The sequence below is a fragment of the Rhynchophorus ferrugineus genome, unplaced genomic scaffold (assembly GCF_030347505.1).
Source record: "Rhynchophorus ferrugineus isolate W39M unplaced genomic scaffold, kcgeb_rfMv2 rfM2, whole genome shotgun sequence".
Classification (NCBI taxonomy): domain Eukaryota; kingdom Metazoa; phylum Arthropoda; class Insecta; order Coleoptera; family Curculionidae; genus Rhynchophorus; species Rhynchophorus ferrugineus.
Window position 1 is genome coordinate 74,789,747 of NW_027472581.1, and position 72,089 is coordinate 74,861,835.

Here is a 72,089-nt window from a genome sequence, read left to right on the forward strand (position 1 = left end):
AAATCTTAAAAAACACTTATCAACATTATTAAACGGCTTCTATTATCACTGATAAGTGTATTTAATAACTCTAACATGCAAAAATGTATTTGAAGAATATTTCGTATACAATTCTAGTAATGTAAGAAAAAAAATGTAGCTTCCTAACGTCAGAATAACCGCTTTATTAATCTGATCTGCCTCTTCGCTGTTTGTCATAACGTAATTCGCGTTAAATATGAGGGCATTTTAATGAGTCACAATTTCTTTCAATTTCTGCAAAAAGAGTTTTATTTCTCAAGATAATCTCTTTTTGACTCAATACATAGAGTCTCGAGGCCTTCCAATTAAGTATTTGTTTCAGTGATAGCCTCAACATATCATATAAATATCTTACCACCGATTTTGGAAACACAAAATGGTCACAACGGGCTATATCTGGAAAATATGCAGGATGTTATAATAATAATAAAAATACAATAGATTTTGATACGAATTCGATCATACAATGGAATTTTGCTTGTTCCTGCTTTATCAGGTAGTGTAGCTACGATGTTAGAAGACGGTTCGAACTGTTCATTCAGCAGTGAAACTGCCGTTGAGATGTGAACAAATGAATCTCCAACTTGTAACTTATCGAATATTTCTGCGGCTGGCCAAATTGTTGCAAAAACATAATTAATAAATTTTAAAATTTACAAAGGAATGATAAACGGTTTGGTGGTGTCAATGATTCAACATCGTTAATGATTCCACAATCAACGCCAACTGACAAACTTTCGACGTTTCGATTCCATGCATTCCTATGATTCTAAACGATTACAATTTTCAGTGCGGCTTACATTTGTAATGTAGATAAATAAATCACTAGGGTAATCGTTAAGAATATGTTACACCAATCTTGGAAATCAATGTTTTTTTACATATCCCGTTGATATCCAGAAAAACAGCGAACCCACGTCATTTAAATGTATGACGTCAATACTTGGAAATATTGCCGCATCAACTTAGAATTCTAGTTCATTTTAGCTTTGACCTATAACCAAATTGTAAAAATAAAATGACGAAACAAAAATAATATTTTCAAATATAATTTATAGTAACATAGTATATCAAATTCATATTTTATAAAACGACTTAAACCTCCGTTAATTATGCCGCCACAATAGTTTTAGGTTAGACTAGCTTTGTTGTATTTACATTAAACTATTTTCCACACCACCTATGTAGTAAAGTTCTAGGCACGTTTTATATAGTGGTATATCTTAATCCATCTAATTAACAATTATATATATTTAAATATACCATATACTAAAAATATCTAACCCTTTTGAACTTTATTTCTTGTTTCCTTCCTTACTCTGTTTTCCTGTCAAATTTGATTTAATAGTTTTTCTTCTTAGCTTCTTGTGTACTACCTGTGTAATTTTTCTTGATAAAATTATATTTAATCATTACGCTCTCCCTAATGCATTTGTCATATCTGCAAAACATTAATCATTAACAACAACGTAAACAGTTATGTTATATCAGTTGTTCATTATGTTATATTATTATTACTCATTATGTTATATCAGTTGTTAATCACTCTATCTTGATAATTTTTATAGAATATAGCATTGGGTTATAAGCCAACATCCCAGGAGTTTCATTCAGTTACTGACACTTTCAACATCTGTCTAGCCTTTGAAGTCAATCGGTAAATTGTTAGGAAGACATAACCCTCTATGGACATATTGTTCAACCATGTAAGATATAGTGTCTCTTTTGCCAGGCCTAATTCTAAAAATGCATATTACATAAAATGCAATTAAACATTTCATTTATGCTATACCGACTCAAAATACAATATAGTTCACTCTTTCATATTGTATTTTCAAAACTTAATTTATGTTTTGCAAGCCATTCATTACTTACAGCCTTCGTAGATGCACTTTTTGGGATCTTTTTCACTTGTGTGCTATGGCATGGTGCATTGTCCACAATAACAAGTAATAGTTCCTGGAAGATTATTAAGATTTGATTTTCAGACCAAAGCATAAATGTTATAGCTCGTTTTCTCCATGAGAATTACCCTTGCATATTGAGGAAAACAGTAAATCTACTACAACAAAAAAACCATTCTTGTTTTCAGAATTAAAACCAATAATCTTATGACTAACAGAACCTCTAATGAAATGTACAATAAATAATAACTTGTAACCAACTTTTACATTTTTCTATCAAATTTTGTTGTATTCGCACTCTTTTTATTAGTCCCTTGCCAAGATTAGCTAAAGGTTCCATTTTTGAAATAATCATCTCTCATCTGGGTACACAAATTGAAATTACAAATCTGACTTAACTTTATTATATGCATTAAGGAATTATATTTTTTCAAAGGCATTATCTGGAAATTTTATTAGACTTCTCATGATTTATTTGCCAAATTTAAATCATATAACTATTAACAGAGTATGAAGGGATGTTTTAAATCCTCAAAGGGTTTCATATCTCTACTTTTCTACACATGCTTCCCAGATTAAGAGTTTCGTCTGTATTTGTATAAATCTGTAAAGTTAAGTTTATATCGAAAAAACTACTCACTGGTTTTTTGCATGACAAAAATCTAAAACAGAGCTAACATCTGATTTGATTCGGCGATTCGCCACCCGCTTTGTAAGTGGACACTCTCTTTTCGGTAAATGCAACATTATATTGGTTTCCATTTTCCATAGACTTTTGTTACCGTGAGCATACTAATATTCATTGCGGCCGTAACAAGCTAAAACTTATTTCCTATAAAATTACAACAGTTTTTAATAGTAACTATATTTACTTCTCTAGCGCATTTTAGCGGTAAGAGGGGGTCCGCATTATATCTTTCTAGCTCGAAGTAGCTGATTAGAGCCGTAATCTGTTTCGAACTGACAATTTATTCGCTTAGGCAGCTTCAATCAGAGTAATAACAAATACTGGTATTAAACAGCGATTTGAAATGTATCAAAACAAGCAAGTATTTGTCGGTTTACAACCTCTAATTATTATCACTAATATTTTGAAGAATGCTGCAGCCATGTAACAACCAGTCGAATTGTATAGGCTTATTAGGTTATACGTATGAACGCATCAGATATTCGCTATCTATCCCTTTTTAATGATAATAAAATGAGAAGGAAGAATACTGTCAGACTTTTAAACGAATTTGCAAACTGCAATAGGCAGTAAATTATATATCGTGATGACGTGAGTTCACTGTTATTTTAGATATACTTTATTATTTAATCCAGTTCGAATTGAATATTCATAGCTCACACAAGACAATGATGGGTCAGCTAGTTTTAAATGAAATATTGGCATTACTAATATGAGTATAACTAAAACGTATATGAATAAGTTGATCGTTTACAGTTGATACGATTGTCGAGTATTAGGGTTACGGAGCCCAAGTCTAGCCTAGAAAACAATATTAAAAGGAAACAAAAATATGACCTAATGTACCATGGTTTTATTACTAACATTATTAATATTTTTATAATATATTGTAAGCTGTATCTAATATTTTCCAAAGCATATTAACAATGTTTTTCTTATTTTCCGCAAATTACGAAATACTGTGAAATATCCGCCAGATGTTCTTAATTTTTTTAGCGCGTGACTTGAACAAAAGCTCAAACAGGCCAATATTATTTTTAATTAAAAACTAAACCATAGAAAAGTAACATTCAGACAAGTTGGGAAAGTTGGGATGTTAATAACGCTAACGAAAATAAATTACTTTCAGTGATTTAGACACAGAACTTTATCCTCTCGGGGCAAATTTAGTGCTAACGTTTGCGCGAGGGTTTGTCTTGACTTGAAGCAAATTTAATTTTTGTTTGTGCTAATTTCTAGGTCTCTCAGAAGTTCGAGTTTTTAAAACGAAAACCTAGACGTTTATCAAAAATACATTAGTCAGTGTTTTGCTATGTTTCATTGTTCAAACTTGTACCCTTAATTTACTTTAATAACAACGCTGCCGAAATTTAAAAAAAATTGATTTGTAAATGTCTTTGACCATCTATAAGTATCTATGATATATATAGTCCATCCAAATTTATTTTGTACGTACGTCATCTGAATTTGTGACATCAAAATGTCGCAATGTTGCCTTATCAACTTTGATTTCTTAGTTCATACAACAAAATTCTAATCTAAATAAAATAATTTAAACAAAAATACTGTTATGAAATATAAAATTCAAAATACTAAAAATAAATTTATTTTAACATTATAGTAAGTTTCATGCATATATTATCAAAGGACTTAAAACTATAATTAAGTACACAGTTATAATAGTTTGTAGGTTAGGGTTGACTGTTTGATTATATTTACATTGAACTATTTTCCATACAACCTATGAGTTAGAGTTCTAGGTGCGTTTTTAGATGTGTTCCTTGGAGGCCTAATCCACCTAATTAATTATTGTATATCGAAGTAATATATTTTAGTTTCATTAAAGAGCATAATTACTTTTTAGCTTAGAGCTTTTTAGAGCTTAGTTATTGTGTCCTTTGGTAAAGTATTTACTTGTAAAGTCATTTTGATATCACTGTATTTCTCATTAGTTGCTGTTAATATCTGTATAAATATTTCTTCTTTTCTCGTTGCAATCATTCAATCATTCTCGCAAATGCATTCTCCTTAATGCATTTGCCATATATGCAAAATAATTACTAATCTTAGGGCATATAAATCTTTTACACTTTACAATAAAATTTCCAACAGTTATCTTATATTAATTATATACTCACCTTTGCTCATTTACATTCTCATCAACCTGTTTTAGAAATTGGTAGCACTGAATCATATCATATTCAGAAAGTTTCATTCAAGTGAATATGTAAGCTCTTAATTGCCAATCTATCTAAAATTTGTTCACAATTCCATCATTTGACAATTTCTTCTATAATGAATCTTACTGAGTTCATTCAAACCCACGGTGTTATTCACCTTTCGTGTTTCTCGCATGAGATAGAATATCTCTGAAATGAACTATTAATAAATGTTATGACTAATAATACCTAATCAATTGTTATTCCAGCATTTATCTTTTTTATCAACTTTTGTTATCATAACACTATTTTCCGATTCTGAAATATCCATGTCTCATCTAATAAGTCTTCCTTCTTTTTATTAAATGCTTTTAATTTTTTTTTCTTTTAAAATAATATCCGGAAGTTCCATTTGACCTCTTCGATACTCTTCAGACTAACAGTTTCCCTTGAAATAATTTTACTAAACTATCTTTGTATTGAAAAACTACTCTCTGTTTTTATACATTTCATATATTTGATCTCTGATAGAGCTAAAAATAAGCTGATCTTGATTTGCCACCCGCTTCCTATATGGACAGTTTTTTTCGGTGAATTCAAGATCATATTTTTTAGTTTTTCAGATATTTCAGTGACCGTGTAATAATATTCAGTGTAGCTGCAACACACTAAAAATATTTTCAATCAAAATCGCAGCAAATTAATATTTAACGTAGTAATATAACGGAGTAATATAATATAGTAGTACAAAAAATATTTCCCCTTTCTTTTCTCTTATGTTTTTCCTTAAGTTTAATACATTCATTCTAACAACCCTCTTCAAATTTATGAATCCCATCACTGCTTTTTACCAAAAAAACGTGTAAAACACCCATCTACGGCAATTAAATTATATCTTTGTGTATGACGAATATGACGTTTTCTACAAGAGCCTGATATCAAACAGGACCAAATCTGTCAACTAAAGTAAATATTGAAATTGTTCATACCCTAATTTTGGTGATGATTTTTAGTTCTGGTGGGTGGTACATTATCATGGTGAAAATTATTCTTTTCTTCTATAAACTGGGTGTTATTTTCTGAAATATTTGAAATTAATTTGTTCAAATGATTTCAGTGGTAAGCTGAGGAACTTTTGTTTGATTCAATGTTTGACTGTTGTTATGATATAATTCTTCTAATTTGTTTTATATAAAATAAATAATGGAAAGTTATTGATATTATGAATTATTAGTTGAATTATCTTAAGGAGGTATAAATATTGAAATAGAGTCGAATTTTTAGTTCTACTGCTGACGAATAGATACGGTTCTTGGATCTTGTTGAACAACTTTGTTATAACTAAACTGAAAACTACAATCAGCTTATCATAAAGTAAATATTATTTAGTTTTAAATAGGCAAATATTTATTCCATCGAATAAAAGACTAATTCAATCAATCAGATGTCTACCTAAGAGTGATAGACGACTACAACAACAACAACAATATAACATATGATTACATCGAAAAACTTATGTGTTATATGTTTACTTCGCTTAATAATACAACCTACAACTACTGTAATACAACTACTGATCTAATTTAAATTGAATTGCACAAATCAATAAAAAAATTAAAGGTTTCCTTCATAATTTATAAGTCAAGTCCTGCCAATTTTAGATCCAGAAAAATCCAATGTGACAAGTAAAAGAAATTATTACCTATACTTCATGAAACATATAAAAGATTTTTTTTCATTTTAGAGAAAATGTTTTTTCTGGTGCAACTACTAGCCAATGAATCATACATCATATCTCTACATTTGAATGAGCAGTATTTTGCAAATATTGTACTTCGTTTATTATGCAACTGTTTCATTACACATGATATCTTGATGGGACCATTAGTGATTTTCACTGATAACAAAATGGAAAAAATTAAGCTGATAATGAAGACAATCGATTTGTAGCGATATGTTGCATCCAAGTTTGATTCGACCATTAAGAACTTTTACATTGGCAATCTTCATTCAATCTTCTTCAAGGCTAAGGATTGGTGAAGTTGATAGTATATTTACGTATTTGTGGTCCAGTCATGGACGTAAATTTTATGATGATTTTTATATTCAGTAGATTATAATCCGTAGTTCTGATCTTAGCAAGTACATTGTTATCAATCTGTTTCGTTTTTTTTATAAGTGTTTAAGGCATTCAGGATAACCAATTTTTATCGACTTGTGGTTAAAAACAATTATTTTGCAACAACAAACATTGCATTTGATAAATAGTGATTTTTTATTTATTTTTCAATAAAACTGGCCTATTAGACCAACCTTTAATTTACTGCTAACAATTATTATTATAATTTATAGTTCCGTTCTCACACAAGTTTCCAGGGTTTAGTCCTCTTTAGTCGGTGAACGGCGTATCGTCCATGCAGTAGCTGAAACGTCTCTGGGTTTTGATGGAGTTTTTTATTTTATTTATGTAATGTTTTCCTTGTCTATAGGAATTTCCAGGTCATAATACATACATATATATATATATATATATATATATATATATATATATATATATATATATATATATAAAATAATATTGTGCTAGGTGCAACAGTCACGATATCTTTACCGCACTATTTGAGAAATTTCTAGAAGACATTCGCTGAAACACGCTTATATTTTCTAAATTGACATAACTTTATGTCTGTATGAAAAACATATGTGCAAATATATAATCTAAAATACATTTAGGCACGAAATGCATCTCTATGTCAGGGATCAAAAATAATACAAATATTAAAAAAACGGATTTGTTATACAAATATCGTAGATACAAACTGTTATCAAGGATTTTGTAACACTTGAGAGTTATTTTAATCGAATAAATATTCGTTTTTTCGTAGTGCCATCTACCGAGGATATGTCTAATATCTACTGTGTAGAATTTTCTAATTCTTCCCTGTCGTGTTTGTTCTAGCTTTTCATAAAAGCTAATATAAAAATAACACATAAATCCTAATATAAAAAGGTACAATAAGTATAACGGTAACAAAAGTACATCCTCACAGCTCCATATCGTATAGCCATATTGGTTTGACCATGTGTTTATAGGTTAGTATCCTATTTTGAATTGGCATTTTGGATTTTCTATGAATGAGCCAATATAGGTGTTTATATTCAATTATGAGTTCGGCTAATTTATATTTTGACATGCTTCTTCCATTTTATTTTAACATATAGTGTCATGCCTAAATATTTGTCACTGTTTACATACGATGCTATAGCACCATTCTTTTAACTGACAAGGTTGTTTAGTTTCTTGTTGCTAAAATTAAAAGGAACAGATTTTTTGCTCATTTAATTTTATTATATATTGTCTGAACCAGTCTATTAGTATAGCCTGTAGTATCTCTATGAAAATCTTCTCAGTATTTACCCACTACTAACAGTGCTGTCGTTGCAATCCGCAGATACAGCTATCGTAATTCCCCTGAATTTTGGTATGTCACCGAGAGGCGGATAGAGGGTAGGTCCTAGGAAGCTGCCTTGAGGCACTTCATTTTATCCATCTTCATGTTTTTTTGGAGGACCTTTTACGATTTTGTTTAATTTATATATCAAGCCTTGGTGATAAAACTGATAGTTCAGAATTAGGTTGATTTGTTTTATTTTTGTACTACCTAGAAAACTTTCGGCACAATTACTAGTAGGAAATGGGTCTATACGATTGAGCATCATTAGGTTGTTAACCAGGATTTGGTCTCATAATTACGTGTGATATCACTACTAGTTATGATGTGGTTCGAATATTCCCTATTAAGAGTATATTAGAGTATAGATGTTTGGCAAAATCTTTGCTTTTTATTATCCCTGGCTCCTGATCTGTTGTTGCTTTTTATAGATGATATAGTTGTTATATGATTCTAATTCTTTTTGATTGCAAAGTAAGCATCCTGCCTCTTTGCTATGCTGATATAAGCTGATAGTTCTTGAATACAGGTTTTTATTGAATCTTCCGATAATATTTGGATTTCGAGCCTTTGAGTTTTCTTTAATAAATATTGTTTTATTTGTAAGATTCCTAGTTTACGTCTTTCGTTATGTGTGTAATTACTTTAATATTTATATGGTATACTGCTCTTAGAATAGTTCTCGTAAACAACTCGTTCAACTTCTTTATTATAATCAAATCAAAGTTTTAATTAATTTAATTATGATTAATGTATATTATGTAAAAATAATACATTTTACTACGATATGTAAATATATAGGCAAATGATAGAGAAAACAAATTACAAATATTTCAAAAAGACGTCCGTATTAAAATAAAGAAAACATTGGATTTTAAAAATGTATGCTAGTCTCCTAAACTTTGAAAACATTACTGAAAGTTATATATATTTCAGCGTGTATTTGTAAAATTATAACTTTCAACTCAGAGTAGGTTTTTCTAGGAGAGGCTGAAAGTTAAGAGCATAAAACTTTGAATTGCTAACTAAAGCCTTTCAGATATTCCAAAGATAGTTTCCAACATAATTTAATTAGGTAACCTGTCCTAAAGCCATGCGAAGTAACTCCAGATACACGAACTAAAATTGAAATATAATTATATCGAAATACAGAAACTCAACATAGTCTCGTAAACATAACTACATGACTAATCAAATTTACTTAAAATTATTATGTTTGGATAAAAGTTTTTTATTATTTTTCAGTCAATATATTAATATTAATATTACTAATGGATTATTTTGAAATATGTAAAACTTCTTAAAATCAATAAAAGTTTCGTTAAATAAATAAATCTTGCAATTTGGCTTCAAAATCGAACTTTTTTTGGCGCAAGTATATATTTAATATTCAGCTAACTCCTAAGTAAATAAATAATAAAATAATAATAAAACCATATTAAAACTTAACAGCAATATCATATATTTTCTTCTGATTAAAATCTTTTTCTTCTTTCTGATTTTTAGTCTAGTCTAGTAAGTCTATAATAGTGTTTACATTTTAGATATATATTTAAAACTTGGCACTGCAGAATCTGACTATGACTGTATTTTATATTATCAGCGATATCCTTTGGTAACGACATGTAAAAATAACAGTATCAATGTCAATAACTGTTACATAATATAACCCAATGGTTAAATTCGATTGTTTTGACAGTTCTCCATAGAAAATAATAGCTTTTTATTTAGTATTATTTGTGTTATTCTGTGTATAGAGACACTAATCATGGAACACACAATTTAAAAAAATCTACTATCGAAGCACATCAAATCATTTTTAAAACCTATGGCGATGATGAGCATAGTGATGTTGGTCCATATTATCCAATTGTCGCTATTGGATTCAACCGTTGAAAAATGGCGAATTTGATGTTAATGACAAAGATTGGCCTGAAATTGAATTGAAGATAGAAACCCTGATGAATCTCTCAAATTACTTTCGAGCCACTTAACAATTGACCAATAATAACCAAACCAAGAAACTGTTTCCAGCTACGCGAATAGGCGATAAAACAAATAAGAATCAAAAGGAGTGAATCAAAGCAATATTGATATAATGAGACGATACAAATCTCAGTTTAATGATAAATTTCGACATCGAGTGAGAGTGTCATAGAAGGAATGTTTTACATACGATTTGATATTTCTCGCGTCTTATTGAAATCACATATCCTTAAATTTAAGCCATAAACCCATGATACATAACACACGATGTCTTTTCTTATGATGTTTTTGGTTTCGTATCGATTATCGCCACAAATGAGATCGTTTTTCCAAATGATGTCGAATAAAGTTGATAGTCTGATTGAATCATACACTGATTGATTGGAGCGCATACCATCAAGTTAAGTGTTATCTAATTGGCAAAATTTTGATACATATAATTCTTACAGATTTAAGTATAAGGCCTTGAAGCCTGTCTAAAACATATTCTAGAAGGCAGTAGGTATTTATCGACAGCCGCAAAACAGTCGAAACAATTGATACAAAACTAACGACTGACAATAGTAATTACTATGCACGGTTCGACTGTTTTATTCAATTTGTGATGTCAGAACTCTTTTCGGTATAAATTGTGAGAGAGGAAAGGACGAAGATAATTGCTTGAAGCAGTTAATTTTATATGTGCTTATATTTTCCAACGATAGTAGAAGCCAAACGGAGACGTACATATTCCTTCACGCAATAACTTTAAAATAGAAAAAGAGGAAAGAAATTATTGAATACTATTAACATGCAATTAATAATTTCATTTTAAACGAAGTAGAATTACTTTTATATTTGAATGTTCTGTGGATCTGTAAAACGGAATGCAATTTTTCTATGGAATGGAATAATACCCAACAAAAGTTTTATCGTATTTTAATATGTTAATTTCTATGTTCAAATAATATACTATAATAAATATGGACAACACAATAGAATTTAAATAAAACCTAAAAACTAAAGATGTACAATAACCATAAATACTAAATAAAAATTAAACATATTTAACATAATATAAAACTAATTCATGACATAATTAAAAATGATCACACATTAACCACTAGAGCTTTTTTAGATAATGAAAATGCTTTATTATTGAACGGAAATATTTTTTAACAAAAATCGAGAGAGTTATCGAAATATTAGCTATTATTTCCATAAAAACAGTCAAAAGTATTTTACCATTTATCATTCACAAATTTAATCTTTTTACCCTATTACATTATCAATCTTGAAAAATATCGTTTCAAAATAGTGCTATATATATATATATATATATATATATATATATATATAAACCCATGATAAACCCATGACTATATCACGGCGACAGAGCCCGAACGTTAAAGATCAGTCGAATAAAACTAGTAGAACCAAAAATAGTAACTAAAAGTACACGACCGAAACAGTCGATAGTAAATAGTAACAAAATCAATCGGACCGAATATAGCGACTGAAAACAGTAGACTGAAACAGTGACTGGTAAAAACTAATAACGTCAGTCGAACCAAAAATAGCGACTGAAACAGTCGATTATAAAAAGTAGTCAATTAGTAAACAGTCGATAGTCGATTTCCGTCGATAGTTCCTAATACTAGTGTCTACATTAATATTGTATCTATTCATATATGTGAACCCAATTGCTCTTTTGAACACGTATGTCATGTGCATTAACACGCTCGTTGCCAATAACGCGCTGGTGCGTAATATGGAGCTTTCCTCGGGAGCCAATTACGCTTAAGCCCGTTACATATGCGGTGGTCTTTTTAAGCCCTATATTTAGTTTGGCATTAGCAGTATTCACCTACAATTGTATCGGCATTATCTAAAGACAATAGTGAGTCATTTTCCTTTTTGATTCGTATGTAATACAGAATTGCATATGGCAACAAAAATGATCGATACGTCGATATGTAAGTCGATAAATATTCAGGCAATAGTATTCCAATTTACAACTTTCGTTTGTCTGTCATAGCCTTTTACTAAAGGCTCCGTCCAAACCTATTTCCAGAGCGGTTATCAGCGAACATGTGTTGAAAATACGAGAGGAGAAGAAAGCAGGAAAGGTAATGATAAAGCAATGTAAAAATGTTACATACAAAAAAAAAAGAAATAGCACTATTTATGTATGCAGTGCATGTCCTGGATATACTGGTTACTCTTTAGATTACCCAAAAATTAGTCATGAGTGACCTCTTATGATTCATCTGAATAGGGTTTTTATTTATTTTGTGAGTTTTAGTGAAAATTTGTATTAGCTTATGGTCATACATTTATTTCTATTGACTTCTGTATTTACTCGTATAGATATTTCGTATGTTTGTTCTTGGTTTTCTTCTGAATATTTTTATCTTATTTTAGTACTTGATTCATTCCCATTATATATATATATATATATATATATATATATATATATAATTTTGTTATGGTATATGGAATTATATCTTCTATATCACCAATCTATTTTCCTATTCTGTCCATTTTCATTCGCCACGCTCCCGCGTGTTATACGGCCATTGGCAAAATAATTTGACCTCAGTGCCGATCACGCTTTAGCGCGTGACAAAAAAATAATTTTTGTCAAAAAATATTAAAATCTGGACGTTAACAAACATTATTAGGAATATTTTATTGTTGTAATCAGAAGAAAATAAGTAGTCGGCTCCTAGGGTAGGTATTTGATCCCAGATCGGCAGCAAACGTGTTAAGCATAATTGATGCCACAAACATAATATGAACATATAATATATACAAAATATGTATTTATTAATAACGTATTGAGCCAATAATTGCTTTTAAAGCTGTTGAAATTCTATTCGGAATACATTCGTAGAAAGTTTCCAAGGAATTTTCTTAGAAATGGACAATCTACCCCTAACTTTTTTATGTAAAACTCACCATAATGGTTAAATTGTGTCAAGATTCACAAAAGATGATTCTGATGCTCATAATTTTCCTTGATCCTCTAATCTTGAAGTATAACAGTTTTTGGCAGAAATATGCATAATAATAACATCATCATTGAGGATGTTGAGATATTCATTTGCAGTAATCTGGCCAGTGGTGCGTATGAGAAGACCAGCTGCATACCACAATATTTCCGTTCAAATCATAACGGAATTTTTTGGATGTTATACATATATAAAGCTGGTCGTTTATAAAAAACAATGTAAATAATGATTCATTAGACCATGCTATATTCATCTAATCATCCAAGGCAATTTTTGAGCCATTAAGTATTACAAAAGAATATTAATAATATATCAGAAACGTCATAAATCAAATATGTGAAAGATATGTTTATGGACTAAAACTGAAAGGTTTTATTCATCATGTGATTAAAAAACGATAAAAGAGATTTAATCAAAACCCCATCTGCTCTTTTCAGCTTCATAAAGACTTTCCTGACAGCTGATAAGAGACTTATACCTTCATAATGTTCACAAAGTTTGTTCACCGCCCTTAATCATTTCTAGTAGTCTTTGACATTTTTTAACACACTTTAATTATTTTATTACCGTTCGCAATACGTCCATTTTTAACTCGTCGTCAAGAAATAAATCCATATAACTCAAAAGGTACTTTGTACTTTTTCACTGACTTGAATATCATGAATCTAATATTATTATGCTAAATAAATCCTTAAATAGTCTGTAATAATTATTTTCTTGGTTCTTTCTTTTGAAATTCATTATTACCGAATAAAACAACCGACTGTATTTAATAAGAAAAATTACAGGTAAATTGAAAATAAAAATTATATTGCCATATCCAATATATTTTCCCAACAGTATCTTAATAACTGCTTCGTATTAATCAGGCATCCATTATAATAAAGTTTTAATTAAATATCAGAGCAAGAATTGATGTAACGCGACTAATGAAGGCGTTAATTAAGAATTAGAAAATAGTTTATCCCGAAACCCTAATTTTTTCTACAGTTAACGAGTCGTTTAAGAAAAACCAGCTGCTTTCTGGAATAATAACGGTAGATCACGTAGAACATAGGTAACTTAATTTTCAAGACGTCCGCCCTAACATCTATTGGACATTAAAACCACTTGCAGAAGCAGCTTATTCGCTTCCAGAACGGAAACTCAAGCGATGTGGAAAACCGGAACCGGATTTTGCAAAATTGCCAGCTTTCCACGAGTTAGCGTTATTAGTTTCATTCTAGATACTTTCTCAAGACTTTTTTTAAACGATAATAGTGTATTACATAATACGTTAAGAGGTGTTTCAGTAAATTGTGAATTTATTACCTGTTTATTATAAAAATATGTTGATCTTGTCGTCACATAGTTATAAATACAAAATTTGTAATTCTGAAATATCCTATATACATTTGAATAACTAATATTTATCTCAACATCGTTAACTAATCAACTAGTACTTATACTTGTTATCGTTTATGGACTGTAATACTCGATAGTAACGATTAGTCAATTGGTCCAATACCGATGATTGCAGATAAAATCCCATGTTAAGTTGTACGTTCAGCAAAGATAACTTAACTAATAAGACTAACTTGATAATAAGACTAATACATAACACAAGTATACACGTATTTGGGCTTAAGCAACCCAAAGCTGTTTGTAAGGTTTTTTTTAAATGTTCTAGTCTTTAATAAATTCATTATTTTGCTATTTTTGACCATTAACAGCTACTTATTGCATTAAAAATATATGTATAAATCAGAAATGAATAGAGGTTGACCTGAGTTTAATTAATAATGAGCCATACTGCTTGGGATCTATTTTACGCACTGGGGTTCAACAGCTCTCGCTCATCATGCTTTCGTCCCGAACGTCCCATATCTTATCATGGAAATCATATTAGAAATAACTAAGATGTGAATACAGAAAATGTATTTTTAGAGACATTCAAGCTCCAATTCTGTGGTAATTTTACAACAAATTGTCGATTACATGCTTATAATCAGGTGATTTTTGGTTACGCAGAAAGTTGTGAACAATATTTTAAAAGAATACCGATGCTGCTGCTTTATCAGGCTTTAAACATTTTTCAAACTTTTGGTCAGCCACTAGTTTTCAAACATCACGTCCAGCATATATTCCTTCCATGATTTTTATTCTCCAAAGAAAGTAATCGTCGCCGGTTGTGAAGACTAAGTTCTTAAGGCATTTTTTGCACTTGTACCTAGACAAATTAGCAATAGATCACTGTACATGGAACTGTATGGACACTGATAATATATCAGGATATTTACACTGTACCATTTTCTGAATTTGTACCAACAATATTCATCGAACAGAAGTAACAATCATCTACATTATTCTGCTGTCCTCTCCGTAACATTGGCACAGAAAATGAAAAGTATACATTTTCGTAACTACTTGTATTACTTTGTTATGCACGCTTTTCAAACCCATTTCTGGTCAGTGTTTGCTATACTCAAATACGTATCTTCTAGTGTATTAATCATGTTTTTTTTACGTTTACCGAGCATATAACAACCACAAACGTAACAAAATACTTTAAGTCGACTTTTCAACCTTGTTTCTGTACTTTCACACCACCCGAGGCACAATCAGTGCATCAAAACAAGTTCCAAACGATTTTTAACCTGACAGTCGTTATAAGAGCACAGTGCTGCACTATGCGTGATCTCGGACTTCAGGACACCAAATATCGCTAAGAATCATTTTCATCTGCTCTGGTCCAATTATCCAAATCCCGACTACTAGCCATACTATATCATCATCATAAACATCGTTCGGGGAAAGTCTACTTCTCAACTAATACGATGCTGCTGGTGCCGTATGAATTCGAATATTCGCCAAATCATTATATTTTAACTCGATCTCTGATAGAAACATGTAGAATTTGCCATAAGCATCGAAAGTAACAATGTCCAAATCTCACAGCCATACAGAAGGATGGGTAAGATAAGCGTTTTAAAGAAACCGATTTTAGACTAGTATCATCTATCGACATCGCTAACATCAGATCGATCAAGAAGCTTGCGGAATCATATATGAATGTTATGTCTCTTTTTAGAAACTAAATAATTGCATCCACTATGACTTTAACTAACGATCACCAGCTTGGGTGTCAGATGAATTTGATAAATCACCTTTGATCAATCACCAAAGAGCAACATGTTTCATAAAGACTTTCCCGAAAACTGATAGGGGACTTATACCTTCATAATGGTTACAAAGTTTATCTCTAACTCTTTTTTTCATTATAGTTAGAATTATCAATATTTCACCACCGCCCTTAATTATTTCTGTCGACATTGGGCGGTATTGCATATACCCTAGTGGTATTTAACTAATTAACACACTTTAATGACTTCATTACCGTTCAAAATACGTGCATTTGTGACTAGTCCTCAAGAAATTAATCCATATGGCTCAAAAGGTGCTTTATTCTATTTCACTGACTTGAATATCATCAATCTAATATTATTATGCTAAATAAATACTTAAATAGTCTGTAATTAATATTTTCTGGGTTCTTTCTTTTTATCTAAGTTAATAGTCTAATTCTTTTGTTGATTATTACCTAATTCATTAACAAAATTTGCGATATCTGATTGAACACAATCTAGATATTAATATAATAAAAGTACAATTTTTTAAAATTCTTTAAGTTCATAAATGCATTTTTATATTATATGTTGCTAATTTAATATAATAAACCAAAAAAACTCAATCTAAACTTAGTTTGAAAACAATATCACGTGCCATATCATAACATCTTCAATCTCATTTAAATATTTTCCAGACTTTTTATTCTCAGATTCAACATTATCCTATCATATTTACCTAACCTATCTACTAAAAGTATATTATATTTTATATACGTATATTATATTATAGTGTGCATATAGACACAATATCTTAATACCTACCTAAACCTATTTGTCTATTTACAATACTTCTTTAACTACTACCAAGTGATCACTTTGAAGTCAGTGCTGAGCAATAAATTAGATTTGTTCTGTTCGTAATTTCTGTATTTGTCACAAAATTATATTATTATTTTTGTATTGTTTCGGCTCGGCACCGACTTCAAAATGATCAGTTGGCAGCTGTATGCAGCATTAAGTATTAGAATAGATAACCCAAGTAAAAGTACAGCCCGTATGAGGAAAAATAGGAATAAAGAAACACTGATTGAAAATAAGAAACTTTTCAGGCTCTGTCCTCAGGCTAATTAAGCTCTGTCTTTCAGGCGGGGTCCGCTACCTAGTCTAAGTGATTTGACACCATGTTCCAATAAACTAGAACAAAAAAACTTGCTGCCTTTTTGGAAATCGTACCCGCGCTTGGGAGCTTAACATTATCTTCATTAAAGCAAAGGAACAGTTGCCTAGAACGTTTCAACGACTTCTCCTATGACATGGTTAGTGCTTAAAGAGCAAACTGAACGGCTTTTACTCTGAACTACTTCCGATTTCAGCAATAATATTCTACCCAAATATCTGATCCCCCCCCCTTATCCCTCAGTCAATTCCTGATATATATATATATATAAACATTATTTATATTAAAAACAAATATTATCCATTGTCACTAAAGATGCCGGTTTATATTATATTTAAAGTTTTGCGTGTAATAGAATTTTAAATTTGGTATAGGAATAGCCGAAATCAATATGAAAACCTCTATTGCTATCAGATAAATAATTCCAGTATTTTTACCCAGCGGTATCGAATGTATCGATTACGTCATGCAGGTCCAATAATTCTATTCCTCGAGGGATCCGTCTACTATTCCCAATATTTGAATTTGGAAGAAAATTCCATTCCAGCCATGCAGATAATGGCAGTTTTCAAAAATGAAATCGACATCAATCTTATTTTATGTTGGTCTGAGTCTTTTTTTATTTCTTCTTAACTATAGCTCGTTTTCATATATTCCTATTATTGTATAATATTAAAAGTAATTCGTAATGTTTTCTAATAAAAAATAAAAAAGTTATAATGAAAATGAAAATGAAATTAAAAAAGTTATTAAAAATTAAATGTGTGAATTAAGGCATGTTGATATTAAGCTAATTTTTAACTAGAATGTAGACTTAGCACCTCCCAACCCCCAATGTGAATGTCGCCTGTCTTGAGCATCGTGTAGTATCGTTCTCCTATTCCATTCAGCTCTAAAATCAGCTCATTTGTATATTGGGCAAGCCCCCTCTGACTTTTTATACTCTGCTCACTTATTTCCTGCACTGTTCTCATATTGAGATTTATATACATGTACCTGTTGCTTATACTTTGGTGAATATTGAGCATACTGCCAAATATCTTGCTCTATAGCATTTGCAATATTTTAATATTGCTGTTGCTTGTTGTACCCCACAGTTGAAGGCCGCATGTCCAGATTGGCTTGATGATGGCTTTGTATATCATGTTGCTCTCATTACTTAAATGAGAGTTTCGATCTGTTAAGCAATTCACATTACAGAGCTGCTCTCTGATGTTTGCTGTCGAGTTGTCTATCCTTAGCTTCTGCCAAATTAATCTACGATCCAAGTAAAGGCCCAAGTATTTTTCATATAATTCTTGTGGGATGTTTTTGTTATATATTTTTACAGAGAGACAAGCTTCTCAATATGTAAGTAACAGCAGTAGACTTGGTATGGTTTGTCTTTATTTCCCAGTGGTTAATCCATTATTTAATTTTAATTAGATCGAGTTAAGGTTTTGATGAAGCAATTTGTGAATCAGAATGCACTGACAAAACGATAGTAATCATCAAAAAAACCTCCTTAGGCTACCATCGTTGGTTTCTATCTTGTGTTGGTTGCTAGTCAGCTAGTCTGTTAATGAAGTAATTGTTTGGCAATACTTCAAGGATGGGTATTATAGCCATAAATTAACGCGAGCATTGAGATGGTAGTTCGAATGATGACATATTTTACCACAAAATTAATCGATTGAAATTAATAGAGATGGAACCTGAGTCCAGGGTAGATTGGCTGAGTCCCAATTTCACGGCTGAGTAGCAAGCCAATTATGGATCTGTATATAACCGAAATATGTCTTAGTCAATTAAGGATCTCTTTATGCGCCTTAAGTTGAATTGATTTTACGACAAACCTGCTATTTTTAGCTTAGTTCGAGATCCTTTTGAAGCCTTTTAGTCGTAACATTATCTAGAACAGACAGATTTCTCAGTTTGGTTCATCTTTATTCTCCGCTGATTCACATTTCTTTAATTTATTTGGTTTGAATTAATGTTTGAATGAAGCAATTTTTGACTCAAAATATACTGACAAGACGGTCATCCAAAAGTACCCCTCCTAGAGATAACAACGAATCAACTGGTTTAATAGTTTCCAGAAGTTACTATATTACTATTCTGTTGATTTATTATATAAAAGAGTAAAAGTAGTGAGTTGTTTTAGAAGCAATGGAAAATCAGTAGCCAGAAATTATAGTAGTAGTCACTTAGCCAACCCAGAGTAAGTATTATCATTAACCTTTCGCATAATTAGGATAATGACAGTAATATTGAACAGTTTAAAAAATATGAAAAATTTATGAAAAAAAAGAAAATATTTATTTTCATATTTATGTTAAAATTGACAATTTGTTGGATAAAATATGGCCAAAATCCGTCATAGCAAATTGAACACTAATCAGAGTGAATGAGTTTAGTGACAGAAGCAGTAAAAATTATCCATATAACGTTATTCTAAAAAATAGTTAGTTTAAATTCTCTATCCAACGACCAAAAAAGATCTAGAACATATATCGTATGAATATATGATGATATATATTGAATATATATCGTAGAACGTATATCGGTTTGTTGAAAAAATATATTATTTGATATCTATATTCGGAAATTTTTTTAATATATTTTTAGCGATTTTATAACTATATCGATATTTTTTCACCAAGCCTTGTTGTGTTGCTACAGATATCTACAAACGTCCGTTGATCAAATTTGACAACATACTACTGCAAATATTACATCAATAGCGAGTAACAGACGCACTCATGTAAGCGTTTGAACAAAAGTTACAAAAGTTGTGGCTTGAATTGGAACTTATACCGCACCCAACTTACTCACCGAACAAAATCCTTTCTGATTATATTTTTGTTTGATCAGAGTGATGACTTAACGGTATCGAAATACTGAATAGGTGCAAAAGTAGATTAATGATTGTATCGCTGCGAAACTAACATTGTTCTTGCGACACGATATCTCCATGTTGCTAGAAACATGGGGAAAAGACGTAGAAAATTAAGGAAAATACTTTTCTTAATATATATGATACCTATTTCTCTCAATAAATGCCTTTTTAAAGTGAAAATGTTATCAGAATACATGCAACTACCTAACATATGATTATTCAACTAAACTAGTTAAAATTATATAAAGATGTGTAGTCAAAGTTTATAAAAAATAAAAAATATATTTTTAACAAATAAATAAGTTTACATTTTTTTTTCGAATATTTACTTAAATATATAATTCGGAGAATGCCGTCTAATTAAATTGAATATCCTCTTCCAAATGTCTAAGTTTTTATCACATTTAATAATCCGTATTCGGAATTGCTGCGCTCTGACAGTTTCAGGCAAATTAAAATGGTTTTAGCTGATGTGTCATGGGGACTTAATAAAGTTTATAATCCAACGCTTCGGCCTTTGTATACACGACTGAGTATTCCTTGACACCCACAACAATTTTCCTGTTACAATTTAATTCATGTGAGGATTAGAAGATTTATTATGCTTTGGGGGCATTATTTTACTGTGAAACAGTTTACAATTCTACGTCGTCAAAAATTTATTTTACAACCATTATATATATATATATATATATATATATATATATATATGGTCATGTCCTTTAAGGACTATTTCCTGAAATATTACATCTCCAATGAAATAGTTATATACTAAGTATATTTTCAGAATGTACTTATTAATTCGCGTAAAAAAATTAAAGAGATTTTTAGCAAGACCTATACAGACAGTTTCAGTTTCAGTTCAGACAAATTTTCTTAAAGTTAAAATATATAATGAAAACATGAGTACTATGAAACGCGAAGGCTTTAAAACATTAATTTTTAAAGCTATTTAATTTTAACAGGATGGGCCAATGATATAAACAATTCTTCCGCTTCAATACTATTTTAATATAATACTACACTATAAACACTGAACCTCTCACATCTTAGAGCCAGATTAAACACCCCTTTATGAATAACCTGTTGCGCTATTTAACAGCTTTCTCCTGATGAAACTACTAAATGGATGTATATCTAAAACCCGTCTAATAAAACAGTCAATACAGGTCATCAAAGTATATGACGTTAGCACCTCGCAATATTGCCGCATATAATTTTTACTTACAAAATTTTCCAGTTTACAATCCTTAATTATTGTCACTAACGTTTTAAAATAATTTTGCAGGTTTTCGGCAACATGATCCACTAATACCAACGAATCGAATTTTATAGGCTGTTTCGATTACGTATTCCAAAGCATCAGATAGCATTCCATTAGAAAAAATCCGCTTCAATAGATTCTTCATAGATATAAATCCTGCTCATCAGCCCGATGTAGCTGTAAATCTCATTTATCAAATAGAACTTGCCACAAAAATTGACAACAACCTCAATCCTAAAAGGGCTTTTGAAATTGATGATACTTCACCTGGGTTATTAAAAGAGCTGCCACGAAAAGCAATCATGTTGACATATATATTTAGACTAGACTAGCAATTTTCACTGAAATAATTGTGTTAAACAATATTTTTATGGAAAAAACTACTCATTGTTTTTATACATTTCATAAATATAGTCCATTCAAAACAGTAGTGACACTGGAGACTTGTCAAAACGTCGCAATGTTGCCGCAACAACTCTGAGTTTCAGTACATTTTGACTCTAACATATAACAAAATTTTAATATAAATAAAATAATGAAACAAAAATGTTATGTATTATAATTGATTTTAACATTATGGTACATCTAACGCATATCATCTACAGCCACAATAATTTATAGGTTAGAGTTGTTTTATATATACATTGAACTTTTTTCCACTCTAGTATAGGTAGTGCTCTAGGCGCTTTTTTTATGTAGTGGTATCCCCCGAAGGCCTATTCCACTTAATTAACAATGGTATATCTATAATATATTTTACTTTCATTAAAGAGAAATCCTTTCATAGGTCCAATCTAGCTCACACAAACCGAAGGTGTTATTTTTGACATTCCTCTTAAATCCAGACAGTTTTGGTTTGAATATCCTTCTCGACCTGAATATCTATTGCAATACCCCATGTCAACTCAATTGGATTAAATATGCAGTGTTAGGGAGGAAGACATAATACTATGTGGCCATAACGTTCAGGAATCTGATCTACCATGTATCTTTTCTCAGGCTTATTTCTAAAAAAGTAAATTACATAAAATACAATTATATATTTCATGTATATTTACGGAGTAACAATTTGAAATAGATCAAACAAAACCTAATAGATAGTTATTCCAACGTTTACCCTTTTCCATCAACTTTTGTTGTCTTTACACTATATTTATTATCATCTTGCCACAAGCTACCCAATGTCCCATTCTCAAATATTCATCTCTCATTTAAATATATAAAGTGATATAATAATTTTTCCTTAATTTTGTTATATGTTTTTAAAAATTGTATTCTTTTAACAGCAATCTCTTCTATTATTAAGTTCTATTAAACCCCATTGTGGATTATTTTTACACCACTTATATCCTATATTACCCAACAGTGTATCAAGGGATGTTCTACATCCTTCATATAGCTGTATATGTTTTGGCTTTTTAAGGATACTGTCCATTAAATTATGTTTTGAGTGAAAAAACTACTTACTGTTTTATACATTTCGTATATTTGATTTCTGATACAGCTAACAACAAACTGATCTTGACTCGTCATCTGTCTCGCACAAACACGGTTTCTTTTTGGTGAATTTAAGGTTATATTGTTTTTTATTTTTTGAGATATTTTAGTGACTGTGCCCGACTAATATTCAGTGCAGCTGCAACGCGCAAAAAATATTTTCAGTAAAAACCCGGTCGATTTGCAGTTTATTAAAATAAAGCGTTAAAACAACGTTTACCGGTTTATAATTCGTAATTATAATATTTTGAATAATTTTGCAGACATTTAACAAACGGACAACTTTTGTAGGTTCTTTCGGTTACATGTTCGAAATTCTCTAAGAGCTCTTTTTAAAGATCTTTTTTTAAATAAAATAAAATGGGAAGGATAATATTGTCTGACTGTAAAACGAATTTACATCTTTAGTCAGGACACATATTAACACAGGTGTCACGGCGGTTTTGAATTGACTATATAACCTCGAATAGAGCTAACATTAAGATAACCTTGATTCGTCACTTGTTTTGTTTTGTGCCGCTCTTTATATTAACTCGCCCGCAATACCTATATTATTATTAAATTACACGCTAAACATATTTGCAATAAAACTGTAACTTAATATTTGATAGTATATTGTCTCTCTAATGCAATTTACTGGAAAGATGGCGCACTATTATCTTGTTGTTGTCCGAAGTAACTGATTAAAGACGCCATCAGTTCCTAACTCTGACTATTTAATGTTTTTGCCGGTTTGTGATTATTATCATTAATGCTTCAAGTAATTCTGCAGACATATTACAACTGTGTGGCCTAGGACCCTCACAACTCGAATTTTATAGACCGATGTGGGTGCATCAGTCTTCGTTTTGTCTATTTTTAATTGGAATAACGCTAATTAATGAAATGAGAATGAAAAGTCCGCACCGAATTTAAAACGAATTTTACGTTTTTTGAAATTGAATTTAGCTACTACTTTAGAGACTACTTCTTTTCTTTTTTAAGTTATCTTTCCTATTAATATTATTATATAAATATATTATAATAGTATATTGGTAAGTTATGATAATCGGTCGTTCTAAAGCGAACAAAACAAAGTTTGAAATGTCTAGAGAATGACTAGCTCAGGTCTGAACAAATTAATTATACGAAACCAAGCACAATAGTCGTCAGTGTTAGGTATTGGCATCTGTGACAAACCGCACGTAGCTCTCTATTGGAGTATTGTGGTATTAGAACTAAGTTATCTGAATAACATTCAAAGTAACCAGCGCTTGCTACTTCGTAAATAACTCAAAGTATACTTCATTAAAAAGCCATTGATTTAATTCGTTTTAAAAATACTATCAGTTAAAGTGGTATATAACATATTTCAGGGTATATTTAATATCAAAGATCAAAGGATATTAATTTAATAGTTAAAAAAATTATATTAAAGAAATTTAAGATTATATAATCCATAAAATCAATTGAATAATATGTTTCTAGATTATATGTAAGAGGTCAACTGAAGGGTCCTCGGCCTACCCATTTTAAAATAAACACTTTTTTTGGCAAAATTAGTTTTTTTTATTCAACAGTATTCCCTTCAAGGGTGACACACTCATTATAGCAACCTTCCAAGTTTTCGATACCATTTTTTAGTCCGATTTGTCCTTTGCTTCAAAATAGGCCTCAATTTCGGCGATCAGATATTCATTAGACGAAAATTTCTTCCCAGCTAACATTCTTTTGAGATCTGAGAACAGGAAATAGTCACTGGGGGCCAGCTATGAAGAATACGGTGGATGAGGAAGCAATTCGAAGCCCAATTCATGGATTTTTGCCATCATTTTCACTGGCTTGTGGTATATTACACTTGATCATCTTCAAACGCTGTTCCGAACCATTAACTATGAGATATGCTCAAACCATTGCAATCAATATCCTTGAGTTTGTTCCTCCTTGTTGCATCTTAAACGAATGACTTCTCAGAAAGGAACATATAACAGGTCAATTAAGTCCCCGGCTTGACACATAGATGGCGCTACTAGAATTACCTCCATATGTTTCTTAGTTAGCCTTTTGACTAACTAAGCCTAACTATTGCGTTATTGGACGTTTGATGGTCGAAATCGCCTAAAAACGGCCGCATTTGAAGAAAAAGAAAGTGCTGCTTCACCAAGACAATGCACCTTGTCACGAGTCAGTGAAAACGATGGCAAAAATCCGTACTTCATCATGGGGAATTTTATATATAACAAATAAACCTAAAATAAATTTAAATCTCTGGGGGAGGATACCTACCTGGGGTTGTAGCAGTAAGTAGATCAATTTATCGTCTTGACCAGTAGCCTTACCATGGCTAATGTTGAGTTGTTAAGGAGAGAAGACAATGTTGCAAATGATATACCATTTATTTTCTCCCTTCTTTGGGTAAATGAATGCACAAAGACGATGTTTGTTTATTTAAATGAATAATATAAAAATATATACAATATAAAATCGATATTTAGTTGGGAAGGAATTATGAATTGGATGGAAATTACTTACTAAATCGTCTGTCTGTTTTAGGATAATACTAATTCCGTCATCAGCTCATCTGATGATTATATGCCGGGCATATAGGAATTCTACTGTTCCTGATTTTTGAATTATATTCTCAATAGTTTTTCTTTCTTCTTAATTCTGATTAAATCTTAACTCTCTTGACTGTTTCCTAATTCATGTTCTTTGACTAATTCGGTAATTATTTTACTGTTTCTGGTCTCTGTTCTGTAACTCTTTCAATTTAATTTTGCCAATTCTGTTGTTCTTCTTAGTTCTGATACTGATAATTCTTTCTCATCATTTTGAAAATTCTTTTCAATTATTTTGTCAATTCTTTTGTTCTTAGTTACAAAATCTTTAGTCAATTCTGATTATCGTTATCGATGCAACGTATCTTATCGCTGAAGCTCCTCTCTCGGATTCTTAGTAGTGGTTGAGAAGGCTGGTTCAAGAAACCGTTTTCTGTATCTTGATTCACTCAGAATTTTGGGGTGGGAAAGACACTTCTAGCTAGGAACTTCTCACATAGATAGAACACGTGTGTTACGGATTCTTCAGGAATGATGAATGAAAATTCGCGCCTTCTTGATATTTTATTGTTATAGCCACCACAAGAGGTTCTCTACCAGGTTTAACTTCTGACACGGTTCGACTAGCCACGATATCTGAACCCCCATTATCCGGAAAACTCGGCAACGAGCCAATGAGACATCCGTTTTGCTAGACACGTGTGTTCTGTTTGCTCGGTGCTTTTCTTATCTTGACCTAGCTTCACTAGATATTCGATACAATGTAATATTTTATATTGTCTCAAATCAGAACTCTTTTCCCATGTCACCAATATTACAAAACCATTTCCATTACAATTACATTTGCTCTACAAAATAGTTCAATTGTCGTAAACCTAAAATTAATTGCGTCTCAACACCTGATAAATAATTATATCTATAAGAAGAATCACATCTAACAGTATAAATGTTATAAAAAAGATCTTACAGCTTATAAAGTAGATTTTGGACTATAATAAATTGAGCTTAAAAACTTTCGTATATTTATAATTTGTTAATTAATTTTCATCCCGTTTATACGATTTAAAAATACGATTACGTTTATGAGTAATAAAGCGAAACAATATAAAAGCGATATTTTTCGCATTTCCTCTCGCTCCATTTTTTCTTCATTTCCTCATCGTTTTCAAGTCAGATAATAAATTAAATTTATCTTCGGGCATGTATAATTTATCATTTTGTAATAAATTCGGCGTCGCGGAGGCGTTACAATGTAAATTATTTCAAATTTCTGATGCTGAATAATTGATCAATGACTGCCATTAACTTTATTTACCTCTATATTTTGATATTTGCTGATATGAAGGAAATGGCCTAATTATACTGAAAACTATTTTTTTTAATACAAAATTTGCAAATGCAAACGAACATTTAAAGACCGATCAGTCTTAAAGAAAGTTTATATTTAGTGCAATGGGTGAAAAAATATATATTGATTATTAAAATTATTGGGACTTTCATAAATAATATATTAATAATATATTATATATTCATTATTAAATATATCGTTTTGTCATAATAAATGTACACTTCATCCTTAAAAAAAGTAAGTACTTATGTAATGGAGCAAATAACAATAAATGTTAATTATTATTATTCAGTCATCCTAAAATCTCCAGCTAACTAGTCCTAGCTGTACATTAAAATCTCCAGCCGGAATAGATAGATCAGTTCCTGGAAAAAAAACTTTGAGCGTTGTACCAACGACCTTGAGCAATTAGATCAGACTGAGCGGCGGAAGAAAATAAACCAGCGTCAATATTCAAATAGCGGATGGATCCTTCGTAAAGTTACACGTAACACAAATGTGGCGATTAAAGAGAGTACCGTCAGCATGTAAGAAAGCGGTAATTGTAATATAATGCAAGAACTACGTCATAAGTGTGACCTATAATTCTGCTATCAATTTTCAGTAAAATCACACAACTAAGGCTTTAAGGTGCTCGCGAGGAGATAGGCCAAGAAGAGCAGTCAGAATATAGATCTGACAGTAGTTTTATAAATAAGACTTCGCACTGCACTAACTGATGTAGGAACTGCTTTTGACTATTACATTAGCCCTCACTTTGGATAGTTTTGGAAGCTGAATATGCTCCACTAAAACTTATTCAACTGCTTCAGGAGTCTTATAATCGTTCTATTAGGCCTGTGCGAGTGCAAAAGGTCTTATCATGTCCGTTTGAGGTCCCATCAGGTGTTAGTAAGTAGCGTATGTAATAATAACAAGCCTGATGGTCTCTCAGGATACCGTTATCTGTCACGAATCACTTATGATTCGGGATGGGACGGAATTAATAACACCACCTACGGCTTTGGAACAAAAGAGAATCTTTATTTACATCGCTGGTCTTTTATACAATTTTAAACGGCCTCGATACATTACAGCGCCCTCTACTACTTGTTCTTCTTCTTTTCTATATTGGCTCTTGTATCGATATGAATCATATATTTAACACCCCATCTCAATTTAAATTTATCTAACAAGTAACCTAATTAACATTTAAATTGCCAGAACAAAACTATTACATTCGATATTCAAATTTGTTTGAATGAAACTTACTATTTCTAAATGGGGAGAATTTAACTTTACTTAATATAATTCTGTACAATTATGTAATAAACAAACGTAATAATTAAATTTTATATTTAAACATAATTCTCGCTTTGGATACTCTTAAGAACTTTTTCACTCAGACACTCTTTCACTTTTAATGCCAATTATTTAATTTGTTCTTGGCCTACTAAATCTACATCTATGTATTATTTGTCTTTGAATACAATTATTCCATGCCGCTGAGTTGCCTCTATAAAATGATATGAATCTCTTAAAAGTTTTTTCTAGTTGATTTGGTAATCAATTTTGGGATGAGTCTTCATAATTTGGTCCTTCAAGTCTAATATCGCCTTACCTTATAGATTAATCCATGGTCCTTCTTACCACTAAGATATCGTAGTACTCTTTTTGCAACTTTCCATACACGTTTTGTTGATCTCCTTAAATATCTTCTAAACGGTACATCTTTAATTATTGCTTCACTGTCATCTGTATTAAAGCTGACTTCCATTGGTGTATCAAATTGATCTGTTTAGATATGATCTAAAGTCAATGACTGCATTTTAATATTATATATAGTACACTTTAAATTAATTCTCTAATAATTATATCCAATAATTCTTAGCTGATGAAAATATTATATTATTAAAATTAAAAATTATTAAATATTAAATCATATATTTAACACTATATTCGATAAAACGAAGGTTGACGTTTCTAATTTTATGTACGATATAGTTTGCACTGTAGAGCCATGCAGATTGATAATTAAATAAAAATTAATTATTAATAATTAATAACACTATTAGTCTATTATAAATCTCAGTCGAATCCAGTTAGATCAAGTACAAGAGTTCAAGTATTTGGAAGCAGTAATACTGGATAAGAATCCTCCAAGCTACGGAAGTTTTCTTTTCTAGGACGGGGCATGTGGAAGAAAGAAAACATTACAATCAAGACTAAAATCCGTCTTTTTTGAAGGCGTAATTTACCAATCCTTCTGTATAGCTCCAAAACTTGGACACTGTTACAATTTGACATCTATAGGCTTGAGATTTTTCAAATACGATGTTTAGGACAAATTCTATAAATTTCTCTTCAAAGTCGTATTAGAAGCGAGGCCATTCGCGTAAAAGGTGACAATCAGGGTAATTGAGGAAAAAATACAGAGACATACATTACAACAGCTTGAACATGAACGCAAGATACAGAAAATGATTCTGAGAGAGATATGAACCAAAATCATAGAAAGTGATCTGAAAATAGGAGATTATCATTATCCGAGACCAGAACAGCTGCGGCCGACCGCCAACTGTGATAAGATTTAGTAAAGAATGTTCGGAATCCTACGACACCACTAGCAGTGCATTGGCTGAGTAGTGAGTCCACAAAATCGTCGGCTATAGATTGATGATAGTGATGGTCACTTTGGAGCAGTTTGTTTTTTTAGGATTTAGTTCCAATCCAGCAGCTTCAATAACATGGATTTACATGACCATCAATATAAAAATTAATTCAAAACCTATAACATCGAAAACCGCCCAAGTGTCTGGTTTAGATAACCAAGCCTCGTATTGGCTTAATTTTACAAGCTTGCAGTTTTAGATTTTTGTGCAAACTGCAGTCTAATAATAAAGATGTACGCATATTAAAAGTACGAGTTTTAAAATAGGACCCAACAAATATATTACAACTAGTAATTAACTATGTAGTATTTTTTCCTTAATATTATTTAAACATTCATATCTAATATTTCATAGTCAAACTTAAATAGCGTTTATTACTAGCTGTACTCCTACTAGTGGACGCCACATAAGTATACGACACGACATAGTTTTAACACATAGGTTAACTGAACAAATTCTAACGGCTTTTATCTCTTCAACAAGTGGGTAAGTCTACTGAGTCCTATGTCTATTTAGAGATTATATGTATACAAAATTCAACTTGGTGTTTTCTTGTAAAACGTTTAATTTCTTCGCCGACCGTTCATACCCATAGATCTTCGTGAACGTCCTCATATCATGAGGCTTTAACAATGCTGCGAAAAACTTTGTTTTGACAAGTTGTACTGAGAATTGTTAACATGGATTTAAAATACCAGAGGGCTTCTCTAAATTACAAAGTTAAAATCATCAGGAAGACTCTACGTTTTGTAACACTCTACCGATATTCTTGATGACTTAGGTTTTTCCATTGGTACACAATAGCGACCGGTTGGTTTATACCCCTCTCGCCTCTGAAATTCTATAAGGTCACGCATTGAGATTAGTATTATCAATTATTATATTCAAATCAATAAATAGACAGGAACTGTACACATTAACTGCAACGGCTAGTGCGGGATTGTGAAGAGAGGAACCGAGAAGTGAGAGAAGAACTCAAAAAGTCTTCAAAGGAGTCTTCAAAATTGATCTCATTTGATTGATCATAAGAACATAAGATCATGTAACAGAATAAGGTAAAAAAAATTAAATATAAAATAAATGTAAAATAATTTACAGAATACTGTCAAGGTATTCAAGTAAAGACAATGTCAATGTTTATATTTCTTGAGAGAAGACCGAAATAAATAAATATTTTTCTTTGTCATATCCATTTTTAATAAAATAAAATTAGAATTGATTCCTGCAGGCCAGAAAACAATTTTATTGTTGAACAACGTTTAATGTAAGAAAGATATTGACTCTATCTCTTACTTTCGATGAACCGAACAAGCTTGTTAATATTAGAAATACTATTAAGTTATTTCAAATACTCTGAAGCTTAAAAACTAATTGGGCTATGCACAGTGTGTAATTCATTAGAATAAATCTGCAGCTTCCAGATTTAGACCACTTAACAATATATCGTCAACTTAACAGATAATACCATCTTTTGTTCAATTTCCAACATTCTAACAAGTGTTATATTATATTTTACTTATCTGAATGAAAAAACTAGTGGAAACCTGCAATAAGTCAAAACTTCTAGATATTACTCTTGGATATAATTATAAACATGTGGATATACATTTTAGTTTAAACTTTCGGTCTAACCCTTTTAGAACTCATTGCTTAAACATCAGAACGAACATAAGTAGCCATTTTTCTAATATGTGCATTCATTTTTTAAAATATTAGTTGATTTACAGTTCTTCTAAAAACTTGTCTTACTTGTCTGAGACCAATATTTATGCACATCCTTTATATACAATAGTATTTTTAAATATCACAGTCGATCAACAAGGAGGTTGATACAATGAAAACGAATATATAATTTGCAGAATGAGAAAATAGAATCTTCTTTACAGGCTAAGCCAACACAAAATTTAACTAAATTTACCAGTATAAGCAGATTTCCATGGAGAATTTAAATACATTTCCTAGGTTGGTGTGAAGGAATATATTCCTAGACAAGTGGGTACGTTAAAGCATCTTTCATTGCAAAATACTCAAGAGGAGATCATATGAAAAACTCATGTGGTATTTCCACAATAATGGTAGGGTTCGATGATATATCGGTTAAATAATTAAGGAAGGAATGTGTGGACATCCACTGAATAGTCCGTATCTTTTTATTTTAGTAGGTTTTTTTATTTTAGCCTTTTTAATTCCATCATTCATTTACTTTCATTTATGCCATATATTCAAATATGAGTTTGCATTAAAACATCAAACTAACTAGTATCCAACGGTGATAAAAGTTATTCTATCAATTACCTTAAAACATGAAACAAGATTATTAAATAAGAGCAACGTGGAAGCAATACAGCTACTGGACAACACGCAGGAACTCAAAAAGTTTCAACCGAACGAAACTACATGAACTTGCATGGTGTATAAGCGTATGGTTTTAGCTTTAGCTTAATTAGTCAAATTTAATTTTAATTTGGAATATACATACTGATGTATTTACCCCCGTCGTCTTGCTTGTGTATTGATGATGTACGTACAACAGCATATCCAAGATAAGATGTATTAAAAAAAAACAATGTCATAATTAAATTTTAACTTTCGGAATTTTTCCTAAAATTTATATATATTAATATTTGAAAAGCGCATTTACATATTTTCATGTTGTATAAGGGATCGTTACATATAACATGTCAATTAAAATGTCAGTGGCCTGACACATAGATGGCGCTACTAGAATTAAATCCATACGTTTTTCAGTTAGCGCTAACCCTCAAAAAATACGTGTATCAATTTGACAGCTGTCGGTTCATTAATTTGTGAATTATAGCATTTTAAGTGAAGCAACTTTTGTTATTTTGAAAAAAATGGATAAAAAGGAATTTCGCGTGTTGATAAATTATTGCTTACGTATTTCCGGAGACTGCCCCAGGAAAATCAACCATCAAGGATTGGTATGCTAAGTTTAGACGTGGTGAAATGACCACCGAAGAGAGTGAATGCAGTGGACGCCCAAAGGGGTTGTTACAGACGAAAACATATTCAAAAATCCACAAAATGATTTCGAATGACCGTAAATTGAAATTGAATGAAATAGCAGACACTCTAAACATATCAACTGGACCTGTACATCATATAATTCAAGAATATTTGGGTATAAGAAAGCTCTGTGCAATGTGAGTGCCGCGCGAGCTCACATTTGACCAAAAATAACAACGAGTTGATGATTCGGAGCAGTGTTTGAAGATGATCAAGCGTAATAAACCCGTGTTTTTGCGTCGATATCTGACAATGGATTAAACCTGGCTCCATCATTTCACTCCGAAGTTCAATCGACAGTAATCCGAGTGGTCTGCACTCGATGAACCCGCTCAAAAGCCTGGGAAAACGCAACAGTCGGCTAGCAAGATTATGGGGTCTGTATTTTGGGATGTGCACGGAATAATTTTCATTGAGTACCTCGAAAAAGGAAAGACCATCAATAGCTACTATTACATAGTGTTATTGGACCGCTTGAAGGACGAAATCGCTGAAAAACGCAGCATTTGAAAAAAAAGAAAATGCTGCTTCACCAAAACAATGCACCGTGTCACAATTCAATAAAAACGATGTCAAAAATCCATGAATTGGTCTTCGAATTGCTTCCTCAGCCACCGTGTTCTCCAGATCTGGCCCACAGCGACTATTTCCTGTCCTCAGATCTCAAAAGAATGCTCGCTGTGAAGAAATTTTCTTCGAATGAAGAGGCGATCGCCGAAACTGATGCCTATTTTGAAGCAAATGACAAAACGTACTACAAAAATGGTATCGAAAAGTTGTAAAGTCACTATAATCAGTGTATCTCCCTTGAAGGGAATTATGTCGAATAAAAAAGACTAATTTTGTCAAAAAAATGTGTTTTCCTATGGTAGGCCGGGTTTTTTTCAATTAACCTGTTAAATATCGTAATGTGTTTGGATACATTATAATTTCACTTTGTATGCCATTATAAAATTTATACCGATTGGGTATTACATTTTTAAATTACTTATACCATCTAGCAATGAAACTTAAGTTTATAATTCTACTTATAAACAACAACTAGAGACAAACAATGAACTTCTACTTAGTCCATTATTAAACGATTAAATACAAGAAAATTAACTGGCGTCAAAGTGAGCGTATTTGCAGAATATTTAATTAAATTTTACTTGCCTTTCCTTAAAAAAAATACGCGATCCGTAATATTCCCTGAAAATGTCCTATCTATCCTTTTTATACTATCAAAAAGGAAAAGCAAGTTTAAAATTTTACTACGAAGACAAGAAAAGCGACTTTGTGCCTGAGCATTTCTTTTTATCTCGACAGATTACCTTAAATATTTAGGATATTTTTAATTTAAAATACAACGGAATTATGGAATGAAAAACTATTTATATATGTATATAGAAAATCTTAGCAGATCATATATATTTTAATAATGTAATGAAAATATTGAAGAAAATTTATGTACTCGGACGGTTTCGAAAATATAATATTCTTATACGCCGGCTTGGTGGCGCAGTGGTAAAAAACGACAGGACGGTCCACCTACTTTTGCGATAGTCGCGGGTTGGAATCCTGCTGGGGCATGGTCCTAAATTTATGTTTGTGACTGTTTAATATTTGTGATTGTCCTAATGCAAAATCCGACAAGGAAAATGAACCCACTCACGCCCCTAACCAGTCTGGGTAAGACTGGATGTCTTCTGGGATCATTTCTAAGTTGGTCACTCAGCAGTCGGTAGGCTTATTTCCCAGGACCGTGATTCAGAGCCCACGTTAAACTGCAGGTCCAGTCCAGATAAGCACCTGAAACAAAAAAAGTTGGTAAAAGGAGATTTTAAAATATATAAAAAAAATTATACGCATTATATTGAACGTCAACGAAATATATTATAACTGGAGAACATTTATAAATAACTTTAATATAAACGTAGTAAATAAATCCACTACTTGCTCTAATTATTTTACTTATTGTTGATCGATATCTGATGATATGTTATTCAACAAGTATTATTATATCATATATGATGTTAATTAATAATGTAGAAATTGTTAAGAAACACCCGTAAAAAATCATATAATGTCTTTAAAAACGTAATACAAATGTTTGCTCGCATAAACAGATGAAGCTATTAGTGTATTAATAAATTAAATTAGTTTACTTCCTTTTTCAAGGTAGTTAATGAAAATTATTCCATGCGCATCCCAAAATGTAGACGCCATAACTTTGCCAGCCGACTGTTGTGTTGTCCCACGTTTTGGAGCGGGTTCGTCGTGTGCAGTCCTCTCGGATGACTGTCGATTGGACTTCGGAGTAAAATGATGGAGCCATTTTTAATCCATTGTCACATATCGATGCGGGTTTATTATACTTGATCATCTTCAAACACTGCTCGGAATGATCAACTCGTCGTTGTTTTTACTCAAAAGTGATCTCGCGCAGCACCCACTTAGCACAGAGCTTTCTCATACCCAAATATTCGTTAATGATATGATGTACACGTTCAGTTCACTGCCTTCGGTGGTTAATTTTCCTGTGGCAGTATCCGGAATCTCGGCATCAAGCCAACTTTTTGCTTCATCTGTATTTTTTACAAATTTTTTCATAATAACAAAAGTTGCTTCACTCAAAATGCTATAATTCACAAACTAATGATCCGATAGCTGTCAAATGTATACACGCATCTTTAGAGGGTTAGGGCTAACTAATAAACATATGGATTTAATTCTAGTAGCGCCATCACGTCTCAGGCCGAGGACTTTTCAATTAACCTGTTACCAACCGATCACTGCGAACAAAACAACTAAGTTACGTATACGTAAAAATATGACCATCTTATCAATGATAGTTCCGGTCCTTAAATACTTTCTGAATGATCTGCAAATTCTTATCGATTTTGGAGACAATACTAGAGACGCGAAATTCTGAAAGAATAACAATCAGAACTTAATCCATTTAACAAAAATACATCAGTTACCCATTTAACAATCTTTCGGTCGACCAGTATATTTTACTGTCGTTTATTTTAGCTGTAATATAACTGAGGGCTTGTTATAATAAAAGTTGAGTGGAATTTAATTAAATAATCTGCAAATACTTTTACTCTGACGTCAACTCAAGTTGTTACATGTTATCGTTTATTATAAACAGCTTTTTTGTAACAGGTACGTGTCACGGAATCTCTTGAATTAAATTCATATGAAATCTAAGCTCTTGACTTAAACTTGATACCGCTCTTCAAGTCAGTAATTAGCAAATTATCATTTAAACTTTAATTAGTGACGTTTACAACGATCTTTGGTTATGTGTGTTAAAAATAGTGGATATTTAATTAATTACACTTTTGACTTGAATAAGAACTTGAAATGTATTTATAAAAATATTAGATTTGTAAAGCGAAAAAAAGTCCCTTAATCAGTAATGATAAATTTAAATTGAAATACCAATTGCAGATACCTACTTCTAAACTGTGTGAAACTATATCATAGCTAATGTATTTAAAATATGAATTTAATAGGATTATAATTATAATTTAAGAGATCATTTGAAAAGTCCCTACCATAATAAAACCATAATAAAAGATATTTTTTTGCCAAAATTATTTTTTTTATTCTACATAATTTCCTTCAAGGCTGATACATTGATTATAGTGACCCTCCAACTTTCTGACACCATTTTTGTAGTACGATTTGTCCTTTGCTTCAAAATAGGCCTCAGTTTCGGCGATCACCTCTTCATTCGATGAAAATTTTTTCCCAGCAAGCATTCTTTTGAGATCTGAGAATAGGAAATAGTCGCTGGGAGCCAGATATAGAGAATATGGTAGAGAACGAATCAATTTGAAGCCCAATTCATGGATTTTTGATACGGTGTCCAATTGTCTTGGTGAAATAACACTTTCTTTTTCTTGAAATGCGGCCGTTTCTCGGCGATTTCGTCCTCCAAATGGTCTAATAACGCTATGTAATAGTCGTTGTTGATGGTCCTTGCTTTTTCAAGGTAGTCAATGAAAATTATTCCATGCGCATCCTAAAATACAGACGCCATAACCTTGATGGTTGATTTTCCTGGAACAGTGTCCGGAAACTCGGCATCAAGCCAAGTTTTTGTATCAACTGTATTTTTTCCCTTCAAACAGCAATAATTTATCAACACGCCAAATTCCTTTTTATAATTTTTTTTACAATAATAAGGTTGCTTCACTCAAAATGCTCAAATTCACAAACTAATGATCGGGCCGCTGTCAAATTTATACACGCATCTTTTAAGAGTAGCGCCATCTATGTGTCAGGCCGGGGACTTTTCAATTAACCTGTTATGTATACGCGTGAATGTGTATGGATTTTAGTAACGTTAACCGTGGTTTTCGACATTACCAACGAGTGACCAACTTAGAAACACTTTTAGAAATATCAAAAATCACAAAAACAAATTTAAAACCCTGGAATTCAAACCCGCTACTTCGGCAACAGTAAGAGCAACATCCTATAACCACTTACCATGCTGGCTTTTTCAAACTCTTTTATTTTTAAAAGTATAAGTGGTGACCTGTTTTACTAATTTAATTAAACAAAATAGAAATATTAAATAACTAATAGACAATTGAAATATACCAGTCGTATTTAATAAAGTATGTTATAAAAACTTAACAACTTTATCTTTTAATTTCAAAAGCATGTTAAAATGAAACGACCAGAACGTTGACAACAATCCTAATTAACACCTTGTAATAAAGTGTTACTGTATAAATAAATTTGGATTCCAGTGAGACATACAATGTATAGTTATAGGATTGCACGAAAAAATTTAATATTAACATGATCCAAAAATACCAAACCAAACGATACATTATTCTTCGAAACATTGTTAATGACCCATTGTACAAGCAATGAGCATATCCGCAAAGATTTAAGGGTACGAAGAAGATAAACTGTTCGCTCGCATCTGCTTGGAAACAAAAGAGTTACTTAAAGGTTGAAGGAACAAAAACCATTTAATACCAAAAATACCAAAACAAACGATACATTATTCTTCGAAACATTGTTGATGACCCATTGTACAAGCAATGAGCATATCCACAAAGATTTAACGGTACGAAGAAGATAAACTGTTCGCTCGCATCTGCTTGGAAACAAAAGAGTTACTTAAAGGTTGAAGGGACAAAAACCATTTAAACTAATATCTATGAAACAGCACCATGTTCTAAAAGCGGGTGTTGTGCATCAGGCATATATATTTGTATACTTCAAATATAGTCAGGCGCACAGATATAAATCTTATTCTCTCACATGCGCGTCGGAAACTGATGAAGTTTTCCTAAAAAAGCAAACTAAACGCAAAACTAACTCTCTGAAACAACAGTTCAATCTTGGCCAGAAGCTCGGATATTACAAACCATTGGATGGTATCGGCTTGATGATCTTCTTGAAGATCCTCGGCGTGGCAGATCAAACATAATATTGTCCATCCTAAAACAATTCGCTACAACTATCCTTGTTCTTTTTTGATTGCTATTAAATATTTATCGTACCATATTAGTTACACCCAAATTTAAACGACCAACAATTGATATAAACTTGCAACTATATATGTTGACTCTAAAATAACAGAGAAACTAAGGAATAATCAAAATTATATCAATAAAACTTTTAGTATTGTATTTACAAGAAACTATTCTATAAGTTATTGTTTTAAATAAATGTTAAACGTGATACCTCTGAATAATATAAAAACAAAATTTTGACTGACGTCAGAATAAATTTTTTCAGAATATCTAATTAAATCCCACTCAGCCCGGCTGAAAAACGCTAACTGAAATATTCACGGAGAACGCCATCTCTATCTTTCTCCCACGTTTATTTTTATCCGTTTCAGCAAAAAGAAACGACTAAAGGTCTGAAATTCGATGAAATTCTGTGAATGAAAGAAAGGCTAAATTGCGCCCGACTTTCCTATTTTTTGCAGATTACCTAAAAATCTCCACCTCGTTTTTAATTTAGAAATAGACGAGGAAATGCTTTGTAAATCGAAACTAACTTAATAATAATTGTATATTTAATATACCAGTTATTTCAGGTTCAGTGGAGAAAATGACACATACAAATTTTATTTGATAGTCTGAATTATATAATTCATACCTTTCATTGAAGGCTCGTCATCGATGATGATGAATATATTTCCAATTGCAATTTTGTTTTAATCTATGAGCGGATTTTTCCTTGTGCGTCGAAACATGTAACCTATACAATCTATAAAAACTAGAAAATAAATAATCAACCTGTAAAATTCGATTTGCGTTGGTAATGCTGGACTATGTTATTAAATATCTGCAAAATTCTTCAAAACATTAGTAATAATAATTAGATGCTCCAAACTAGTAAATATCATTAGACAAAAGTCACAGTTAATGCTGAATAATTTTCCTAGCACCTGGAAAGTAACTCAAGTAATAATAATTCTCAAACCAGGTAAAACACCAGAAGATGTCTCTTCCTACCAGCATATAATTTTATTACCGGTACTCTCAAAAGTTTTTGAGAGATTGTACATAAAGAGACTCAATTATATAATAGAAAAAATAAAGATCATTCCAGAACACAATTTTGGGTTTCGCAATTAGCATGGAATAATTGAACACGAGCATAGACTTGTTAACAAAATAAATATGGACCTAAACGCCTTAAAAATATTAGTCACCTGCGTTCCTAGACTATCTTAGGTCTTTGATAAAGTATAGCATAAGGGATTGCAGGTTAAATTAAAAAATCTTCTCCCTCATTCGGATTATGAGCTACTAAAATCTTACCACACAGATCGCCATTTCACTGTAAAACAAGGCGATGAGCATGTCGAATTACATGCAATCTATTCAGGAGTTCCGCAGGGTAATATAATGGATTCAGTACTATATCTTCTGTACACACCAGATATACCTACAACAAAATTTCTACCGTGGAAACATATGCAGACGAGAGGGTAGTCTTAGCTTCTCATAAAGATTCAGCCATAGCATCAATGGACCGACAAACACACCGAACCAAAATCACGTCAAATACAATTGTGGCTGAAAAGATACTTATAAAAGCCAACAGAACAAAACCCAATCATATAACTATAAAAACAACTATACCTTTTATATTGCGTAGAAAAACATATCCACCAGTCTATATTAATAATTGTCATCTCTCACAGGCAGAGGATGTTAAATATCTTGGTATGCACCTAGATCGACGCCCAACTTGGCAGAAGCATATACTCGCCAAACCGAGACAACTTGTACTCTACCAAATGTAATGACTTATCGGACGCAAATCCAAGTGATCATTAGATAAGGTATTATAGTATAATTCTATTCTCAAGCCTATTTGATCATATGGAATCATACTATGGGGAACCGCTAGCTAATATATCCATCATACAACAGTTCCAAATTAAAGTTGTGCTTGCCATTGTCGATGCTCCGTACTATTTTTCAAATGAAGTGGTACAACGCGATATTCCTCTAAAACCAATAACCAGTGTCATTCAACGTGTTTTTGCGAAGTACTTGGAAAGAGTGTCAGTGCATCCCAAATACTCGCTAATCAGCTAAATATGCGAATTAACAGTGAAGTGCGTAAACTAAAACGTCTAACACCATCCGATCTGATTATTGGACATAGATAATAAATACTTGTTATCCTCTGGGCAGATTATGGAACTACTAACAGTAATAATTAAAAAAAAAAAACATTACATATTTTTAAAAAAATAGCTCCATAATTTGTATATAGCTGAAACTGAAATCAGACGAATTAAGCCAAACTTAAGACAACCACAACTTTTTAACAAAAGTTATGTCTAATTTTTTATATAAACCATAGAATTTATAAATTAAGAATTAGGAAAAATTTTAATCACCCATTTTGTATATAGATAGTATTCTGCATTTGATTCTTAGATAATAGTTTCGACAAAATTTCATGTGTCATCTTCAGGTCTTGCTTTAGCCCTCCCCTTCGCGTTACCTCTTAATACATTTTGTCATAACCCTTCACATTTTATAATAGGTATATTTTATTAGCGACCTATGATTGGTCCCCCGTCAGTAAAACTGATCCACATACCCTTTCAATTTTTGGACTAAAATACGCTTTTGGCGGGTAGTGGCACATAGTTGGGATTTCCTCCAATAAAAATCACCTGAAACAAAATACAAGACGTTGGAATTAAATATATCTTTATTCATTTTTTCATGCTCTCATTTAATGTTAGCTAAATGTAATTGAAAAAGTATTATCAATTAAAGAGATAAAAAAATAATTAAATTTAATTTAATTATGAAATTGTAGTTAAATTCTAATGAAAAATGAAACATTGTGGAAAAATAATCCAAGATTTAATTCTTATGCTAATGAATAGATGGTGCTCAACGAATTTCTAAAACAAACGATATTATTAAACGCTTGTGCACAGAATAAATATTTTAATATAATTATTAAATTTGATGGTCTGACATTTTTCTACATAAAAAGCCTTCTTTTAATATTATTAATTTATTCAGTGTATAATGAAGGTAATTATGAAACACTCAAAACTACATTCCACATTCGTAATTTTTATTGTTTGATTCGAATAAACCTAGGTAGTTTGGCTCCGCCATATTCCGATTGCCTATTTTGTTTTCAACGATTAATGATCGTGATTTTAATGCTAGTAGTGAAAAACAGCTTGGAAGACCAAACAAGTTGAATGAACACATTACATTGACTTACTAGATGAAAATCAACCTCATACTCTAACGACTTTTCAGAAAACTTAGCAGTCAATGAATCAAGTGTTTCTAGACGTTTACATGTATGGCTTCATGAAATTGACTGAAAATTTCGAACAATTTCATCATCGCTTGTTATTGCTTACCACGAAAAAAACAATTATCTGTGAACTGACGATGTTGGCATATGACTGTGCATATGGTAGCATCAGCGAAGTGTGGAATATATTTTCGGTCTCAGCAATAGCAATTAACAGAGGAAACTAGGTTTTTGCGGCTGTTAAACTAAGATAATTTCAGATGAAATCTGATTAAATGATTTTCAGTCTCGTCTGGTGTCCCATAAAGTTACTCACATATTCAACAAAAAACCTGAAATAACTTTCTTCACAAGTATGCTTTCATATATCGCACAAAAGAACTAAATTGTTGGTTTACAACACTTTCACCTAGGCTCCTCAAACACTCCCGAAACGTGAAGCAAGGAGCCCATTAGCCGAGGCCAAAAATAGAAGTCTTGCAGACTAGCTCCTTGGTTGTAACTTTTAGTTACTTCCTATGATAATTATATTTCTCTTGTGCATGTGCATAATATATTATTTAATATATGTCATTGCTAAGGTTTACCTGGTTATAGGGTGCATTAAACTCGATTTAATGTATTCCTGAATTTTAAATGTACATTTCTTTAAATATATTGTATATCCGTTATACAACTCTAATAGATTTTGTACTATGAAACTTAAAATATAATGCAACCAACATATAACAAAAACAGATAAAGGTTATTTTGTCTTAACAACAAAGAATCACGTATGGCACAGGTAAGTGGATTTTCGTCCTATATTGGACCGTTCATTGGAAATTAAAAGCCCTTCGTCAAAACGACGCAAAGTTCGCTTTCCAACCGGTTCATCTCCTTTTTTTAACTTTGGACAGAATCACTTTATTGATGATAAGATTATCAATGTATATGTGTATTGACGCGAATCTTGATGAAACATTCACGATAATATAACATATTTTTTCTAAACCTTGAAAATATAAGAAGATATTTTTCAGACGATATTTTGTTTCGCCAATTACTAGGTGCTCGGATATCATTTTATCAGCGATATTTATGTTAACTATAGCGTTAAGTAATAGCGAAACAACTGTTAAACAATTTATATATTACAATATTACATTCAATTGTCCATTTAATAATGTTAAATTATTCAGTAGCTATCACCCATAATTACTATTGCTGTTCAATTTGAACAATTTTGTCACCAAAGAACATCGAAAAATTTTATAGAGGTATCAGGTCAAAAAAAAGTCCCCGGTCTGACACATAAAGGGCGCTATTAGAATTAAATGCATATATGTATTAGTTAGCACCAACCCTAGATGCCCATATAAATTTGACAGCTGTCGGATCATTAGTTTGTGAATTATAGCATTTTAAGTGAAACAACTTTTGCTATTATGAAAAAAATTGATAAAAAGGAATTTCGTGTATTGATAAAATATTACTTTTCGAAGGGACAAATACACTTGGGGCAAAAATTTGACTTGATACCGAGTTTCCGGACACTGCCACAGGAAAATCAACCATCAGGAATTGGTATGCTAAGTTTAGACGTGGTGAAATGAGCACCGAAGACGGTGAACGCAATGGGAGCCCAAAAGAGGTTGTTAGTGACGAAAACATTTAAAAAATGCACAAAATGACTTTGAATAACCGTAAATTGAAACTGAATGAAATGGCAGATACTCTAAAAATATCAACTGAACGTGTACATCATATCATTCAGGAATATTTGAGTATAAGAAAGCTCTTTGACAAGTGAGTGAAGCGCGAGCTGACTTTTGGCCAAAAACAACGACGAGTAGATGATTCGGAACAGTGTTTGAATATTATCAAAAATAATAAACCCGAGTTTTCGCATCGATATGTGACAATGGATGAAATATGGCTCCATCATTTCATTCCGAAATCCAATCGACAGTCATCCGAGTGGACTGCACACGATGAACCCGCTCCAAAGCATGGGAAAACGCAACAGTCGGCTGGCAAGGTTATGGCGTCTGTATTATGGCGAATAATTCTCATTGATTACTTTGAAAAAGGAAGGACCATCAACAGCGACTATTATATAGCGTTATTGGACCGGTTGAAGGACGGAATCGCGAAAAACGGCCGCATTTGAAGAAAAAGAAAGTGCTGCTTCACCAAGATAATGCATCGTGTGACAAGTCAGTGAAAACGATGGTAAAAATCTATGAATTGGGCTTCGAATTTCTTCTTCATCCACCGTACTCTCCCGATCTGGCCCCCAGCGTCTATTTCTTATTCTCAGATCTCAAAAGAATGCTCGCTGGGAAGAAATTTTCGTCGAATGAAGAGGTGATCGCCGAAACTGAGGCCTATTTTGGTATTGAAAATTTGGAGGGTCGCTACAACCGGTATATCACCCTTGAAGGGAATTATGTTGAGTAAAATAAACTAATTTTGACAAAAAAATATGTTTTACTATGGTAGGCCGGGGACTTTTCAATTGATCTGTTATAGTAATACAGCTCTATCATATTCCAACACTGGGTTTTGTTTTCAAAGATTTAAAGATGACGATATTGATGTCAATGGCCTATAGGACCAAAAAAGTTCCAAGACAATTAATCGCAACAGTTATTGGAAAGCGATCAAAAATCCAGATCAGATAGATTGATTGTTGATGAATTAATTGTTTCCAGATGTTTACATATATTACGAAAGATCAAAAGGGCGCTAAAATGGCTACCACACAAATTGATTAAATATATCCTCTCCAGCTGTTCTAATATGGCAGCTTCATTGCCAGGCAAAGAAGAAACGTTTTATACGGCTTATTGCGACTGGCTGTGAAATGTGGGTCTAAGATGACAGTTCCAAGCGCAAACAATTATGGGCTAACCAGGAGAAATATCCTATATCGGCACAAAAGGAAATATTAATGGCCATAAAGTATTGCAGATATTAATCTACAGATGTAAATTGATCAAATTGTACGGCTTATTATTGCTAAAAGAGGCCATCAATCGACATTATAAATTCACACAAGGCGGAGGAGGAGTTGTGAAGGATACGATCTGAATGGGAATGGGAATTCTACCACACCCAGATAGATGTATTATGACTTGGTTAAAACAGAGTTTCTAATTTCTGAAAAGGTGCAAAAAGATGATAGTAAACGATGGAAAATATTTTAGTTTAATAAAGGTTTCTTTAAAGTGAAAACATGATTAATAGGTAAGCAATAAAAATAATCTATTAAAAATAAGGATTGGTTTATTGCTAAATCACTAAGGCTTTTGACCGTATTTTTAGTGTAATAATTAAGTAAGTTACTGTTAGTCTATAGTATTCGAATGTTTATACTTTTTATTGGAATTGTTTTATTGAAAACCAGTGTCAATAACATTTAAATAGTTTTAATCCTCAGCTGTTACATGACGAAATGTTGTACCATTCCAATTATTAGCTTACAAGTTACCAAATTACAAACACATACTACTAGATGCAGGGTAACAGATGCACCAACATTAGGGAACCAGGGTGCCAGTTAGCGAAGGTCAAGTTAATTACTGACTAACAGTCACAAAAATTTCCATTACACAAATGTTTTTCATTAAGGAAAGAAGAACGAAACCCGTATTAGGGACAATGACATTGTCGTATGTGAACTGTTAAACTGTAAGGTCCCAGTCATCATCAGAGACAAAATAAAGATCAGATCAAATTATTAGATTGCAAATTATAGTGGCTTAAGTGAAACTACTTTTTTTATTGTCAAAACAGTTAACAAAACGTGCGTATATTGGTTAAACGTTAAATTTTGGTCGAGGTAAAATGATAATAAAACCAAACAGTGGTTTGGTAACTACTATAGAGGATCTGTACCCATTATATCAACTATAAAACTAATATCAACTATATATAACTTACATACTGAATTTAAATGCCGTAATGTCATCACACTATATGACAGACGATTTAGTAGCATTACTTGAAAAGGTTTTCAAAAGTTTTGGAATGGTAAAACAAGCACATCACCAAACACCTCAAAAATATCAAAAGATAGTGTGTTTATACTGTTTCAGGAGAATATAGGTACACATAAGAGACTAGTCATAGGCCTCTAGAGAAATACACTTTCCTAGTGCAGAAACTGTATAACTAAATCAATGGCAGCAATGTTAAGGTGAACTGAATATATTGGATTTTAGACTGTTGTTCTTCACAAATGCATTGCGCTATAATAATATAATCATAACTCAATAAATTATTGTTATGTTATATGTTGTTATTTACAATGAAAAATATAACAGGAACTATCAGAGAAGGGGGTAAAATCATTAACATTCATATTTAAGGTTCTGTTACGAACTAATTATTTTCCTACTACCTGGAAAGTAACTCAAATAGCAATGATTCTCAAACCGGGGAAAACACTAGATGATGTCACTTCCTACCAGCATATAAGTTTATCACCGATAATCTCAATAGTTTTTGAGAAATTGTACATAAAGAGGCTCAACGGTATAATAGAAAAAATAATTATTTCAGGAAAATATGGGTACACATAAGAGACTATTCATAGGCCGCTAGATCAGGTGAATAAAGTTGATATTAAAATAATTTTACTTTAATTAATTAGTTACAGCGATGTTTTCCTTTTGCATAAGTATATTATCTTGGTGAAAAATATTTAATCTTCTGTGAACCTTATGTTCTGTGACTTTTTTAACAAAAATCTCAATTAAATTAATCCAAAAGTAAGTTTTTTTAACTTTTTAAATAAACTCTGTAATAAAACTAATTTTCTATGTTTCCATGTTCATTCTTCATTGCGAGCGAAACATTATAATACAATTTTATTGTTTTAAATCTGAACATTCTCAATCTGCCTTGGAGAACTTAATTTACAATAACATTGATAAACATTGATAACATTGATAAATAACAGTGATAAAAACAAATCGCATTCATAGTGATGGAAGAACGCTCAAAATAGTTTTTGTCATTTCTAAAATGGTTCAAATTTGGTCGACAAACTAACATTCGAATATGTATTTGTTGCATTGTTAAAGACTGCACTACACATTATGCATAATATACGTTCTTTTGAAACTCAATGCTTAAAACAGAGCTTTTCAATCGATATTTTAACAAAACTTTAACCAGTATCTTTGTTATAAACTTTGTTTTGATGCAGTTTTTATATACCCTCCAAGTAAAGCATCTTCAAGGCTTCTACGCCCAGTTACAGGACGTCCTTTTTGAACCTACTAATCCATCGGACGTATTTACTATTACGGTATTAGTTCCCATAGTCTTTAAATATTTTTTATAAAGAATTTGAAATATTATAATGGCTTTGAAATTTAAGCTCCAGTGTTGATGAATTGATAGATCGCAGCGAATGTATAGAACAATCTGGTATAGCGTGTATACTATATTTATCGCGACTCTATATTCAATTTCTTTATGTATTGTTTCAACGCTTCCAATTTTGATTAACTATTAACAATTCTTAGTTAAGATCTTACATTTTCCTAACTATCATATGTTGAACAATAGAATGCTAATTAATTTGGTGTAAATTTGACATGCGTTCCGTTTCCGTTTCAATAGCTGTCGTAACAGTGGATTCTGATTATATAGTCTAGATTCCCTGTCGGAGAATCTTAATATGGGATATACGTAGTAGTTACTTAAGTTTGATATTTCAAGATGATTCTGTCGGTTAATATTGTAGTAATTTTCAGGCTATTATTTCGGGTATTCCAAGTTTGTCTAAAACATACATCAGAAATTTTAAAACTTGTACCGAAACTGAAACAGTAACTATCACTATAATAACAATTTTAAAGTATATCAAAAGTTTTTTAACAATCAAACAGTAATTAATTTTTTTGAGTACTTTAATAGCTAATTTAATTAATAGCTGGCTTTTACTAGATAATGAACCGAATAAGAAAATTATATTCAACATTATTTAATGAATTGATTTTTACAAGTGTGGATGAAAAACGGAATATTGAAATTGCTGAAGTTGTCTAAAAGTAAAAAATAAGTAAAATAGCTAAAAAATAGTCTTGTTAAGGAAATATTTTTTGGAGAATTTATATTTGCAGAGTTCTTATATTAATTGTGCATGCATTAATATTCATTGTAAATATGCTTGATGACTGCATAGTCAATTCATAATAGGAGTGTAACCCACATAACCTGTCAAAACTTCGCAGTGTTTCCATAGGAGCTCTCAGTTTTAGTACATTTTGGCTTTGACATATAACAAAATTCTAATCTAAATAAATTAATTAAAAAAAATGTTTTGGTTATAATTTACTTTAACATTATAGTACATTTAATGTATATATTATCGAAGAACTTAAACTATAATTAGTTATACAGCAACAATAATTTATATGTTAGAGTTGTTTTATTATATTTACTTTGATTTTTTTTTACGCTAATATAGATAGAGTCATAGGCGCGTTTTTTTATGTAGTGGTATCCCCCGAAGGCCTAATCCACTGAAGAGTCTGAAATATCCATGACTCATCTAAATATACATATTTATATAATAATTCTGATTGATTTTGTTGTATGTTTTTAAAAATTGTATTCTTTTAAAAGCAATGTCTGGAAGCAATCCTTGGCACCCAATTTTCAAAGTTTTTACAACATTCTGTAGCTAGTGTATCTGTAATGCTATTTATCAATGAATAGGAGATAAAACTTGAAAAAAAACCATTCAAGCTTCAAATGGGGATGCCCTAAAACTGGGACAATATAGGTCTAACAGAATTGTGATACTCTATTCGGGTACAATAAAGCACCAATTACCTTTGCAGTAAACTAACATCAACAAATGCCGTAACAGGTTTGCACGTACATTCTGTACAGACATTACATATTTCTGCAAGGGATACAAAGGTTATCTAAATATAAAGTTCACTAAGATTCATTGGAAAAACAAACTTTAAAGAATTACTATAGACTTTGAAAGAAATTTTCAGTTTCCTAGATCAAATTGATTTTCTAAATTTCATGAATAGTCATTTTAGGCCTCTATATCGTTTTTTAAAATTGAGATTTCATGATTTTTATTTATTTTCAATAAATATTGTTTCTGTAAAAATTGAAATATTTATAATTAAATAAATATTTAATAAATCTGAATCTAAAGAGATGTCATAATTTACTTAATACCAAATAGATTGTGTAAAATATACTAGTATCTCCATTTTTACCCTATCTACAAATATCAATTTTATAAACTTTATAAAATCGACAATTATTTTTCAAATATATTTCCAATCTCAAATATAATTTAATAATAGTCACAGAATGTTAGTCTAGGAATTATTCAAAGCAATAGAAATAAATTAACGAAAATCTCAAAATTCACAATATATTCTAAAACAAAAATGGACCAATTGCCAAAATATATACGAAGGAATTGATAACAAAGTACGGTAAATATTCGAAAGCCTGATTGAACAGTCTTGATGCATCCACCATGCAAACTTCAGATAACACCATTTCAATATCATTTATTTCAATCTTTACAAAATCCCCTTAATGGATTTAAATTGACGTGAAAAGAGTCCCGCTTCTTCTTAGAATTATTACACTGATGGAATAATGTGTCTAAAGCCCGTTCATTTAATTTGAACACATTTGATCTAGTAAAATCGATTTTACTGGCAAAAACGCATCCGCAGCAAAGTTCACTATTTGGCCGATAAATTATATCTAATATAGAGAAATGAATGTTTGTTTTTCCTCGATGCGTGTTAACCTTTGATCCCAATATGATGAAACTTTGGTGAAATAAGTAAAAATTATTTTTATGTTTAAATTTGGACTATGAAAACACAATTAAGAAGACAAAAGTATGTTAGCAGTCTTTAGTTAGTTAAGTTATTCTACATATGAACGCAAAGCATTCTAGTATATATACATATATACAGAAGGAAGTTAAAAATATGACATTGTAATTCAAATTCAGTATTTAGTTCCCCAGATATCGATTCCTTCTCAAATATCAAATAATCTAGTAAAAGTTTATTAAAAAAAACTAATCAATTTGCTTGCTACTAATTTCTACTAATAAAATACTTGCTGGTCCAATTATAATAACGTTCTATTATATGGTTAATAGATAGGTAAATAATATAAGAAAGTATTTATAATATACTATTTTATTATACAAAAACTACCGCAAATATTTCACTGAATTTCGAGTTATCTTCAGTCCATATATCCGATTTGAGACCTTCTAAATACAGTCACTGACATCACATTCATATATGATATGATTTTTCAATAAGTTTTCCTAATTAAAGGAACAAACCAATTTAAAGTTATAAATATTGTATTTTAACTACAAATCCCATTGATAACCAACTTAAGGATCATGTGAGTGACTTATTAAATAATTAATAAAATCTGGTGATGTTTTTGGGGTGTGTCATACTAATATGCGTTATATTAATTGAAAAATAAGTCTTTATAACAGGTCTATTGAAAAGTCCCTGACCTATTATAGTAAAACATAGTTTTTTGGCAAAATTAGTTTTTTTTGTTCAAGATAATTCCCTTCAAGGGTGATACACTAATTATAGCGACCCTGCAACTTTTCGATACAATTTTTGTAGTACGATTTGTCCTTTGCTTCAAAATAGACCTCATTTATCTGACGTAAATTCGACCTTTTCATTCGACGTAAATCTCTTCCCATCGAGCATTCTTTTGAGATCTGAGAACAGGAAATGGTCGCTGGGGGCCAGATCTGGAGAATACGGTGGATGAGGAACCAATTCGAAGCCCAATTCATGGAATTTTGCCATCGTTTTCACTGACTTGTGACACGGTGCATTGTCTTAGTGAAGCAGCACTTTCCTTTTCTTAAAATGCGGCCGCTTTTCGGCACTTTGCACAGGGCTTTCTCATACCCAAATATTCGTGAATGATATGATGTACACGTTCAGTTGATATCTTTAGAGTGTCTGCTATATCGTTCAATTTCAATTTATAGTCATTCAAAATCATTTTGTTGATTTTTTAAACGTTTTCGTCAGTAACAACCTCTTTTGGGCGTCCACTGCCTTCACCGTCTTTGGTGTTCATTTCACCATGTCTAAACTTAACATACCAATCATTGATGGTTGATTTGCCTAGAGCAATGACCGGAAACTCGGCATCAAGCCAAGTTTTTGCTTCAACTGTATTTTTTTCCTTCAAAAAACAATATTTTATAAACACGCGAAATTACTTTTTATCCATTTTTTCACAATAACAAAAGTTGCTTCACTCAAAATGCTATAATTCACAAACTATTGATCCGACAGCTGTCAAATTCATACACGCATCTTTTGAGGTTTAGTGCCAACTAAAAAACATATGTATTTAATACTAGTAGCGCCACCTATGTGTCAGGTCGGGGACTTTTCAGTTGACCTGTTTCTATTTTAGCAATTTAGATATATTTCGCTAGCAATATTTGGATAAGTATTTTAAATACTGAATCCTTTTTAAATCCCAATTCAAAATTTTACTTTCTTTCTATCATTAGCAAATATTCTGCATACCTGATTCGTTAAAGAATAAAGACAATGACCGTTTTGCCTCAAAACAGATACAGTTTCAGGAAAATATCCGAACGAGCAATAGTACTTCTTATCCACATGATATTATTAATATTTTTTTTTCTCAAATAACACATAAAGATGCCTAGGCGCACCCTAATCACAGAGATAAAAAAGATTCGTTAGAGGTGGCAAATGTGTAAGTCCTCTATCAGTGTGGAAAAGTCTACGTGAAGGAGTATGGGAGAATAAGGACACGGATAAAAGAACATCGAAGACATGTGAGGTAAAGACGTACAGTCCAGTCAACTTTGAAGAAACACTGTACAGATACAGGCCACAACAATCAATTCAATAAAGTCAAGGTTTTAGCAACTACACAAAGGTATTTTAAGTAAGAACATTGAAAATATTTTGAAATTATAAATTCTATAAATACCAAAATAATATATAACATGGAGAAGGTTAGGATACAAGTACCACGATTTTCAATTTACCAACAGGTCATGGAAAAATAGCCCTTTTTAATCAATCAGTCCCGATAATAACTTGTTTAAATAATATAGTCTAATTAAGAAAGTATCAGAGCTCTAGCATTGAACATGCTATTGAAATATTTCGACTAGTTTTAGCCAAAAAGGCGGCTCAAATTTAGAAGCCAATATTTCATATCTAGTATTATGTTATATTCATAATGCTAGATTTGATAGATAACTATCAAAACAACATAAATTATACTTAAAATTTGTTATCATCTGATAAAGCTAGATAGTATAGATTTATAAGATAAATACGAGTTAATTTATCACTTCTCACATATTTTCATTTACTTAATTGATGGATAGTTTAATATCGCACATGCCTTTTAAAACATCCACCATAGACTATTTAATGTTGCATAACGACACAAAAACATAAGCATACCTTTGCAATAAATATTCAGGAAAGCAAATAACGAATTTCAAAAAAATGAAAAGGCGTTAATCAATAATTCTTTCTTAGCGAAGGAGAATTTATTCCGTGGAAAAATATCTTTTAGCAGTAAATTACCGTTGCTGAGCAGCGAAAATGATAAAGAGCCTCTGGGGTGCAAATAGTTTCAGCTTCCATGTCAAGGCCTTTTCTCGGCAAACTTTTAATTGGCTATACCAGGTGTGCTGAAATATTGTCTGCTTGTTTCACTCCAGTTATTAATGTTCCAATGATAGCTGGTCTGCATATATCGGACATCTTACCATATCAAATATTTATGAAAATATCTTTAACTATAATTCTGTAGACAATAGTTAGTTGTTAATTATTTAATGATTCATAATATTATCTACCAACCATTCCAAAATATAAAGGAAGTAACCCTTCAGCTAAACTATTATCTTTTCTAAAATATAAACTCCAATACATTTATATAGCAATAATTGAATTGTTAATATGTTCTTGTTTTAGTTGTCATTCCATCCAATATCCAAACATTATCAACATATACTACTAATCCTACAAAATATGTGAAATTTTATAAAATAAAACAGCATGCGGATTTATGAATCATATCCAGATGAGACAAAAAATGATGAAAACTAAAAGAAATAACTATGACAAATAAATATAAATTTCCCCCCACCTAATGCTACAGCAAAAATTTAAACCTAAAAAAGCTACGAGGGGCTTTTAAAGTGTGTTTCAAAATTACATTACAAGTTTAGGCATTACATGTTTAGACATTACAATATTGTATGAAAATCCCTAATCATACATATATAATCACATTCATTTCACAGAACTTGCTCCTTGCGGAGATAACATTTATAAAACGAATAAAACTTAAACTATACAACATTAAACAATATATATATATATATATATATATATATATATATATATATATATATATATATATATATATATACATATATATATATATATACATATATATACATATATATATACATATATATATACATATATATATATATATATATATATATATATATATAATATAAATTAATTTTCATAAATATATTCACTCCAGTATTGTTAACACTGGGCGCGACAATCCTAAGAAAAGCAAAAAAGCCTAATCTTACCAACAAATATACTGACTGGGACAAATTCAAATTAATACTGCAGGAACAAATCAGTTTAAAAGTAAGACTTAAAACTATAGATGATCTTGAGCAACAAACCAAACATATAACTGAACAAATTCGGTCAACTGCAAAAGATGCTACCCCAATAGCAAGAGAGAAATCAGAATATGAAGTACTTTACCCCCTCGAAATTAGAGAAATGATAAAAGAAAGGCGAAAAGCTGGAAGAGTATGACACAGAACCAGAAATGCTGCAGACAAAACTACGTTTAATAGAATTAGTAATCAGACGAATCAAAAGATCAAAGAATATAAACAGAATTGCTTTCAAAAGTATTTAAGTGAATTAAGCCCACAAGCAGACAAAGATTATTCGCTATGGAAAGCAACTCGAAGATTTAAAAGACCAATTATTTGAGTACTGCCAATTAAAAATGGTCGAAATGAATGGGTTTGACGCGACAATGAAAAAGCTGAATTGTTCGCATAATACTTAGCTAACATTTTTTGACCTAATGATATAGAATGTACCATGGATACATCTCCTGTTTATCAACCCGATGTAAATAATTATGCTCACGAAACCTGACAAACCTGCAGAACAAGTCGAATCTTACAGGCCTATTTCGCTAATATCAAAACTATTTGAGAAACTAATATTTAAACATGTTGAATATTTAGTAACAATACCAGATTTCCAGTTTTGTTCGTTGAAATCACCATTCAACAATTGATCAAGTGCACAGAGTAACTGCGGCTATTGAAAGAGCGTTTGAAGAAAAGAAATACTGCGCTGCAATATTCCTGGATATCTCACAAGCTTTTGATCGGGTTTGGCATTTGGGATTAATCTGTAAGATGAGCAAATTGTTACCGCGTAACTATTGTCAATTGCAGGAGTCATATTTATTTGGAAAAAAATTTAGAGTATCGCACGAAATGGCGTTCTCGACATTTAAAAAAACCTTGGCTGGAGTTCCACAAGGTGGCGTCTTAGGACCTCTCCTGTATCTGCTCTACACTGCTGACATTCCAACAACAAAAGAAACACCTTTTGGAACCTTTGCTGACGACACAGTTATTATGGCAAAAGATATATCTCTGCCTAGGGCAACAGAAAAAGTGCAAATGGAAGTCAACAAAATCTACAAATGGACGAAAGATTGAAAAATTCAACTTAATAGCTCCAAATCTGTCCACGTTAATTTTGCATTAAGGCGAAATAATAAAAACTTAATTATATCACTCAATGGATGCCCGATTCCTCAAGCAGAATCAGCAAAATACCTTGGAATCCATCTTGACGGTAGATTAAATTGGAAGCATCACGTTAGACAAAAAGCAAAACACATTAGAACCAAAATAAAACAACTATACTGGTTAGTCGGAAGATACTCTCAACTTGATCTAAAATCAAAGAGGTTGATTATAATACAATTATAAAGCCAATTTGGACCTATGGGGTGCAATTAAGGGGTTGCACTAAAAATTCAAATCAGTTAGTCATACAGCGCTGTCAAAACAAGATTCTTCGATTGATTACCAATACCTATCGCTATGTAACCAATGAAGAACTGCACGATGACCTGGAAACCAAATGGATTTGCGAAGTTGTGCAGGATTTCGCCTTGAAACACGAAAGAAGATTACTAAATCATTCTAACGTGGAAGCAATACAACTGCTGGACAGCGCACAGGATGTCAGGAGATTGAAACGAACACAACCATACGAACTTGTGTGAACATTTAGTGTGTATTATTAGTGTAAACTATAGCTATAAGTTAATAATTAATAAATAATTGTAATTTTATAATTGAGGAATACATACTGATGTATTTTCTCGCACTCGTCTTGCTTGTTAATTAATCCAAGTACATAGGAAAAGTAGTAATAAATTAATTGTAAATTAAGATTGTACTAAGCGTATCTAATAAAGATGTTATAAAAAAATATATCAATAAGGCATATTACAGACTTAAATCTATAACTTATATTCAAGGAAAATAAGGAGTAGTTATTTACAATTATTGGTAATGAAAACAGAGACGCTCTTCCAGACCACGACCAAGGCTAAAACGCTGCCCTTGCAATCGAAACAATCTGCACTCTGTTAATAAGTGTTTGACAAGCAATGTCTTTGCACACTCTTCACAGGAATACTCATGTGCCAGCTTACAGTGGCTTACAGTTTATGCCTGCTAATATTTGTTAAATTTAAACCCCTGATACAATGTGTTTCTAACCTCACACAGTTTAGTTTATGCCCATGAGGCCCCAGTTTAATTGGTTGGTTGGTTGGCTTGGTTTCAATATATGCTTTTAGGTATAATACTCCAATGTTGAGCCATTTCTGCTTCTAGCTATATAGCCCGCTATCTTGTTACCAACTAATCCCAGTAAGTGAGGGTGTGGTATAATGTGTAGGTGATGTGAACCTGATCTTTGAGTATTGTATATTATTCCTGCATAACCGATCAATAAGTGATAAGGAGGATCTAGAGATTGTAATTACCTCATGAAACTTGATACAGTCACTATATTTTTGGAGGTTTGAGGAGCCTTGAGGATGGCGGGAAGTTCAACGGTTGACATTCCAATTGATGTAAGTTTGAGATGGCGATACGTACATCATCAAGTTTCTTAAAGCTATTACTATAAATAAACAAGTGGTAAGAGTACTTTTCCTCTTTATTTGAACAAATAGGTCACAGATGACTGCGGTGTTATTTAATCCTTCAGCAGCTTTCCCATGGCCATACCATATCTTATTGTGGAGAAAGTTATAGAGTATGGTTTAGTACTAACATTTATAAACAGAGGGAAATTGAAGATATGAAGGTTTTTTTCTGTAATTATGTAAAAGTAATAAGGAATAAAACTAATAATAAAAAACGCTACATCTATGTCTTCGCCTATTTAGTATAGGAATATGTTATTAATTAGTTAAATCCTAAAATAAAGAGTTTATGAAGAAGAATTTAGAGTTCAGTTCTATATTATTGATGGCATTTTGTCACATTTCTGGTTAAATTATAATTCTACCATCGTAGGACTTCTGATATTACTGAATGAAAACCTTAACCCACTGATTTTCAGTAACCCCATTGGAAGCCAGCTTACGCTATTAGAAGAGTTTTCAAAGACAGGAACGAATTGTGCTTTCCTGTAACCATTCGCTTCAAATATAGCTTATACTCCAGTAAATTAAATATTGCATTTTTGATCCCTACAGGTCAAAAGTAAGGAGATTTTTTTGTTATCTAATATTATAGACTTGGTTTCAAACCATTTTACGGCCGATGTTTAGTTCCATAACCATATGCGAGATAAAGTTCTTGTTTCATATCGAAATTTCCAGAAGGAAAATAAGTAAGCCAATTCCAATGCTAGAATTTACTTAAATACTCATCATCATAAACATACAACACGTATATATATGCCTGCGCAGTTATTTTTACTATTTTGGAAATAAAAAAGCAAAATATGATGAAAATTGTGGCGACCGCCACGACCCTTTAAGCCACCACCAATTCACCATCAACAACTACAAAGGTTGGCAACGCTGGTGGATTGGTACCATGCAGTTCTGGAGTATAAAAGGCCATCTCGACGACGTCTCGCTCTCTTTTCTTATCACCGTCCCCCTGTAATAGTACCACTTCCACAGCGCTACCGTACTTCCTTCACCTTAACCTAAGATCCTGTCAATCCTCCCATCGACCACATGTATCAATCGTAAGTTACAATAAACAACTTTGATTCAACCAGTGTTTTTAGTTCCCGTGCAAATTCCTTCCAAAAATAGTAGTGAGTGTTCTGATAAATAATCGCAGCGGCAGCCACACATTTCGACCGATTGACCGACCCGACGAACATTCCTACAAAATTATCTTTATTTTCATAATACAATATATGTTTTCAGTGTCTGGCTGTTGTTAATGTATTTAACTACATTATGTTCTTAACAATTATAGTTATACTATTAACAAATTTTTAAATACATTAAATGTTATTGAAATTTAATATACTAAAATCTCATCGATAATGTATGAGCAGAAACTTAAAGTCTAAGCAGAGGATGTATCTTGTGAACACGCCTTAAACAGGCGTCATAAAGTTCGTATTACGTACTGCAAGATAGAAACTAGCCGGAAAAGTAACTTTCCTGTAGACTGTTGATGATGTCCCAAGTAAGTTTGAACATTATTAACTAGGCTTCTCTATACCCTTATTGTTAAAAGCCGCTAAACGAATGGCAAAGTTGTTTGTTTCAACTTTCCTTTTTTTCATATTACCGATAAGAAAGAGATTTTATTTTTAAATCAAATATATTTAACCAGCTTAATCATATACGTAACTAAGCAATTATATTTTAGGAGATATTAGTAAAACCTAAGGTATATATATATATATATATATATATATATATATATATATATATATATATATATATTAGTTATAGTTATTAGTATTTATATATTAGTTACGTATAGAACCAATCTTGAGCATTAAGCTATGAAACCAAATGAAATTCAGTTCGACAATTGACGACTTCATTTTGTTCGGTAATGGGGTAATGGAATCGATCGGCTTAAATGAGTGCATTTGCATCAATTTGACTCTGAATCTCCATTCTTATCACTCACCCCTCATATTCCGTTCAGTCAACCAAACACAATGGTTTTGGTAATTTGCACCAGCACTCGAGAAAACTTTAGATCTACACCAACGCATTTACCGACTGATAATTTCATACTAGACTGGTATTACTTTTGTTAACAATTGCCCTCCACCAATATTGGAGTACCTCCTCGATAGCTTCTTATTGAAATTGCTTTTGGAGCCCATTTATATGTGAATATTCCATACGGTGCTCTCTGGCTCCAGCATAACGTAGCAGTCATACAACTCCACCCCGAGCGAATATTGTATTTTCTAAGAACCTTGTCCCATCAATATGTTCTCAGTAAATACTCAATAACCATAAAAAATATTTTCCGTGAAATAACTAAGATTTGGGTTACGGCGGCGATGATAAAAATATCCTAAAAAGGGTACTCTATGCTCTAAATATAATACAATAATATGTAACAAGACGTAACGAACAATAACAACAGTCCATTTAAAATCTCTCTAACAAGGAAATAAACCAAAAGTGAAATCAACTGAACGATAGATAACACAACGATAACACGCTGAGTTTTATAAACTACTATTGCTGATAAACTTTTCATCTACCTTTTTTAACAAAGAAGTTAGTTTTAGAATGCTATTAAAAATAATAATGGACGGAAATAATATTAAACACTGACCAACTAAATATTAATGTTCAATTCTGTTAATATTTTTGAAAATTACTGCTTTCAATCTCTTCTTTTATATGGAGATGTTGTAACCCATTTTTAATTATATATATTTAAAAATCTAATTCTCTCATTGTATATGAAATACGCACTGCTATCAGTCACTAATAACATATTAACGTTGAAGTGATTTAAATTATCAATAAATAATTAAATACATAAACACGTAAATACATAAATAAATAATTGCGCGTGATTAATTAAGCAAGTATAAAATTAAATCCCTAAAATATCTCCATAAAACATTTCAACGAAATCAAATTATTGAGTGTTAGCGAATGAATTTCGCCGAAACAACTGATAACATAGTTATCAAGCTTAATGGATCGAAAATAGATTATATCACGAGTGTTCTGACGTTGTCTCACTGGAACCCAAGTTGGTTCAGGTACATAATATTAGTCACACCAGTAGTCAGGCAGGATAAAGCTGAATATATTCAGAGGCAGTTTCTAAATTGCTAAACAGATCGAAAGTATTTTAACACATTGATGATTCCAGCATATTACCACTTGCTATTATTAATTGTTCTAAAATGTATTCTCATCACTACACAAATCAAAATTGGCGCACTTGTTAGAATTATTTCGGTAAAATCATAAGACTTTCATCCTTTAAATGTATTCAGTTCGGGCCGGAAGCAAACAAATTATCAATAACAGAATAGATTTACCAGCTCAAACGGTTGGAGACGTACGGCAAGTTGCTGAGCTGCTTGTTTCAAAAACATCCCGTGGGATCTTGAAATTTAAATATTAAAGAAACTATCTCTAACTTTATTTTACTCAAATTTAAACACATGCATCATAATTAATAATGTAGACTTCCAAAGGTGGCCCGAAAGTGCTAAAAGTACCCCTAAACGTAAACTGTTGTAATTTATTTAAAAGAGTTCAGTTCATCCAACAGTTCGCGTCAAGGTTATGAAAACATATCTTAATTTAATCTGCAGAAACTTTCAGTTTAGGATATACAAGCTCCATAGACACAAATATACTGAAGCAGCTCTATTATAAGGTACAGTTGACCTGTAGACAATTGAAATTTGAAAATGCCAAAGCTAGAAACAGCAAATTTCAAATATAAATACCATGAAAATTTGGGTAAAAACAGTACAGTTAGTAGGTCATCAAAACTAAACTGGCAAACAAAATCAATATAAATACCAAGAAAAACTTTTAAGTGAGCTGAACGCTCTTGTTGGAGTTACTCCGTCGTGCAGCAGAGATCAACTCAGCGTCTTCAAGCCACGAGATTTTTTATAGGATCAGCTCGTTATTTCAACATTATAGATATCGCCACAATTGTACCTATAATTTTACGTTCCATAAGACATGACGTCTGAACCAAGAACAACGAGAAATTAATTCCCGTAATTCTTCTCGGAATAGATTCATAGAGCGTCTGAGTAGTGCCTAACGCAATGTGTTCCCATAATTATACCAAAACATGTTCCCATTATCTCAATTATGTTGGAGTTGGAAATGTAACCTTCAATTTCTGCTCTAAAACTCCTAGCGATTCAATTATATTGAGGTCTGGCCATTTTTTCTGCCAGGTAAGATATTGATGTTATTCTGATTCGAATGACAGTTCATAATTGCGAACGTCAATATATTCATTCGCACTAATCCGGCCTGTGACGTGAATTATTTGACCATGATATTGCCGCTCAAACCATCATGGACTCAATTATAGTCAATCAAATTTGGTTTAACGAATGTCCACTTCGATTCATCAACGTCAATTTTTGATTAGCCTCTCCGAAGCGCCCCGAAAACGGCTACCGCGGAGGATAACATGACAAAGTACTGAGACAATAGGTATCTCAAAAGAATGCGTGGATCATATCCTGAGTGAAATCTTGGACATGATTAAGCTATCAGAGCAATGGGTGCCGCGTAAAACCACTTCAAATAAACACTGTTCGCAGACAATATTCAAGCGCAATCCGACGAAGATTCTGCGTCGTTTCGTGATCGTCTACTAAACATGAATCCACTTGTACAAACCTCGACACATTGCACCCAAAGAACGCGAACACTGTAATATCGGCTGGAAAGGTGATAACTTAATAAATCAAGGAAATTTACTGAACCCAAACTTGAACATGTAATTAAAATAATGCGATCGATCAAAAATAAACTGTTAATGTACAGATATTGTATTAAAACCTTTTTTTAAAAGTTAAAATAATACAATAAATCTATAACTATAATTTTACCTAAGGCATTAACCATTAATATTAGTACTTAAACCAACTATAATAAAATACTTGAAGCCATTTAAAGAACAAACTAAGATAAAGAATAAATAATAAACAGATTATGGCCGTAATAAATAGTCTAAATGGCTATTTGCTTAGCCTAAGAATAATTTAAAAATAACGCGTTAATCTATAATAATTCATCCTTAGGTCACGCGAATTTATTCCGAATAAAAGCATTTTTTACCAGTAAATTATCGTTCTTAGTCAACACAATAACAAGAAGACCCCAAAAACGCAAATAATTATTTTCTCATATTTTCTAAGAGTCTTGCTTAAGTTTCTTCTCCTGATTTATCTAAATTTTAATTATATTTAATTGTATATTTTGATTAACAGATTTTATAAACTTATTTGCATTTTAGTTCATATGAAGTATGAGGATATATCAATAACCTTAATATATATAAAAATCGTTATTATAAATATTATCAGTGTTTTTAAGCAAACAAAATATCGGTCTCGATGTGAAATGTTGCTCTGGCTTATTCACTGCTATTAAATTAATAAATATGTTAAATTATTAAAAATTATTAAATAATGTAATTCTTTAATATCTCGCAAAATTTGACAAATGGCGTTACTAAAATACATTTTCTCTACGGTTACATTATTGATATGAATATCTGACGAAAAGTTTAGAAAACTCCCTAAAATCGCAGCACGAGTTTTTATTAGAAAAGATCGTTAAAAGCGAACCAAGGAAGAGAACTGGTATACCAGATATGGAATGGCAAATTATACACGATATCTGATAATTTCTTCATAAATCCTTGGCATTCGGAGATATCTTCATCCTTGTTGTCGCATAGTTTTGGGTAGCTTTTATTAACTTTTATTTATTATTATTTTTGGGGCTCTCCCATTTCTATATCATGCTTGAGTATAGGCTTGATCTAGCTTGTGACTGACCTAGCCTCGATAAAACGATTATTATTGTTTTCTTATTGTTCGATTAGTATTGAACTCCTATTCTACTAATCTATATAATAATCTAATCTATATAAATATATATCTATATATATAAGATAATAATACGACCCGACTTTACTGTGGAAGTTTTCTTTACAAAACTTCCTCCACATCATATATGAACCCTCTAGAAACAGTTTAAAAGAATAAGCTGAGATTATAACATTCCCTAGATGTTCTTTATCCTCAAAGAATAAAGGTATAAATTTTCTAAGTAAAGGTAGGGCCTTTATATCTTCTTGCAAAGCACGATCGTTCATATGTAAATTAAGATTATTCAAATTGTCGACCAAAATATTAGCGAAAGTATTGATTCCCGCTTCATGTCCTCCGCATGAATCTTCTCGTCAATGTCTAAAGGCTTGACACTCCATAATAAGAAAAACTTCTATCCCAGCATGTTAAACAGATGGTTAAAGCGATTTATTTAACATATTGCAACTTACTACACTTATTACACGGGTGACTTTAAATGTAGTTGGTGTTCTGGAAGTTGAATCGTATGGCAATTGTATTACCTATTTCAGTTCTATTCTGGTTATTGAAGAAAATTCGGTCAGACATCCAATTCCCATAGATATACATAAAGCTTAGCACGATGTAATCAGGCAAAAGAAAAATTATTAATTGTCCAGACATGTGGGTATAGAAGAATATGAAAGAACAGGCCCTGTAGCTAATGAAACAAATCTAAAACCCAATACAAAACAAAACTAAATATAATGTACAATATTAACCTGCATATGCTTATGATTGGATATTGTCAGTTTTCGTACTCTCACACATTATTGAAAAAGCCTACAAAGGTAAAAAGCTTGCTCATATATTATATATGGGATATATTCTAGTCTGCCATATTGAACTCACGTGTAAACACCATAAAATATTACCGAAGCCATACATTGAACCCCTAAACTCCAAGATGTTTATAGTTAAAAAAGAAGAAATTTATTTAGCAATAAAATAAACAAAGGCAGGAAACTAACCAGTGTTCCTTGCTTACTCTATACATGTGACATATCACAAATAAAAAATGATACCATGGCTACATTTGCTGATGACACTGTGATACTTGCTACTGGAGACAATAGCCAAGACCAACCAGAAAACTGAAACACGCAAGTAATAATATGAGTGAGTGGTTCGAGATATGGAGAGTAACAGTCAATAAAAGTTAATAAGTCCATATTAAGTTAACCTTCCCAATCAAACTGTTCATATACCAATAAATATGAATAACACTAACAGGTCAATTGAAAAGTCGCCGGCCTGACACATAGATGACGGTACTAGAATAACATCCATATGTTATTTACTTAGCTCTAACCCCCAAAAGATGCCTGTATAAATTTGACAGCTATCGAATCATTAGTTTGTGAATTATAGCATTTTGAGTGAATCAACTTTGTCAAATTGGTGGAATTGAGCTACGAACTGCTGTCCTATCCACCGAATTGTCCAGATCTAGTACCCAGCGACTATTTCCTGTTCTCAGATCTCAAAAAAATGCTCGCTGGGAAGAAATGTTCATCGAATGAAGAGGTGATCGCCGAAACTGAGGCCTATTTTGAAGCAAAGAACAAATGGTACTACAAAAATGGTATCGAAAAGTTGGAGGGTCACTATAATCACTTGGCATATCACCCTTCAAGGGTATTATGTTGAATAAAAAAAAATTTGCCAAAAAAATGTGTTTTACGATGGTAGGCCGGGGACTATTCAATTGACCTGTTATTATCCCATAGGGTAGCAACGCTGAATACCATGGGATGTATCTTAAGGCAAAACTGCCTCAGAAGAAGCATATAAAAATGAAAATAAAAGAACTCAAATTACAAAAAATATATTGGTTAAACAAAATCTTAATTATCCCTACATAATATATACAAGAAAATTCAAAAGCCAATAAGAACTTAAATAAATCAGTTATAGTGATGTTTTGCGAGAAGTAATATCAACATAATGCCAGTAGTTACTATTGTACACCCAGGTACTATAGTAACAAATACACCGAGACCTTCGAATTACACTTCCTATCTGTTAACACCGAAGTGCTGCAACAAAGATAAACTAGGCATAACACTGAACTTGAAAGACTCGAGAGAACCAAACAGTGTGACCTTGTGTAGTGAAATGGTAAAAACACTGAAAAGTGCTACTAACTTTTATTTTATCTTATTAGAAACTAAGTAAAGGTCACTGGATTTTCCTACATAATGACCTAGTTTTAGATTACTGCAGAGTCAAATTGTAACTTAGTCGGCAACGACTAGTAAAAATATTTGAATAAAAATAATAGAATTCATTTCACTAATCTGCTCGTAATATATTTGGGTTTCAGTTGGGAACTTAACCAATTTCCTTGTTTATCATTACCGAGGCTTTTGGTCACCTGCCTACTACGAATATGGTTTAAACCAATCAACTTCCAATGATGTAGATAATTTTTGAAATGCTGCACAGATATTTCATCGAACAATTCCTCAACTTTTGTTCATACTACTACTACTCGAGTAACCAATTATACCATCTCAGAAAATATACTATATATTCGCTTGACTAGGATAATTGTTTCCTAACTAATTTTACCCTCTTATTTATGAATAATATTAATTATATGCAATCATTAGTATATACAACCTATTCATATCATATCTTTTAAAATTAGGTTTATATGAAAATTATATTCTAAATTATAATATACACCAGCAGATATTAAAATGCCTTTGAATGTATAGAGCTCAGCTTTGGTAATAAAAGCGTTAATAAACCAACTAATGCATTTTTAACCGGATTAATTTGTGCTTTTTTATTTGCCTCTGAATGCAAAAATTGAAAACAAAAGAGTTTTTAAATACAGATGAAAATATGGTTATTGAAATCAAAATAGTATTTCAATGAAACTTTTTTAGCAACATTATATTACGTGTTTTCTAATGAATTGATTATGACATTTATAATGCAGGGTTTTTTCGAAAATAGCGGGTCTATTTTGACATAGAATAAAACCAGCGCAGCATAAGTTCTTAACGAAGTTAATATTTAATTAGAAAGGTACACGTGTACAATTAGGTATGGAATTATGAATACTAAACAAATCTAAGGCGCGACTTATCACGGTGACTTCAAGTTTTGCAATTTTCAATGACACTGTTGTAAAGATTCGGCTGAACTTGAGCCATGGCCTTTATATGAATATGTTGCCTTTGGGGGTATCGGTCAATTGGCATTTAGCTGAGGTTTCAAAAAAATGTGTAAAACAACTAGGGTCAAATTGCATTATCTTCGTAGCCAATACTTGCCATCCCTGCGAGAGATAATGATACCCTGAAATAGCTCTGTGTCACTTTAAAACTTTTTTGTAGATACGTTACCACCTGGTAAACATTGTTTTAAGGTTACGTGGTTCCATATACACTAGTTATATTTAATAATATAGTTATTTACCCAACGCTTCGTTGCTAAAAATGATTATTAGCTCAAAAGTGATTAACAATGCTTAAATATTTACCATTCGTACTGCTAAATCGAAAGGCTGTCATACAAGTCAATCATAAACAATAGGTGAAATAGATATCTATTTAATCTATGACATAACAACATAACACATAAAGAAAATTATATATATATATATATATATATATATATATATATATATATATATATATATATATATATATATATATATATATTCGTAATACAACATCAAATATACCCTGTTTTTCATTTAAAAAATTAATAATATTTCAAAATTGTAATTTATGGTAATTAAATTGCTTGGAGCCCAACTCCAAGAATATTACGTGTCTTTTAATATCTGTTTTTACTGATTTATTACCCTTTAACCATGTAGCATACACAAATTTTCGTTATTTTAAAAATTGTTATTGATATTTTAGGCCTGAAGAAACACGAAAGATGTTTTATAAAAACCCTTATGAAAAACGTATATTTAAACTACGGATCTTAGAATATTATAGAATCTTATAGGTCTTGAGATTATTTGGTAGAGTACTATGCTTTTATTCTTCTACTAGGTAACTAATAAACTCTCAACACTAATTATGTCTGGAAATGGTCAGAAAAATATAAAATATTCATTACTTATCCATATTCGTTTTCTTGTCTTCAAACGGAATGAAAATTGATTGATTGGAAAAAATCAGATGTTTTCGAAATTTTTTTAGAAATAATATTATCACTAACCTCATACTCACCTTTTTCTTTTTTTTTTTTTGAAAACCTGGAGGCTTACTTGACTCAAATTTTGACTAAATATTTTGTTTTTCTTGTGACGCTGATGACCAACAGTTTCTCATTTATGTGTTCGTCCTGGTGGTCATTTGGCTGGTGCGCTATCTATCACTATTTTCGCCACTCTATAGTCTTCCTTAATTTCGCTGGAGCGTACCATTATTCGAGCTGATGCTACTTCCTCAACTGTGTATGCCATAACTGGCCCTACACAAGCATTATAAATGCTTACTTTAGTTAACGTTGATGTTTTTATTTGTCCAAATGGTTATTCTTAAGGCATGCTCTGTCCTAGCTGACTTATTAATTTGGCTTCTCACGTTGTTCTTAAGATCTCCATAAGGTGATATTGCTGGTCCGAGGTAGCTGCATTCAGACAATTGTTCTATTCGGTAATTTGTTATTTAGCATCCGTGTGGTTCTCTGGAAATTGGCATGATGTTGTTTTAGAGGTCAATATTTCTATGTTGACATTTTTAGCGTCTTTCTTAAAAACCTCTAATGTTGCATCATCAGCAAAACATATGGAGGTGGTGTCTCCCCATCCTATATCCATGACATTCTTTATGAACTTGTTCTATTATGCTGTCCATTATGGTGTTACATTATAGTGGACTATGGCAATCGTCCGACTGGCATTGGAGTGTTTATCTCTGTTTCTTGTCGTCTCATTTTCTTTAAAGCAGACAAAATAATTATTATATGTACATAATAGGTTAGATGAAACCATCGTTTATTTACGTTATCTCGCAAAGTCATGACCTTTATGTTAAGGTAGTCTTGTTGTCAGTCGTGTCAGTAAATTATTCGTCAAAATATTTTATTTTCTTTGTATATTTATTATTATTGGTGCATATATTCTGATAGTTCTTTGTTAATTACATGCTATAAATATTGTTGTGATGATCTCTATTGTCTAACCAAAGAACTATCTCCCCTGTCATATATACCGCGACTTATAAGATACGGGGATATATAAAAACGTCAAATCAAAATATTTTTATGGTTAACACGCGGGCAGTCGTTGCATAGTTTAATCAGTAATCTACTGGCATCTGTAATTCACCGTTGGAAGATCTATCCAAGAAATATCACAACAGGTATTAAAAATTATAGTTCTGACCACTGTTGATTTCGGACAAAGAAGCAAAGCTCGGATCGACAGAAAATTTAAAAACATCTTCAGACACACGTTCGCCAATTTAACGGAAGTGTATTTCTTTCCAATCGTTTAGTAATAAAAGTTGAGTGAACGTCGTCTGGTCTACAATCAACCTTTATAAGTGCAGTTGTAATAAATTTTGTTACTAAAGATTGTTTTATAATTAAAAATCTGATAATGATATTGATCATTATATAATGAGCAAATGAAATTAATTCTTAAAAACACACTCTTTTTTATAAAACAACATTAAAGTCCACCACTGTTCATCCATGTCTCTTGAAAAACCTAGAAACTTGTTTTGTTTTATTTAAGGACATTTCTTTAAATTGAATTCATATTGTTTTTTTTTTCTTTAATTTAAGGTAATTTAATTTGACAACTATTTTGAATAAAACGCAAAGGAATAACTAAATTAAATATATACTATTTATTTTAAAGTATTTCTATGTTTCTATTATCTCTTCTAATATAGAACTAAGTATGACATATTATTTTTATACAAGGTACAGTTTTCTATTTCCCTTTTTAAGATTTTTCTTTGTTGGATTTTCATATAAACCTACTGAAGAGACATTTTCTGTTGTTTAAAGCGTTATTTAACAACTTACTACCTTTTATCAAAATCTGTTATTATCCCATCTTATCCTTCTTCTTTTCTTAATAAGAGAAACATTATATACTGTGTTTTTATTCTTATATATATTTTAACATTTCTATAAAAAAAAACCTGCCCATAACACAATTATACCATAAGATACCAAGTGATTATTCCAAATATGTGACTATTTCAATCACGTGACTTTTCTGACAATTGCGTTATCTTATATTATTATATAAACCAATGAGAATGAGAATTTTGGTCTCATCTGTCTCCATTTTTAAGGCCTAATAATCTTTAACTCAATGAGGTCCGTAAAAAGTATATTAAAGCTATGTCATTAAACTTTACCTTTTACTACGAATTATTTTTCTGGAAAACAACTAATACCGAAATGGGTCTATTTGGCATATCATTTATAAATAGACAAACGTTATTATATGTGCCAATAACACTACAAAATTTCTCAGTATTATTTTATTCTTTTATCGATAATATCACATATTCCTTATATTTTTCTGCGTACCCCCGTACATAATTATTTCAAAAAATAGTTTTAGGGCGAGACCGGTTTTTTATTCCAGTTTAACATCTAGGAACGTAGAGGCTGTATTTCAAACATAAAACTATGTAGCAACTTGTGTAGAAATTTAAAAAAGTCAAAGCTTACACCTCGCATATTAAAAATAACATATTTCAAAAAATGTGTGCGTTTACAGACGACACTCGCACATGAAGTTTAAATAAGGTACAAATAGATAAAACATACTCTTTATTTCATATTATATGTTTTACATATTTACTTCTTTACATTTTACGACCAGAAAAATTAAAATTTTAAAATTGTAATTTCAAATGGAAATATCGAATTTGTTTCAGCTTTGTTAAATATGTTTTATCTTTAATTATTTTTCCAATTGTGATTATATTGTTGGATCATATAACACAGGATTTAGTAAATTCGTTTACATGAAACGAAATTTTCTAAAAACGTGAATTAAGAAATGTAAAATTGACTCTATATTTCAGTATAATTTTATTCAACATTAGTTCACACATCGCAACTACGATATTCCACATTCTCGAAGATTTTAAAACACGTGGAAAATGTTTTTTCCTACAAAATTTCGGGTCTGCTTTCACGAATATTTTTAATCAAAAGTAATTGTTATATTATTTTGAAGTTAATTCATAAAAAAATTCTTATTAGATATTATTGATGAATGAATAACGTGAATAACGTCATATTAATTTTTCGTAATTCGTTAGTTCGTCGTAATAATTTTTAGTTTCATTATTACTGTAATAGTATATTGTAATATGCCACAAAATAATATATAGCTAGGATTTTATCTTTATTTAAATGTCCCTACAAACTTTTATCACTTTAATGCCCGTACCTCGTTATTACGGTAGGTATATTTTACTACCTTAAAATGTCTATCATTTTAAGTATCCTTCAGAGAAATAACGAATTCAGACAAGTATATGAGTGCTAATGAAGCTAACAAAAATATATTACCCTTAGTGCTTTGATAACAGAACTTTATCCTCTAGTGATAAACTCTGTGGAACTAATTTAAGCCCAAAATATTCTTGTATGATGGTACGGTAAGACGTATTAATAATTGTCATTACTCTATATTTACACGGCATATTGGTTATAATAATATTGAGTATAAAACAAATAACTAATAAACATTTGTTATCGGCAGTTTATATAAATTCATCTATTCTTATCTCCTTTTCTTCAAAGCGAACAAAATAGATATTAGATATATATATATATATATATATATATATATATATATATATATATATATATATATATATATATATATCTATATATATATATATATATATATATATATATATATATATATATATATATATATATTGTATCAATTAAAAATGCACAAATTGTAATTTCGAACTTTATTTTAATGATTTTAATAGATCTCTGCTTAGTTTCCTTTACTTGACTTTAGTGATAATGTTGATTTCATATTTTGTTTGTATATGAGTATTGTTTGATATATTTATTGCACACATATTAGTATATATATATATATATATATACTAATATGTGTGCAATATAATGTGTGTAATATGTGTATATATATATATATATATATATATATATATATATATATATATATATATATATATATATATATATATATATATATATATATATATATATATATATACTTTTAATTCCACAGAGCTTCGAAAAGTTTAAGAAAATCAAAAATCCCTTTTTTTGTGTTGTAGTTAGTCTTAACTACGCAAATTAAATATTTTAGTGGCTCTGCCAAATAGATTTGCGTCTGTTGTAATTGATTTTTCTTAGCAAATACAGGGCACTGATCATAGGGCGATTGTACCATTTTTAGGTGTTGTTATTACTTTTCTCACCAACTGTTGTACTGAGAGTATTTTTCATTAATTTTCTTCATTGTTCTTCCACATTTCACATATTCTATATTCAAACAATTCAATTATATAAAAGTTATTTTATATTACTTTATATAATACTAGCGACCCGCCCCGGCTTCGCACGGGTGCAATGCTGATACTAAATTAAATACACTACAGAAAAAATATGAACCTTGTATATAAAAACATAGCGGCCCGCTCCGACTTTGCACGGGCATAAAATATATATGCCTATGTCACTCAATGAAAACATGATTAAAATCGATCCAGTCTTTTTGGTTCATTCATTACTGCCCTTGGCCTGCACGCATTAAATTTGGAGTAAAACAATTCCTCTTCCCCTATACTTACTATGAAGATTTCCTGCTATCTTTGGAATATCTAAATTCATACAATTTTTATTACATTACACATTTTTAAACGCAAATTTTAAATTTGTAATATCTCCGAAAATATTTGTTTAATTTACATGCTGTAAGGAACCATATTGATCTATATTAATTGCACACTGTATTTAAGGTACTTAATTCGATAAGGATTAATGCCGTATTGCTTAAAATAGCTTCGTAAATAAGCCATTTTCTCACGTAAAAAGTAAACAATAAAAATGGTTAATGTGGGTTATCCCTAAAAGATAAACATATACCATCGCGGACTTTTTTGTAGACCTTTTTATGGTGTACAATACTGTAGTACATTAATTTGATCTAACTCGTAGGGTTAGGCAGCGTTTTTGCTAATTGCTAAATAAGCCTAAAAAAATAGGTTAATTTACGACATCACGTTAGAAACCTCTAAAATTAACAATGTTGCCTTAGTATATTATGCATGTATTATACATATAAACCTTTCTCTTGAATCACTCTATCTATTGAAAAAAACCGCATCAAAATCCGTTGCGTAGTTTTAAAGATTTAAGCGCACATAGGGTATAGGGACAGAAAAGGCGACTTTGTTTTATACTATGTAGTGATTCTTTTTAAAATTATTATTTCAATTACAGTCACCATCGACGTATCATTTCTAGGTAAATTTAGGTTATTTTCCTTGATACATTCTAACTCAATTTCTTCGTTTATCTTTTTTTGCGTTGGTAACATCATAAAACAGACATTTTAACTGTTAAAATATAAGATCAATAATACAAATATAATCAAACAAGTGCCCTAAAAAGTTCATACACTGAAATGCGGAATTCGAAATTCACGGCCATAAAGCCCTAACATGCCGTATTTTGAAAATAGAGAGACAATAGAGAAAAATCACTGCAGACGCATCGAAAACTGCTTTTTAGTTCCGGAAACTTCGATGTTAATGATGAGCCACGCTCTGACCGCACAATCGTTCACAAAATAGATAAATTTCTTGAAATATTGAGGTAAACTTTAATATCGAGAATACTTAATCTTACCATATCGTTAAATATATACTAAACATTAACCATAACAAAGTATTGACCATTCAACAGTCAACGCTTTGTGCCTTTCTCTGCAAAACTCACTTATATATGCTTAATAACAGCTTCAAAAGAGGCTTGTGAAAATCACTAGGTTCTGTTTTTCTGTCCAGAGACCTCAAAAGTTCGATAATGATAACATTTTAATAAGTGTTTAAAATACAAAATTACTTGTTACCCAACGCAATATTATTAATGGCTGAATACAAATATAAAATATAAATAATTAATAGCAAAGGAATAAATGTCTAAATATATTTGTTGTTTATAAATGTAAAATAATTCTTATTTCGACGGTCTTTGTAGTTTGAGTATTATTTAATAGCTCGGTACCTTTCCTTTGTTTTATTTGCGTTATAATGAAGGGTTTTAATTAAATGCTAAATAGGCCTTTTTGTTCTCTACTCAGCCGTTATGAAATTGCTTGTTATCTCATTATACTT

The 72,089-nt window shown here is 31.2% G+C and overlaps 1 long non-coding RNA gene across 1 annotated transcript; it reads right to left on the reverse strand.

Annotated features, from left to right (window-relative positions):
* Positions 1-39,271: 39,271 nt before the first annotated feature.
* Positions 39,272-40,858, reverse strand: LOC143191793 (uncharacterized). Its single transcript, XR_013004621.1, has 3 exons — positions 40,781-40,858; positions 39,805-40,176; positions 39,272-39,738 (listed from the first exon to the last, which is right to left on the reverse strand). It is a non-coding gene; the product is annotated as an uncharacterized LOC143191793 (long non-coding RNA).
* Positions 40,859-72,089: the final 31,231 nt, after the last annotated feature.